Genomic DNA, 56,735 nt, shown 5'->3' on the forward strand with positions numbered 1-56,735 from the left:
AGAAGAAAGAACCCATATTTTAAGAGGCATGATACTCACCAAGCACTAAGAGGAACACAGTCACTAAGCCTGGAGGAGAGTTCATGTCTAGAGTGTCGCCTAAACAATGTTCTTGATTTTTCATATGAAGAAATGTGGAAGTCACAGTGAAATGATAAAAGGAAGTCTGCGTTTCAGATCTGAAAGGTGTTTGTGTTAGGAAGCTACACCCCCTGGTGGACGGGGACTGCAATTGGAGGCGTGTTCCTTGGGCTCCTCCCACAGTAGCCCGGGGTTCTCATCTGACTCTTTAGAAGGCGCATGTCAATCTTCACGTGGACCTTGGAAATCTGAACTGCAATCTTCACAACTTTTAGGTCTATTTTGTTCTTAGGCCATCTCCTCACGTGAAACTTCTTTAACAAAACAGAGCATTTCTAGTTCTAAAAAATAACGATTTATGCATTATAATACATTCTTTTATAATCTTACATACACATTGTGGGCCAGCCCACAATCACCCTGAATGTCAGAAAAGACCTTTGAGTTGAAATGAGAGGAAGGTCTAAGAAAGAGCGTCATTATTGAATGGTTCTGTGTTTTTCAGCACTTAGAACAGTGACTGACACTTATTATGTGCTCACTAATATTTGTTTATATAGCAAAAATAATAAACAACCTTTATTGAGGAATCGTTCCTAACTTCTATCAATTGTAGCAATGCTATGTTTTTAAATAAAAATTCTGTAGGAGAAAAGTCACACTATCTTAAGAATAGACAAATATTCCTGAAAATATGAATCCTAGACAGAAAAAAACATCATAATTGAAGTTACTGAATTCCTATAGAATCGACTGAGATCACTATCTTATTCTCCCACTATTTTACTGACTCTGAGGTTGGTGGGGAGCCTGCATGAAATAAGCAACGAGTACTACTCTATACTCCTAGTGGAGAGGTAGCTTAAAGGATGGTTTCCACTGTTGTCTATCTGCAACATTTCGTTCCCAAAGCTTAAGCAAATAATTTTTCCCAACAGAGTAGGGAACCCCGAGGACAGGGATCTGCATCATACGCCTGGAACATAAACTAGGGCTCTCCCCTTTCCCAGCTTTCAATTTGTTAAACATACGAGCTGATACTCATACCACAATTGATACCAGAATCGATAAGCGAGTGATCTACAATTACAGATTCTGGGATCTCACCATTGATTTCATGAATAATATTTCCCAGGATTGAAATCCACTACTGTATAATTTTAAAGCCACCCTTCCCCCCACCCCCACACACACCCAAGGTGGTTTTATTGCAGCCAGCCTGACACAAGTTTAGAAGATCTCATTCATGATAACTGTCCTAGACCCAGATGGTCTTTAGGTACCAGGGAGAAAGCTTTGGGATGAGCATGGGAAAATTTTTCTATAACTACAAATCTTTTAAAGCTGATTTTTTTTTCTATAAAGTGCCAGCAGCAACAGCAGGCACTTCTTCAGCTCCCTTTTTATGTTTATTCCTCTATAAAAAAAAAAAAAGCAATACAAAAAAACCCTGAGGATTATCAGGATAAATTTCTGTAAGGCCCTGTAAACATTTACCTCTAGACATGTGTAAGGAAGCTTAGCTCAGTGCAATTCCTGGAGCTCTCCCTCCACAAATTCAGATCAAGGGGCTTCATGAGGTCAGAGGCATTGTGTAAATAGTTTCCCAGACGTGGACCAAATTGGGAAATTCAGGCTCGAGTACCCTTTGGGTTCATATATTCCTTCTCCTTTTCCAACATCCAAATCACAGTATCAGAGCCTGCCACAAAATTATGCTACAAAGATATTCTGAAAAAAAGAGCTATAAATTTTTATTGTGACATATAGGGAGAATGCAAAATAGGTTGGGTTATGCTAGGTTGAAAATAAACAGAATGGGACAGAATGCAGAACGTTGTCTACACCTTAATAAAAGAAAACAGTTATAGGCCAATGATATACTATGGGAAGAATATTTTGCAATATGGGTCACTCAGGAGGACTTGTACAACATTGAGGGAGAATAAGTATTAAATGTGGATATTTATTGTCTTTCTTGATGGATAATTTTCATAAAAAGAAACTGCATCATTTAAAGTAAACAATTTAAAAAGATTCGATATATGTATATACTTATGAATTCATCAGCACCATCAAGATAATGAACATATGCATCACCCCAAAAGTTTCCTCATGTCTCTTGTAATCCTTTTCTCAACCCTCCCCTAACTTCACTTCCCCTGTTCCCAGCAACAGCTGTCATTGTAAACTAGTTTGCATACTGTATAATATTGTATAAACAGTATCATATGTGCTCTCATTTGATATCTTTCAATCAGCATAAATATTGTGAGATTCCCATGGTCTAATAAGTATAAATTGTCCATTCCTCTATCTTACTGAAGCATTATTCATTTCATAGCTATAAAACAATTTGTTTTTCTATTTACCTGTTGATGTACATTTCAGGCTCCTAAAAATAAAGCTTTTATTTTTTAGATTCACTTGGACTTTCTATCAAGACAACTATGTGAATAAAAATATGTTCGCTTTTTCATTTCCAAACCATATGCCTTATATTTCTTCCACCTTACTACTTGTCTAGAACCTATAATAAAATATTAATTTGAAGTGGTGAGAGCCAAAGATCCTTATTCCTGATCTTAGGGAAAAAGTATTGTCTTTTACCATTAAGTATGACACTTAATGTAGGTTTTTTTGAAGAAGCCCTTATTAAGTTGAGAAATTTCCCTTCAATTCCTCCTTTGCTAGGAGTTTTTAATCAGGAATACGTGCTGGATTTGTCAAATGCCTTTTTTATACCTACTGAGGTCCCCTCATTATCGGAACATCTACTGTTTATGAACCACTTTGGATGCATTATTGACAAATCTTCATAGAAAAATATGAAAGAAGACATCGCTCTCCTGTTTAACAAATAATAAAACAAAGCTCACATGTGTCTAGAAAGGACATGGCAAAGCTAAGAGTTTCTAAAACAGTTATTTCTGATAGCAAAAACATGTCCCATGGCTGTTTCACTATAAATTATTTTCATAGAAAATTTGAGAGAAAGTGTAGAGAATAAGAAATTTAATTCTTGAAACTTTTACCTATCTTAAGGCAATATGGTAACAGGTTCTTCACTTATACAATAGAAAATAATTTAAAAAATAATTAAAATAATAATTTAAAAATAATTTTAAAAATAATAAAAAATAATGCAGGATCGGCTCTTTCATCAAAAGAGGGGGGAAATATATTATAAAGGATACACAAACTGCATTTCAGGAGCTGACCATCTGGTAGCGGCTTGACCATTTCTTTCAGACCATTATTAGGCTACAGACAATTGCAATGCACTGCAGCAAGAGTGACAAACTCTTCTGGGCTTTTGTGAATTCCTGGAGAACTGAAACTTCATTTATGGCCACTGATCACACACTCCATTCCATGAAACTTGCTCCTGGTAAAACAGTCTAGAAAATCGTTATTCAAATTATCCAGCACAAATTATCCAGTACAAAATTTAAAATAGAATTGCCATATGTTCTCCAGTAATTCTACTTCTGAGTATACACTCAAAAAATTGAAAGGACTTGGGTATATACCTCAAATATTGACATATTTAGATACATGTTTCCACCAAAAGGTGGAAGTAACCCAAATGTCTAATAACAGACGAATAGATAAAGAAAATGTGGTATAGTCATGCACTAGAATATTACTCAGTCTTTAAAAGAAAAGAAATTCTGACACGTGCTATAACATGGATGAACCTTGAGGATATTGTGCTAGGTGAAATAAGTCACAATATGATGAACGTTGCATGATTCCATTCATATGACGTCTCTAAAATAGTCAAACTCATAGAATGAAAAAGTAGAATGCTATTAGCCAGGGGCTGAAGGGATGGGCAATGGGGAGTTATTGTTTAATGAGCACAGATTTTCAGTTTTTCAAGATCAAAAGAGTTCTACAGCTAGATGGTGGTGCTGGTTGAACAACACCATAACTGTACTGAATACGATTAAAGTAGACACTTAAAATGGTTAAAATGGTAAAAATCCATGTTAAAATGATAAAATTTAAAAATCAAATATTTTTTAAATGGACTCCTTTTCAGGTTTCTACTCAACACATCTGTTTTCCAAATGCCAATATAAGAGGGAGTTACAAGATCACTTCCCAACCATCCGTTACTATTTAACTTTTAAGGCACTGAGACAATCCAGTTAGATGGGAAAGGAGAAAGTGAGAGAGAATGAGGATTGTGGCTTGTGGGATCTTGATTGAACAAAACGGGCCCAAAAGTGTGCAAATGAGCCATGCGATGGCAAAATACTTTTGGAGGTGTGATGAAGTGAAGGGCAAGAGAAGAGAAAGACGCTGCTTCTTCACGATGTCCCCCAAAGCCACTAATTATTGATCATTTTATGAATGAGGCTAGTGGAAGGCAAGTAAATCTATATTATGGAACTGAGCTTTACTATGTTAGAGTTTTGATAAGAGGCAAAGAGCATTAGCACAAAGTTTGTCACATAATAGGCACATTAGAGAGTAAATGAGAGGACCCTTCACTCAGCTAACACATATAAATTAAACTGATTTATTAAACAGTATAAAATAGCATAAAATACAACAAGAGGAAAATCACAGACAAATTATACGAACTTCCTTATTCAAAACAAAGCCTATAACACAAAATATATGCAATAAATATTTATTTAAAAAATTGATATGAAAGTCTAGCAATTCACACATTTTGACTGATTTCTCAGACAGATGTTCCTGAATTTCCTTAGTCGATTCTTCTAGCTCAATCTATCACCAAATGGCAATTGTTCATTTTGGCTGTCCGTTCTCTTCAATAAACAATTTCAAACCAAATTTTCAAGAATAAGGAGTTTTTGAAAAATGATCAATCAAAACATGGTTTATGAACACAGAGAGTAATTTTCTTAGAGTGTTTTCTCTCTAACCCTACCTTCACCTGTGCTGCCGCAGCCCTAGCCACTTCCTGTCTGTGATGGCAATTCCTAGCCTTGGTCCTTACAGCAGGTGGATACATCAAGCAGAGCCCTGGGGTTTTGGTACACTTCCCTCCTACACACCTCTTTCTGTGGGCTCACTCAGGGCACAGAAATACAATGCAGAGTCCTCCAGCTGTGCAGCTGAGATGACAAGGTTGACAGAATTGTTTGATTTCTGAAAATTCAATAAGTAGTGAACCTTCTGTGGCATTTTGCTGGTTATAGTAGTCCTGACAAATAAGGAAAATCATCGCCCCACTGTTGGCTTGTTTGTACCAAAATGAGCTATCGGTTATAAAACTGGTGTCATATTTGCAGTTCAGGGTCACGACCTCCTTCTCCTGCACTAACATTGCCCGATGGCCTTGAGTTACCTTCTGGGCAATACTAGATCCCGAAAGAAAAAAGACACAATCAGAAGGTTTGGGGATAAGTGGTGTGGGACAAAAATAATTCTTTTTCATACCCGGCTACCTTTTCTTTCCAGGGTACCCAAAGACACTGCCTGGACCCCCAGTCCCTAGGCCACACAGGAGGCTCATTCCCACTGAAGCCATCCCTATGTAGCCACACTCAAGCCATGACCACCTCCAGAAGGCTAGAGAGCAACATGTTTGTGTTCTTCCACGAGACAGAAAATATCTTTTTCTTCAGGTTCAGAGCTCTTGAAGATGAGGTGACTCTGACACAGAGAGAGAAGAAATGCTAGGCTGTGTATTGCTGCTGCCCCAGAACAGGAAACAGGGGTTTCCTGGTGTAACAAGTTTCTGGGGATCACATCAAACTTCTCTATGTACTGTCTCACCCAACACAAACACTTCTTGCATTGACCAAGTCTTAATCTACAAGCAATGACATCTGAAAATAAACATGGTACAGTTCTATATTGAAAAGAAGATTGAGGATTCAACCAATTGCTATGTCCACTCATTGCATCTGCATTGGAACTGAATGCTGGCACTTATTTTTAAATATTGCATGTAATGGATTATAGAAACACCATAAAATGTAATAATCATGTACCCTTACATGTATGTGTGTTAATGTTTCACTTAAGTTAGAAATGAATCACTTTATGATAAGAATCCAATGCTGCCTGGGCTGATTACTGTAGCTCTTTTGATCTACCTACTGTTATAGTAATAACCTTCCTCACTATTGATGTCTGTTCAGTCGCCTACCTGGAGCCAAAAGCAGAAAAATCTAATTACTTTTTGCTGAAAAGTTTAGATCGAAAACCCACAGGCATGGTGTCCTGTCACAGAGGTCTGCTTCTATTTAGTTTTGACACCTCAGCCCGATTCAAAAGTCCAGAATACACACCAGATTTTGGTCATTAAGTTATCAAACCTTTGAATTTATATTTACCCCATTATCTCAACTGGGACCTTATCTGAACCATAGAAAGCTTCTATAGTCTGTAGGCTCATTATTGAAGAGAATATATCCTAGGTGAACTCAAACACTTCCATCGGACAGCTGATCATAAGATCATCGATTACAATAAAACTTTCTCTGTGTGGGCATAATATCAGTAAAGTCATCTCTAGGGAAATTACTCAACAACATGTCAAACAACAAAAATCCACTATCACTTCCTGTCTCTTGATTGAGTAGCCAAAGCTTATCACCCTTCTCTCAAAATAATTTAGCCTCATTATATCTGATGGTACCACATACAGTGCAACCTATTCTGCTCTTTAAGTTATAGACTATATAACTCTCTACAATATCCAACATTTTCCACCAACCGGAAGGCACATATAACATATTATTGACTTCTCCTTGTATTATTCCACTTTACTTTATATTTCATTCAAAGGAATCTCATGATTATACTTCTGTCATTCAACAAGTGTCCATGTCCAGAACACATTTTGGACACTCTCCTACCAAATCCCACATTAATATTTTTTTAATGTCTTATATTAAAAATTGAAATGCACCACACCAGACTGTTTATGCAATAATTACACAAGACTCCTTTATGAAATCCAGTCCCTTAGCAAAATAACTTAAGTAGCTGAACTTGAGGATCTCTCTTGGACAGATCAATTTACAAAAATCTATATTCAGCCTTAGTCCATAGGTTTTTAACATAGTTCAATGCTTCTGAAACTATGGAAACGACAAGGTTTCTTCACTGTCTAATATTTCTTAACCCTCTCGTGTATCTCATGAATCCCTAGTAAAAATGGACAGCAAATGCATAAATTATTTGATGTCTTTATGCTACTCAAATAAATTTTTGTTATAAAGACAACATCTAACAGTATAAAAGACACTGTAGAAGCTAGGAAAAATTTTTGAGCAGACCATCATGCTAAACATGCGTTTCTGACCCAAGTCCTTATGCAAGCACCTCTTTGAGAATATAAAGGCAAATCCATGGAAAAGTTCGATGATTCCATTGCAGTTGCAGAAAATTTGGCCCTTGATTTTATAAAGAGTAACTGGGAATGATTGATTTCTTTGATCCATGAGGACAAGATGTATTGAAGACAAGATAACTGTCTCAGGAAGCCAAATGATCTGCAATGAACACTTGCTAAAATCCTCCAGAGACAATACATCACAGTAGGGACCTATTGGCTACAACAATAAACAAACTCTGGTGGGGAAACTTTTATAGGGTGGGAGAGAATGTGACCAGATCATGTCTTTCTTAGAACAAATGAAATCCCATAAAAACTGTAAAGGTGAAATATGAACTGGAATACTGTCCCAAGGACACTTTAGAGTATCTCCAAAAGGATCATACACAATTGCATTCCCCCTGTGGATCATGACATAAACTCGGAATACTATTTTATTTTCCACATGTGTTGATGCACTTGCTGTCAGAAAAGTACACACTCATGAGAGTAAACAAATAAACCTGATTTTGTGTTTCCTACCTGAACCACTTCAATTTATCTCTATGTGGGGGAACAATTTTTCAGAGACAGTTATGCCAAGTTTTGGCCTCACTCAGAAACTTCACTATTCTTACCATCCCTCTATCAACTGAAAAAGTGGAAAGAACAAATGGAGTATTGAAACTTCCGTGAATTATGTAGCAGACACTCTTGAACTCCTACGGCCTAATGCATTGTTCACCTTAGTTCTCGTGGCACTGTATCCTACTCCTCTCAAAGTCATATATTGTCTCACTATAAACTGGACACTGATAGGCCCATGTAACTCACAATGATCCAAACCACATATTTCAGTCTTTTAATAACTAAACTCAATAAAATAAACCCATAATATTCAGTCCTTTCATCACAGACACAGATCGAGTCCCTAAACTTTCATTTCTTCACGTTTTACATTACTTCAACCTGGATGACTTGGTGCTCTGAAAAAGTCTGAAATAAAGACTGCCACTGAGCTCATGGAAATGGCCTTGTTAGATACTACTTATTACCACTTCAGCAGCTAAAGTACAAGAAATTGATCCTTGCTTAACAACTACTATTATACCACACAGCCTTAATTGACAACCATTTAAAGGTTACTCCAACTAGGTATCTTAAACTGAGGCTCTCCATAGAATCGCTGGAAGCAGATAGTCCACAGAAGATGAGTGCAAACCCATGATCCTTGAAACAAACATGCAATTACATAAAGGAAGGCAGCTCCATCCAAGACTATGAGAATTCTCCTAGATGTATGGGACCACCGATTGTCATAATCTCCTCGGTATTGTGTTTTTCATTTTTAGTGGCAGTTTTCCACTTTAATAGTAGAAAGCTACATATTTCTGATTTACCCTACTTTGTTCCCTTACTCATAAAATAACTTGCTAAAATGTTGGCTTTACTTGAAGGAACACCCATCCTAATGCTACAGTTCAGCTCTACAAACTCATTGCTAGTGCAACACAGGTAAAGTTTTGTGGAGTATGCTATGTAATGTCAGCTCCTGAAAAAGCTAAATACTGATTGTACCCCAATTAATAGGGCTAAAGTGAATTTTGATCAATAAAACTTGTCTTAAAATGTAGAAAAATTTGGAATAGAGATGGTACAACTAGACTTATATAAAGAACATATGTCAATCTGATTATGTGAGTTGATCTAATACTCCACTGAACATCTTTGTTATCAATTTCCATAGTGGTTTTGTGTGTGTGTGTGTGTGTGTGTGTGTGTGTAACTATGAATCAAATAGCCAATAAAATTCGAACACTTGAAATGATGAATTGTTCTAATAAAACGACTTAAAAGTTCAAAACATCAGGTATAAAAAACCTGAGAGTGGAAATCAAGAATGTGACAAGTGGCTTCTGCTTCACCAAGATGAAGACTTCTCAAAAGATTTGTATTGTATGAGATCATTTATATGACATTCTTTAAAAGACAAAACCATAAAAGAACAAATCAAGATTTGTAAGGAGGTAGGGATTGGGGAGTGTGCAATTACAAAAGGATAGACAAGAGTTTTGGAAAGCAATTAAACTCTTCTCTACCATGTTGTGTGATACTTACATGGTCTATACTATCTGTTAGAATTCAGAATGACAGATATAACTGTACAGAGAAATAATCAATTTTTCTATAAGACTTTTAAAATAAAACTTTCAATCACTGAGAAAATAAAGTAATTGATGTGGTCTCTATTTTCATGTCCAAACACTGCCTAATATGTACATTTTATTCCAATGGAATAGAAAAGCACCAGCCATGCCAACTGTAATAGGCAAAATAATTGATAAAAAAAGATCAGGTCTAAACCCCTGGAATCTGTTGTCTTGTATGGAAACACACACACACACACACACACACACACACACACAGAAAAAAATACCTTTGAAGATATGACTAACTAAGAATCCTGAAATAGGAAAATAATTCTGGATTATATGAGCCTAAATGCAATCACACATGTACTTTTAAAAGGGAGGCAGAGGGAGATTTGATGACAGATAAAGAGAAGCCAATGAGACCGTCGAGGCAGAGATTGGAGTGACGTATCCGCAAGCCAAGAAATGGCGGCATCCACTACAGCTGGAAGAGTCAAGGAACAAATTATCTCCTAGAGCCTCTGGATCAAGTGCAGCCCTCCTGACAACTTAATTTTAGTTCAGTGAAAATAATTTCGACTTCTGGCATTTAGAACCATGACAGAAAAAAATTCTTTTGTGTGGGTTTGTGTATTTTAGTGTACATATAGAAAGAAAATTTTTCTCATGAAACTTATGTGGGCAAGATTGGTTAATAAAATTATATAGTTTTCAACTACAAAATTCAATAATACATCATGGGTACATTGCTTTGTGTGTTCACCACTCAAAGTAAATCTCCTGTCACCATATTTTTGACCCCCTTTACCTTATGTGCCTTCCATTTCCCTTTTCTCTATCATAACCACTAAACTCTTTGTGTCTATGAGTTTTTGTTTGTCTTGTTCATTTGTTCCTTCCAGTTTTATATCCCACATATGAGCAAAATATATGGTTCTAGACTTTTTTCTGACTTATTTTGCTTAGCATGATAATCTCTGGATTCAGCCATATTGCCACAAATGTCAGTATTTCAACTTTTCTTGTGGCTGTTTAATATTCCATTGTATGTATGTACCACTTCTTCTGTACCCAATCATTCATGGAAAGACGCTTCGGTTGTTGCTGAGTCTTGGCCACCATGAATAATACAACAATGAACACCAGGTACGTATATCTTTACAGATAAAAATTTCTGTTGTTTTAAGCCACCACGTTTGTGGTAAATTGTCCAGAGACAGTAGGAAACACATATGCAAACCACACTGAAGTTTTAAAGCTTGAATATGTCTGAATCTGAGCTAACTGTATACTGACTTGCACACTCTAGCTAGAGCACTTTTTTCTTCCATTGCATAGATTCTCACCCTAGTATGATAAATCGTTAAGTCCAAAGTAATCGCACCCTTTCTCTCTTTTAACTTAGTTTGAGAAGAATAAAACGATAAAATATAAGCCACACTTCCCTCTCACTCCATTATCAGTCTTAGAGGAAGAGGATCAAAAGAGAGTCAGTCTGCTTCTACCAACAGGAGCTAGTGGTTATAGTGAGGAAAATAAGAAAAGCCACTGAGGTGTTGGAGACAATACTGACCTTTCTTGTTCAGATGTTTTAAATCTAACTTAACCTAATGATTTTCCCTATAAAAACAAAACGGTGAGCTAATAACACACAACCATAACTTGACCAAAAGGGATCATCTCTTCATACCGATTGCCAATTATATCCACCCTTAGGAAGAAAATAAGACATCTTGAAAATAGCCTACCCTTGACCAAGGTGAAAGAATTAGGAAATTAATTATTTATGCAAACATGTCTTTTCCATTGATTTATCTACAACACTAAAAGAATTACTTTTTTGAAAAGAAACTTGTGAATTTATATTGAACCATAAAAGACCCCCGATAGCCACAGCAATCTTGAGAAAGAAGAAAAAAGTTGGAAGTATCACATTACAAATATCAAACTATCCTACAAGTCTACAGTAATCAAAACAGCATGGTTCTAGCACAAAACAGATATATCAATCAATGGAATAGAATAGAGAGCCCAGAAATAAATCCACACTTATACGCTCATTAATATATGACAAAGGAGTCAAGAATGTACAATGGAAAAAAAAAAGGGTACAATGGGGTAAAGATAGTCTCTTCAATAAATGGTGCTAGGAAAACTGGACAGATACATGCAAAATAAAAAAAAAACACACAAAAAACTGGACCACCTTCTTACACCATATACAAGAATAGACTCAAAATTGATTAAAGACTTAAATGTAAGATCTGAAACCATAAAACTTCCAGAAGAAAACATAGGCAGTCAACTCTCTGATATTGCTACTAGTAACTTCTTTTCGAACATATCTCCTTGAGCAATGGAAACAAAAAAATAAATAAACAAATAGGACTACATCAAACGAAAAAGTTTTTGCACAGCAAAGGTAACCATCAACAAAATGAAAAGACAACCGACTGAATGGGAGAAGATATTCACTTATGATACATCTGATAAGAGGTTAATATCCAAAAATATATAAGGACTCATACAACTCAATAACAACAACAAAAATCCAATTAAAAAAATGGGTAGAAAGCATGAACAGATATTTTTCCAAAGAGGAAATGCAAATGGCAATAGACATATGAAAAGATGCTTAAGGTCACTAATCATCAGAGAAATGCAAATTAAATCCACAATGAGATCTCACCCCACATGTGTCAAAATGGCCACCATCAATAAATCAAAGAAGATCAAGTGTTGGTGAGGATGCAGAGAAAAGGGAACTCTCATACATTGTTGGTGAGATTGCAAACTGGTACAGCCACTGTGGAAATAAGTCTGAAGTTTCTGCAAAAAATTAAAAGTGGATATTCCTTTTGACCTAGCAGTTGCACTTTTGGGTATTTATCAAAAGAAAACCAAAACAATGATTCCTAAAAATATATGCAACCCTATGTTCATGGCAGCACAATTTACAATAGCCAGGATATGTAAACAAACTAAATGCCCATCAACAGACGATCAGATAAAGAAGTCATGGTACATATATACAATGAAATATTACTCAGCTGTTAAAAAAATGAAATCCTGCCATTTGCAACGACTTGGATGAACCTAGAAGTTATTATGCTGACTAAAATAAGTCAAACAGAGAAAGATAAATATCATATGATTTCACTTATATGCAGAATCTAAGGAACAAAACCAACAAACTAATCAAAAACAGACTCACAAATATAGAGGAAAATCTGGTGATGGCCAAAAGGGAGGGGATGGGGGGCTGAGAGTAAGGGGTGAAGGGTTAAAGAAGCACAAATTATTAGTCGATAGATGGTTATGGGGATGGAGAGCACAACATAGGAAATGCAGTTAACATTAATGTAATGGCTAGGTGGAGAGCCAGAGGAGAGAACGAACAATTAGCGGGATCGTTTTATAAACTGTATAAATGTATAACCAATGTACTGTATACTTGAAAATAATAATGAATAATAATAATAATAATAATAGATTGTAGCTTCTCTTGAAGGATCAGAAGAACATTTTAAAAATGGCAATAATTACTTATCTATCAACAATTACTTTAAATATAAATAGTTTAAATGCTTCAATCATAACACATAGGGTGGCTGAATGGATAAGAAAACAAGACACTTTCATATGCTACCCAGAAGAGACTCACTTCATATCAAAAGACACACACAGACTGAAAGTAAAGGAATAGAAAAACATATGTCATGAAAATGGAAATGAACAAGAAAACCTGGGGTAGAAGTAGTTATACAGACAAAATAGACTTTAAAAAAGGCTTTAACAAGAGACAAAGAAGGACCCAGTAATCCCTCTTTCAGGTATTTATCTGGACAAAAAAAAAAAACAAAAAAACACTACTTCAAAGTGACATGTGCATCCATATGTTCATTTCAGCATTATTTACATTAGCCCAGATATGGAGGCAACCTGAGTGTCCATCAATGGGTGAATAAGTATAGAAGAGGTGATAAATATATACAATGGAATATCACTCAGCCATAAAAAATGAATGAAAACGTACCACTTGGGCCAGCATGTATGAACCTAGAGGATATTCTGCTAAGTGAAATAAAGCAGACAAAGACGAATAACACATGATTTCACATTCGCGTGGAATCTGAAAAATCCAAATATATAAACAAAACAGTATTAAGCTCATAGATACAAAAAACCTATTGATAGTTGCCAGATGGGAGGGGTTGGGAGAGCATGGTGAAAATGGAGAAGGAATTCAAAAGTACAAATTGGTGTTACAAAAAAGTCAAGGAATATAAAGTATAGCCTAGGGAATATAGTCAATAATATTGTAATAACACTGTGTGGTGTCAGACGGGTATTAGATTTATCTGAGAGGTCACTTCTTAAGTTTTATAAATGTTTAATCCCTGTGTTGCACAACCAAAACTAATATAAGAACCTATGTCAACTGTAACAGAAAAATAAAATAGTATTTGAATAAATAAAGTGCTCAAAGCATATAGAACAGCTGACAAATTTTATTACAAATATATAGAGAGGAAGAAAATACAAATGGAATTTTGGTTTATGATATGCTCACAGGACTATTAAAAATCAGATGTTAGAGGAGAAGATAAAATTTGGAACACACAATTCAAGATTTACTATTAAGTGAAAAAATCAGATTCTTAATTTTACTAGAATTTATAAAACTATACATCAAATATGAGCAATAAATTAACTGGCTATAGAATTATCGATTTTACGTATTTATATTTTATACATTTTCTACATTGACCATGTAACATTTTATAACTGGCCAAAAATAACATATGAAATTTTTGAAAACAAGAATTCAAAGCTCATTCATAATAGAAATACTCAGGATTTATTTATATGAGAAGAGCCTGAATAGTAAATTGAAAGTCATTATCGAAGCCTAAATCTCAAAAATCCACTAAACAGTCATCCACTAAAATGTTCTTTCTGGGTCATCTTAAACCTAACCTTTTTATTGTGTGCTTTTAAAAACAACACAATAGTTTTCACTTGACTACCAAATCTGACAAACGCTGTGCTAGAAGTTCTGTCCCTTCAAAGAAGGGGGCGCTACTCCACTCGCAGGTTTGCGCACAGCTTGCAGGTGCCTGGGAAGCACTGTGGACTCGCTGCGCAGAAGTAGACAGCTGAGTCTCCAGGCTGGGTGGCTTCAATGTGCAGGGAGAACTGTTTCTCTGCCTTCCTCAGTGAAACAGTGAATCTTCCATCTTTGTTTTCATTCTTATTTGAAAGAACGTGTATAATGAGCTGAGGACCTTTTCCAGCTTCTTGCTTATACCAAGGGAAGTAGTTTGAGGCACTATCTGAATAAGTACAGTTGATAACAGAACTGTCTCCCTCCTGGACACTCAGGGTAGAAGGATGCTGATCCACTTTCTCTCCTCGGATGACCCCTATGCAGAAAGAAAAAGTCAGAGAAAGATGAAAGTATGCCAGATTATTACTGTCCAGAATATACATTTCCTCTTCTATAGTAACTAGAAGGAATCTGAATAAAGCCAGTCTCTTCCTTAGCTTCTAAAGAATAACCACTAATATACCCTGTTTCCCATAAACCCTCAACTCACAGTCCAGTTGCAGCCACAAGAACACAAATAAAGCTCCAATGGATGTCTTCAGCATTCTTCCCAATTTAGATCAATTATAGACTTGCAATCTCCAGCCAATTGAGCTACTTCTGTTATCAGGCTGTCCTTCTTTTCTCTAACAAACATGGGTTTCTCACATTCTCTGCCCAGCCAATAGGGAAAAGGCTCTTCTTCTGCCACAGATGACTCATTCAGAATCCACATATTCTGCACTAACAGCAAACCACTACCACCCTGTGGTCACATCCATAACTACTGAACTTGCTGGTTCAATGTTCTCTTACCCTGTGCCTATGAGGGACTCAGACATGAAGAGGCAGCAATAGGTCAAACAAATAAAGTCTTAGATCAGAGATTAAGTTAGATGTTGAGATCACGATTTCTATGTCTGCCCTCTGCGGAGTCATTGTCTATATCTTGGAAAGAGACAGATGCTGTTGCTATTTATTCGATGGGGGACTAGGTCTCTTAAACAAAGAAAATATAAACCTTTTTTTTCTTCAGCCAAATCTATATCCTCATTTATCGGTTATGGAGAAAAATTCTTTCTAAAAGAAACTTGTAAGAGAGAAGATCATTTGATATTTTAAATACTTACTGTTTCAGATTCTGCTCCTCTAAGCATGTTTTGCCCATGACCTTGTTATTCCCAGAAAATTGACAGTACCTACCAAAGTCAGAATGTGCAAACTTCCTTCAGTAGAGATGACTGTGACAAGAAGTAAAGGTTTGAATTACAATGATAAGGAAGGAGGAACGGGAAGTTCCATGAGATGGGAAACAGTCTGACCCATAGATTCGGTTGATTTGCAAGGAGAAATCTGACCTGTTTTAAGAAATCTATTGCTATTGCTATGTGAATTATATACAGCATAGTATTGAGAGAAAGATTAGGAATTATCAGAACATATCAGGCTGCAGATTCAGAAAATGTAGCTATATGTAAATTTGTTCTACAGGTGTTTTTATTTTCTGATATCAAAAGGGAGGGCATGTCCTAAATGCGGTGACTGACTCACATCCTTAGTGGAATTGCCTCTGCAGTATACGCTAACTCTCTTGGCATGGATTTCTGCTGCCTTCGCTAGTGCTGGCTCCGGTCTCGACTCTATCATTTTTCTCATAAACTCCACTACAATGTTCTTTTCAAAGACATGATAGAATACCTCAGTCCTATAAACTTCCAGAACTATCTCCCTCTGTCAAAAACTCTTTTTTATCTCCTTTAATAACTTTGTATTTTCCAATTACCTCCGTAAGAAAAAAAAATCTAGGGATGGCTTAATATTGCCTGTGTCTGCTAGGGAAATAGTACATATAGAAACTGACCCTAAAGAACTGATCATGAGAAACGGTCCCTGGCAAACCAAGATTACCTCATTTCCAGATATGAAAGCCCCTTTCCTGTGATCTGTACTCACTGATCCTCCCCTGTTATGGGGAAAAAGCATAATCCCTCATCCTCATTTCACACCCTTAAGGATTTAAAGATTCTTTAGCTAGGGTGAAGAATCACAAATCAACATGTAAATATAAATGTATTTTTACGTACATAAAACTTTTCCATTCTTAAGATCTTCCTCTCTTCTCTCATTCATCTTCCATAAGATAGAACTTCCAAATCTTACATCGAGCAAATTTCCTCTTCTTAGAAACCAGAAACTTCAGATCAATATTTGCCCTCTTGAGTTATGGATCTAGGATGGAATGTTATTATTTAACTCTACTCTGCTCAGCATAGTGTTCCACATATTAAGTCTAGCACAGGTATAGTGATGCCCTGGACAAAATTTGCAGCCCCATTACTACTTCATTGGCTATTGTCTGACTCATCATCAAAGTGTTGATCTGGAGAGGCTTCTTCTAGAACCTCCGAGGACTGCCAGCTGCATGATGACAATGTTCTCCCTAGGCTCCAGATTCTTTACAACAGTGTGTTAATGATGCTCTCTATTCATGTGCTGCCTTTCAGAAATGGGATAATGGGATAATAAACATATTTGCAACTTCTAGAAAAACCCTTAGAAATACATTGGGGTGTTGGTGAGGGCACTATCCTTTTTGGCTTACTCTACAGGAGCCAGTGCGTGATGGACTTGGTTTGCCAATAATGACAATGGCTCAGCCTGTCTCCTTTCCTGCCCAAAGAGTCAACGTTTACACCAATTAGAATTCTTCATTCCAGTGGTCAAACTGTTAGGCCACAGTTTTCCCAGACCCAAACTGCAGAGATCTAAGTGAAGGGGCTGGCATTAGCCAGCTCATTGTTCAGTAGGATGGTCCCGCAGGAAGAAAGCAGGGAAAAGAATCCTAAAGAGGAATTAATGAGATCCAGTTTCTTTCTATTCCCAGCTCAGTTGCTGTCTTATTACTTCCTACTGGCATCGTGGATTCAGCCTTTGTTTTGTAACATGAAGTTCGACTAAAAAGTTTCTGAGGGCTCTTCTGGCTCTAAATTATATTTTACGATTTAACAAAGCAAAGATTTATTGAGGACTGGTTGTGCACAACACACAATGATGTGAGACCAGGTAGAAATTGTCCTGCATCGTGGAACACCAAGACCATTTCACAGCCACATGCAGTCAGGTATGTCTACGATAGCCCCCAATCAACCCTGAGCCCTCTTCAGTGACAGAGACGGGGTCCTCAGGATGAGTTTCTGTCTGGGTTTTCATTTCTCCTATAGGATCAGTGATGGATCAAGGAGAACCTAAGTCCCTAGAAAAATGGAATGGAATAGGACTTCACCACTCACGGTAAAGATTATCACAGGCAGTGCAATCGGGGTGGACTTCGTGGCTGAGCGGTGAGGAAACAGAAGGTTCCTTTCTGGAAATTCATTTCTTATATGTACATCTGTAACATATCATATCTCTCTTGTAAGAAGAAAACTCAGCAACTTGCAGAACCTGGAGGAGGTGCACGAGTTTAGTCATACGAAGAGGAAAAACACTGCTTTCTCAAACAGCCTGATTGCTTTCTGGCTTCTAGCTCCCTCCTCTCAAGATCAACTCCGATGTCGAAAACTCAAGGCCAGGCTGACTACTGTAATTTTGGGGACCCAGTACAAAATGAAAATTTGGGGCAGGAAAAAGTGATATTATGTAATAAAATATAAAGCTCTCTTTTAAAAATATTTCCTTACTTAGGAAACACCATGGGATTTATAATGATACATAAGAAATGAAATAAAATTACAATTTGCAAAGAAATATTTTGGGGTCATAATTTTAACAATTCAATAACAAGAAATGTTTTATCAGTATGGAATCCTGATAATAATAAAACTTTCTGGCTTGCTTTTCTGTAAATTAATTTAGTAAGTTATTTTTTGCATTTATACATTCTGTATCACATTTCAATCAATATAATTGAAAACAATGTCAGCTGTTGTTAATAAAAAATTGAAAACAGAATTTTTGGTAATTTTTAATTTTGAGACGGCTATTTCTGTTGATGGAACTGAGAGTAGAGCTCTTAAGAGTATTGTCTATGGTGTGGCAATATTAGCATAAATAGCTGATAAATGAGTTTAAAATATAAATTCTAATAAATCTAGAGCTGATGTCTCTAGTGAAACAGTTTTTCCATAAAAGATTTAACTCTTCATACCAGTTTCATATAAGTCAGATTTCATTTTTAATGTAAATTTATATGACAACTTTATAATGTTTTCTCTGATAGTTTCTGTAATTCCAGAGGATTTCTAAGAAATTAAAAGTGGCTACATGACTTGTATATAATAATTCAGAATGCTTGTTTATGCATCCTATCATTGTCTTTTTAATTATCAGGAAAATTAATATTTAATTATCTTTTGTGTTAATATTGAGTTTGCCGAAATAGTCAAACTGCATGTGCAAGGACATTTTTCCATTGAAGTTATTATCTTTATATTTAACTTCTATTTCTAAGCCTGTGAATATTTGCTTTCCAATGTTCCAGCATTTTTTAAAACATGAGTCTCTGAACATTTTTGAGCATTCTAATAACTCTCTGACATTGCTTTATTGCAATAGCCATATATACATTTTATTCTGTAATAGTTTATAAATAAGGTTAATTGTCACCCCCCTGTGGGATCCTACAGAGCTCAAGATTGCCACAAGTTTGCTGTGCAAAGGCAACTGTGCCAGCAACATGCCTGCCCCGTGGGAGGGGTGGGGATGCAGGCCCAGCTGCAGTTTGGGTACAGGCTGCAGATCGTCTGGGAGCACTGTGCCTGCCCTGCACAGAGGTAGGTGGCTGAGTCCTGCACTTGGGAGGCTGTGATGAGCAGGGTACTATACAGTTCCTTAGTATTCATTGTGGAGCTTAACCTTCCATTTTGCTTCGTTCCTGAACTCATGTAAAAAAGACTGGTGAGGCCGCCTCCAGGATTCTGTCGGAACCACTGCATAAATGATACCATGGTAGAAAAATTGCACCTCAGAGTAGAATTGGTTCCCTCCTGGAGACTCAGCGATGGACTCTGCTCCACGTTCATTCCTCTCACACCTGCTTGGAAAGAGGAAAACGAACACGAATGATGTCACTGGGGACTGATGATGCAGTTTCTAAACCTATGAAGTATCCCAAGAAGCACCCAAACAAGACTGTCTAGGAACTGTGTCAGCTCTCCCTTCCTTCCCTCCACCTTCAGCTATGGAACACTTCCCAGTCCCCCATCTGAGATGAAGCCAACTCACAGCAAACCTGGACCCACAGAAGCCCCAGCAGAGCTCCCCGGTGTCTCTCCATGACTCCTTGCCCAGTTACTGTGGTGCCCTTGCCCCTGCTCTGGAGGGGGTAGAGTCCTGGACCAGCAAATGTTGTCTTTCAGTCGTTAGATTCCACCAGACTCACTGAACAGCAGTCACATCTGAGCCCTGTCATTCACTTAACAGGAAACTCCACCCACAGTAGCCCAGTCAGATGGCACAGTCGTCCTTTCAAAATCATAGATGCAAAGTGCAAATAGTGCAGGACAGTCGTGGACAGTATTTACAATACACGAAGTTATAAGGTGCTTTTTTTCTTAAAACACTTTATGTAAGAGAACTTTGTGTTTGTGAGAAAAGGGAAATGATACTTTTGAGAAGAATCAGAGTATCAACTAGGTGAAGCAGAGCATTGAAGTATCGAGAAGTCTTGAAATAGAGTCTGGGAAGTATAGTCTCATTTCTAAATTGCATAGTTTGACATAGAATTTAAGAATTTGGTTTTATGAAATTTCAGAGAAAGGAAGACAATATGATAGCATGCAACATGCATCGAACATATTTTCTTGAAATCAAGAGAGTCATAGAAACCTCATGCCATACAGTCACAATCTGCATAGAAAATTTTCTAACAAAGGGTCAGTTAGTGAAAAATAAGTATGTGCGTAATGTCTTCTCTGACTTAATTTCCACCTCTCCCCTATCCTGTCCAACACCTGGGCACCCTGAGAGCCACACAGCTATCTCTCATCAAGGCACACATTGCTGGTCAAATTAAATGTTGTCTTCTTCCTTTCCTCCTTCTAGTTGTATTTCTTATTTTGTCAAGTTTTCTTCTACTCTCCTCATTATTCTTTTTCCTTCTAGTCTCAGGGGAGAGATATGAAAAGGAAGGATACCTTGGGTTTTGGAATAATTTCTAAGTCCATATATTTTGGCAAACTTAGTTATAAAATTTTTTAATGGAAAACATGTTATGGAGTTGTCTTCCTTGGAGCTTCCATGCTCCCAATGACCATAAACATTCTTAGCCCCGTGCCCCTGCTCAGAAAATCATACTCACAAAGGATTTATACAATATGGAATTTCTGAAGTGTATATAGAGTCACAGAAACAAAAACATGAGATGAACTTTACACAAATACCATTACTCCTTTCCCCACATTTTCTGTCTATAATTGGACTGGCTCTCATGCTCTCTGCTCTCCTCTCTTAGCTATTCAACCTTCTGGAACTTTCAAATAAAATCATTTCTCATGAAGCCAACAGTGCCCCCTAGTGGGCAAAAACCATCAACAAAGAACACTTCACACCACCTAACCCAGCAGTCACAAAACCCCAACCTCTTTCACTCCATGTTTCCTGATGAAGGAAATGCAGATGGTCAGAAAACAAAATACATAATTAGATTAAATGGCTTTTTTAATGAACAACTTTCTTTTAAAATTTCATTTCATGAAATTTGTATAATAAAATAATATTGCAGTTGTCACCCTGTGCTACTTGATTTTTTTACTTAGTGCAACATAACTGCATAAACATTTGCTGAACTTTTACTATAAATGAGGCAATTTGCTAGGTCTTAAGAACATATGAAAGGGATGAGGCAGTAGATTACAGGTTACTGGGGAAGACAAAAATATACATAACTATAATAGAGTCAAAGAGTAGGACCCTAAGAGGAATGAAAATGAAAAGAAATATGACCCATAGGAGTGGTCAAATACTAGGAGTGCGTGAACAGATCTTATGAAGAAGGTGTCATTTCTCTTTTCTCTCTTTTTTGATGAGAAGAGTAGAAGAGGAATGGATAAACCTTTATGATGGCTTTTATGACTTTTTATTTATTTTAAGAGAAATTCATGAATATATGAATTATTAAAGGAACAAAACTTTATATATAGACTAAAATCCCCTTTCACTAGCACTCCCGATTTTGACTTTTCATCATTCATTAATTTGGAGATGATGCTTCCAGGTGTTTTAATTTGGATTCACATGCATATATCAAATATATGAATTAACATAAAATGTTCATTCTTTTATTTACAGTTTTCACTTTAATACAAAATGATACATATTGTGTATACCTTTTTGTAACTTGCTTTATAAACTCAATAATAAATCTTGTAGGGTGTATCATGTTAACACCCATAGGTCCTTCTACATTATATGACATATTATAGATATACTATCATTTGTACAGCCCTACCTCTATTGATGGACAGTTAAGGTGATTTTTTTTAACTATGAAATATATTCCTCTTTAATCATATGTGCACATGTTTCTTTAGGAGCAGAGACTAGAAAGAAGTGAAGGAATGAGCCTTGGGGACAGTAGGCGAAATTCACTCCAGGCAAAGGGAAGATCAGGGGCAAAGGCTCTGAGGAACAATCGCATGAATTTATGCTCTGATTATTGTGTTGAATGGGTTTTAAAATTATTTTTCTCGATTTTTGTTGGAACTGTAGTTGATCTGCTTATTTGATAAGTCTCTCTGAAATTATTATCCTGATATGTTGCTGGTATGCAGTTTGCTTCAACCAGCCACTGAGATCATTCTAAAAATAATAAAACAGCAAGAGAAAAAGTACACTCAAGGAGAAGGAGTCGTATATATAAAAGGAAAAATATTATCAAATAACATTGAGCACAGAAAAATATATGGTATACAGCAGGATCTCAAATAACACGGTATCAGAAAATGTCATTTTGATACAACATTGGTGAAATGCTAGAGAAATGTAACTCTCGTTTATACAAATTAGCTTATGGTAAAATTTATTTTCTTTCATATAGTTTTGCTTAAAGGTCCAGAACTTACTGACAACATTAAGCAAAGCATTACTGTATATAAAACATGAAGATACCATAAGAAAAAAAAATGTGGGTCACATTTTATATATCAGCAAAGAGAAAAAAGTTAACTTTATCAGTGCAACAGAAAACAGACTAGACAAGAAGAAAACAAGAGCATGCGGAGCAAAACCAAAATATTAGAAACGAGTTCGAATAATGACAAGTATTAGAAGTGATCGGAGAAAAGTAACTGATATTGAATGAAAATGTGTGTGTGTGTGTGTGTGTGTGTGTGTGTGTATAACATGCTAACCTGTGTTTCTATAACAAGAAAAGATTGAAATAAATCAAACATAATAAAAAGTAAATGAATCTAAATACATCAGTAATTCAAACATATGTAAAAAGATTACTTAATTGAATGGAAATTTAAAAAAACTTGCTACATATTGTTTAAGAGACAAACCTAAAAGAATACAACTAAGAAAGCTGAGCAGATAGGATAGGATTCTTCTCCTTGGTGCAAAGACTAACACCCCGTCCCTCACTCACCAAACCCATCATACCCACCAAACAGATATCCCAAAGGAAGGTCAGTTTTGCTAAAGGGACAGTAAAGGAGAATTGAAGGGAACAATTTAGTAAACTAAATTAACTTCTGCAAACGTGAGATCTAATAGTGGCAGAAAAGGTTTTAAAATTAATATTCAGACAGAAAAGAGAATAAAAGAAAGAAGAAACTAGAAAGATGAAATACTAAGAACAAATTAAGATTTACTTCCAGAAAAAAAATAAAACTGAAAATGAGGACATTCCATACTCTGATATAGTAGAGCTCAGATAAAGAAGCCAAGTGTGAAAAGTAACTTTTGTGAATGACTAATAGAGATATATTTGAGGGTCCTCTCGAAACACATTAAAGAAGATAGGAAAGCTCTTCATCAGTATTATATATAATCATTTTGTGCATCAGAAATTAGAAAACATTTAATCAAGGGAAGCCTCAACTGTCTTGTTTATTAACTTCCCATGTATTTACGGAGAGGGTTCTTACTGGCTGAATTGTGTCTCCCTCAAATTCATATGTTGAAACTATAACTTCCAATATCTAAAAATGTGACTGCATTTGGAGTCAGGGCCTTTAAAGACAAGTCATATTAAGGTGAAATGCAGCCATATGGATCAGCCCGAATCCAACATGACCGGTGTCCTTATAAGAAAAGGAAATTGAGGAATAGACATGAATGGCATAGAGGGAAGATCATGTGGGGGCACAGTAGGAAGGGAATCAGCTACAAGCCAAGGCCTCAGAGAAACTAACCCTGCCAACACCTTCATCTGAGACGTAGAGTCCAGACTGTGGAAAAACAAATTTTTGTTGTTCTTTAAGCCACCCGGTCTATGGTATTTTGTATGACAGCCCAAGTAAACTAATACAAGAGTCAATTTTAATAATCTGTTATAAGAAATATGTCACAAAAAGCAATTTGAAGTCATAACTATACATATAACGTTTTAAGCATTTTAAAATTCTACATTTTATATCCATGTTTTAGAACATTTGTTTATTGCATAAAAGTATCCTTGTCTTAGATATTCCCATAGAAATTGTATTACAGGTCAGATTATCTTAATGACTTTGTTAATATGCTGAAAAAATTGAACATGTATACTGAATATCTTGTGTATTTGATATTAAGTATGAAAGGAAATAGTGAAATTTTTTCATAAGCTTTCCAATATTTCAATAATCTTATATTGCAAAGTGTCTCTAAATCTTAAGCTAAAGAATCTCTGAAATTTCTTATCAGAAATGATTATAGTTACATGGCTTCTAGATCTTCAGAATTTGCACAAAAAATTACTTAGAATTTTTTATAATAACTGTAAATTACAAAGGAAGAGTGACTATGTTAAAGTGTTAGAATGTATAATTCATACTAAAATTTTTTTCAAAACAGACAATAAGATATCGTGTGCCATTTAAATTGAACTTCAACTTGAAAGAAATCAATTGTCCTAGTCAAGAAAGCAAATTCCAGGCCAGGGATGGTCGCTTGCCTTGTAATACAGAGCTACGATAAAAGAAACTGCAATTCAGCAATCTACATCCTGATCCATACCTGAAACTTTGCTAAATAGTGTAGTATGGATGTTCAGAATGAATAACCCCAACATGTGTCTCCTTGGTATGCGGATTATTTTGAACTAAAGGCAACTTTAGCCCTGTGATCAAGAGAAACTCCTGCCCCTCACTGAACTACCTAGAAGAACTTAAATTAGGAGCCTTGCCTATAATAAGAGATTATCAAAGATAACTTCTTTGGTCTATCAATAGGGCAGAACAAACTGCTATTTTTTAAACATCTCTTCTTATCATCCTGCAATGACCCTTTGAAGACCCCAGGGTACCTTACCCCAGGGTACCTTAGTTCAGAATTTCATATATACCTTTCTTTCTTTTCTGTCTCTGAAACTCTCCTACATGTGGATTCTCTGACTCTCTATGTACGTGAGGTTCCATACATAGGTATGTATTAAATTTGGTTATTTCTCTTATTAACGTGTCTCATGTCTATTTGATTAGCAGACCAGCCAAAACAACCTTGAAGGTAGGGAAAAATTTCTTCCTACCACACAACACTAAATATCAGATGTTGGGTTTTTACTGACAAAAACTAGTGGCATGTTAACTAAAATAATGAGTGTTAGATGGGTCTTTAAATAAAAGTATTTAAGATACGTGATTTGACTAATATATTTTGGAGACACATTCTGCTCTTGCATGAACAGTATATAAGAATTTAGGTAGGGCACCTATATCCTCCACCTTTATACATGAGACAGAAGATCCATCCCTAAGATCTCCTGCATCTAGGCAGTGGTCGGTAAACTGAGTGGATTAACAAATTCTGATATATTCTTATAATAATATACTAATAAAAAGTAATGACTGACTGATACACATGAGAACATGAGTAAATCATGGTCAGTGAAAGAAACCAGGCACAAAAAAAAGCACCTGGCTTATGATCCCATTGATTTGAAGTTTTAAAATACTTAAAATAAATCTATGGTGATAGCAATAATAATAACCATTGTCTTCAGAAGATAGATTCATGGAAAAGGAACCCAGAAAATCTTCCTGCTCAACGGATGGAAGTATCCTGCCATCAGACTGTTTCAAAATCACCTCTAACTTCAACATTTTAAAGACATTAAAAAAAAATCAGAAAAACAAAGTATATTAAGGAAGTTACGCACAAAAAGGATGACTTGAAATTACAATATTCAGACACACTCACTGATAAATGTTTGTACTTAAAGTCAAAAATATATATTTTTAGAATGATTACAATTGGCCTCTGTGTTATAATGAAATTTTCTATCAAATATACACAAATCGTGAAAAATCAGAAATATCTTCATTGATATAATATTTTCATATCAGTAAATAAAACAATGAATAAATAAAGCCACTTTAAATTCTCAGGAATATTGGAGGTGGGGAGTTGAAAGATGCTCTCAGAATAAATGCATGTGGTCCTATCAGGAGTGAGAAATTAATCAGTAAATTGAATAGGCAAAGCTCAATATAAAGAATTATTAACTATTACAGAGTCTTGGATTAACAGCAGAATGGCTAACGAGAAGAAAGAAGACCCCTGCAGGAACAGCAGATGCAAGGTGTAGCCACGACTCCCACAGCTGGGATGGAACCCACAACGAACACGACCAGACCCCCACTCCAGAGCTGAGCCCAGGACCTGGTTGGAGAAGACACAGCTGTGGCTCACTGGATGGCAGAGAAGTCACTGCGGTGCTCTACCAGTGAAACTTGCCAGAAATCCACTTTCTAGAACTTGACAGAAAACCATCCTCTGGGGTGCTAGAAAAAGAAGTTCCCAGGTAAGCGTCTCACTCGAGGCACCTCTTCTACACAACCACCTGAAAATGGAGACTCTAGGAGAAGCTGCTGTCCTCAGCGTGCTGGTGGCCACTGCACGGCAGGAACCTGGTACAGGTGCACCATGGGAGCTGCTCAGGGCAGAAGCCTCCCATGCTGCAGGATCCTGTCAAGAGGGTAAAGAGGAACCAGGGAGAAAACCCCTTCCTTCCTGTACTCTCTACTGACAAAGTTGAACATTGCGCCAACTGACAAAGGAAAATACTTCAAAGGCCCATGTCCACTTTCACAGAACAAACAAAAGTTGTATTTGGAGCTAAGAGCCAATAAAGCATTGCTCACCTTTGACTACTCATCTTCTACATGCAACCTCTACATACATTTGAACCACATATAGCAATAAAACAGCTCTGTATTTCCACTGTCTTCAAGATATAGCTACCTTTCTGACAATAGGAGAATGTCTCACTTTTTCCAAAAAAGAGGAAATCCACAGTTACAATCATGCCATCACTGATTATATTAACAACTCCTGAAATTCAAAGTCTTTCTGAAAATTCTGTTACCTGAAGACTACCTTGTAAAGTTAATTTCCAATCGCTTGAGTAAAAAATCACAATGGGAAGGAGAAAAGAAAGTGTTTAGCATATACAAATTAGCACACACATATAACAAGCAAATAGAAGATAAACAAAAGTACTAGTCTTTTATTCTGCAATTGGTCACGAAGCTCTTAAGTAATACCTATGGCTTCCTTCATTGATTCTTACTGCGTATTTCCCCTGCCCTCAGCCAAAACTTTGGCTGGACTGAGATCCTTGCCTGGCTGAGTTGCCCAAACTTTTATTTCACCCTCAATTGTCTTGTTTTTTTATTGGTTGGTTCAGTTTTCCATGAGCTTTACCATTGGCGGTGAAAGTATTAAGACTCCAAACATAGTATTCACTGCTTTTATTGTGTACAAGCAATACAATTTCTTCCCGTTACTCAGGATCAATCAAGACAGCCAACAGATTTTTTTCTTCTATGTTGGTTCAATGGCTAAAGAGCTCAAAATATCCAGAAGATAGTCTCTTCGTCCATTGAGTGGAGTCATTTTTTTGTCCCTTGGTAAAGAATTCTTCCTTTAGGGATAAAGACTTCAAAATCAGCACAGCATGAAGTTGCCAGGGTGGGAATATAAAAGTCAATTAGTGCCTTATTAAGATTAAAAGTGAGAGGGGCCAATACCATGTCCACCTTTTGATTCCTGGACTCATGTACTGTGGCCATTTGGGACACAGTAACATATGAGAGTCTCTGATTCAAAGCATGTGCTGAGTCTTGTTAACTTCATCCTGGCAGAGTATTGCCTCCCAACTGGACGTGGAACTCAGTCTCCAGTAAGCTGTTCCATCTTTCAATTAGGCCAGCTGATTCTCAGTGATGGGGTATGTAATAAGACTACTTAATAACATGATAATTCAGAATCATTAATTTAGTTAATAAAATAAAATCAAAATTTCCTGTTTATTCATATAAAATTCTTTATTGTAGGAATTTTCTCATAAAAATTATATAATTATATAAATCACAAATTACCAAGAAAAAAGGAAAGAATGTAGGGAAAAAGAAAGAGAAGGAAGGAGGGAAGAAGGAAGGAGGGAAAAAGGAAGGAGGAAGGAAGGAAGAGGCAGGAAGGAAGGGAGGGAGGGAGGGAGGAAGGAAGGAAGGAAAAAAACTACTTTGATTTCTCAGGCAGTTAGGGTTGGGAGGTGGTCATATGATATCCAAGCTGCGTGGTGTGAAACTTCTTTTTTTCAACACCCAACAATAGTCCAAAATCAAAATAGAATGACAGTTCTCCTCATAGCAAGCTGCATACAGTGCCTCAGTGTCCCTTTGGGCAATATGGCTGAGACAATGACAGCGATTCACCTGAAAATAGTCAGAGGTAGAAGAGAGTGTGGTCCAAATATAGAAAAGAAGGGAGGGAGGGAAACAGACCTTAAATGAGCACACATTTCTTACACCCATTTAATTCTTTATACCCTTCTAGCAGTCACTCCAACATGTTATCACATATAACCTTATCACTAGCCCCTAAAAATTACTGTTGATCTCCTGGTTCACCATTTGGATTTAATATCATATTGGTCACAATCAAATTATTCACTCTGTATTTTGAGGGCTCCTATGCACCTATCTTCTTATGCATCACAGTGTAAGGCAAAGAGCAGCAAGAAATCTCCCTCCTCATTCTCTTCTTACTCCAAAGTATTTATTCCTCTCCAAGGCTTCAAGAACACAAGGACCATAAAAGCGTCCTATAAGTTCTTTCCAAAAAGGTTTATAATGGGTCATAAATTTATCTCAGATCCAGTATCCACCAAAATCTTAATCAGTGTTTCCAACCGAATGTGACACAGCTAAACTTACTACGTGATTAATTATGACGATGTTAACATTTCAGGTTCCATCTCTAATATTCCAACAGGGAGAGTTAAAAAAATAGAATGAAAAAAATCAGAAAATATCTATAAAGCTGCAAAAAGGCAGCAAAAGGGATTGTACTCACAAATGTCTGCGATAGATTTCTAGATTTAAGATATGACAATAGAAAGCCACTTTTATAACTGAGAAAAAGTCTTTTCTCTACTCTACTCTTAAGTAGCTGCCAGAATTAACATGATCGTGACACTTTACAAAGCTCTTCACGAATCTAATCAATCTTAGCCCTGATGGCCCAGGGCTGCCAATAATTTTTCAGAATCCCTCCTGACTACAGGTACTTGAACTCAGACAAAATACACTGACACATTGTAACTGGTACAGTGAGACTCAGACAAAAATATTCCAAGATCATTGTCCATAAATAACCAAGTAGACATGTAGGAAAATTTTCAGAGAAAAAAAGTGAGGAGTTCAGCTTTTGATTTCTGGTTTGCTAGAGAGATACAAGGAAAATAAAAACCAACTGAGTCGATCCATTAAAACAGTCAACCTCAAGGCAAGGGCCTGAGCTTGTGATGAGTATGTGACAAGAACACTGTCTCCTTCATTTTTCTCGAATACTATTTATGATGATGTAGTTCTTACAAAGAAGAGCAAAAAGCTTCTGAAATAAAGTTCATCAGACACGGATTTGTAGGATTATATCAAAGAACCTGAGTCTCCTCTGCTCTCTTCGCCTCATTTGCTGTCATATGAAAACAGATCTTTAAAAATAGCACAGGAAGAGATCTAAAGTCTCCAAAACCTCCACGACCATGAGTGGTTTGTGCTCAGCTCCCCTGCAGTCTCAGGCACTGTGTCACTCACAGCACAGAAGTACACAGCTGAGTCGCTCAGACGGGCTGAGGATTTCTCCAGGTTGAAGGAAAACTCATTCTTCCTCAATTCAGCCACAAAATCTTTGTCGCCTTTAACCAAGGTGTCCCCTGAATAGTATTTGAGGAGAAGCTGGAGGCCTTCGCTGGGGTACTGGACGTACCAGAAGAGATAAGGAGTTCCGCTATACTCAAACTTGCACCTCAGCTCCAGTGAGGCTCCTTCAGAGACAGCGATGTGGCTGTCAGGCTGGGTCACCGTCTGGGCTCTGGCGTCTCCTGCAAAATCAATGTTTTATCAGTGAATGCAGTGCAGACTTCACTGTGAAACTTAAGTATTTCCACTCAGAATCTGTAGAACTAGAGAGCATTATGAAATTTCACTCACTCGAGGCAAATATCATCCCCAGTATTGAGACGAGCAACAGGTGCATGGCTGAACAAGAGAAACACCACGGGATATTTTCTGGAAAATCTGCGCTGAGCAGGCAGGCAAATGGCTGCAGAAACCTTGGAAGTAGGAGGTGGAGGGAAGAAGCTTGCTCTTGTAGATAAAAATGCAAAAGTTGCTGAGATGAGCCTGGAGCTTTCTGACATCTGATTTTTGTCACCTCTATGTCTACAAAAGCTCAGCCAGCTGCAGGGAGGAGCTGAGCAGATGATACTGATCTTGTTCTATCTCTAGTCAGTGTAACATCGCCCTCTGCAGGCCAGGTGCACAACCAAAGGTCCTGAGGCCCCACCGAGAACTCATCAGTGGGTTCCTTCTATTTTCTGAGATACATCAAAATTTCCACACATTTTTCTTCCTTCCCTAATCACTGATGGTGTATTAGCTCTATAGCCCAATTAAAAATGGATGTCATATAAAAGTAGACTAATGAGTTACTTAGCAGAGAAATCAGTTTTAAAAAATACATCAGACATAGAATTCAAGTTCGTGAGCATCTTTGCAAATCAGACGCAATGCCTCTAACCGCGTTTTGATGGCCCAGGGCTGCCATGTGCTTATGAATGATGGCAGAGACATGTATCTTGGCTGATGCTCATGCAACCGACATGAGGCTCAGTAACCTATAGAGAAAAAGACAAGCCTCATTAAATGAAGGCAGTGCTGCTCTTGGCAAGTAGTCACCGGATTGAAGGCTTTACTCAAGTGCTGAAGGACCTACAACCACACCAAGAAAGCAAGCTCTGAACAGCTGAGAAAAGACTAATTCAACTGCTTTCTCTCTGAACAAATAAGCTCTTTGACAAAATCGGAACACTTCTTTTCTTTGATTCCAAGAACATGAACCCAGACCTCTCCTGGGGGTTCCTCAGTCACTTGTTCATTCCACAGAGATTGACTTCCACATAGAAGATTTACTAATGTTGTTCATTTGTGAATTTGTAGTACATAAAGCCAAACTTCTGATTCCCAGGGCTACTATATACTCGCTTTCCATGTCTTTTAAATGTCCTCTTAACTAAAAATAGAAATATATATATATATAAAGAGAATAAATCAAAATCAAGGAATAAACACAATAAGGATCGTCTTGAGATGAGAGATTTGTATCTACTTTCAGAATATAGAAAGTAGGTAGGATAACATTGAGGATTAAGTTAGGACAGAAAAAACCATAACCAAAAATAAGCTATAAGGAGCAATTCCTACTACCTTTCAGGCTGGTGGTCATTTTTACTCCTCTCAATGTTGCTGGACTTTGGAAAAGCCATTCATGGACAAAATCAAAGGCCCCAACATTGTCTCATACCCTGGAACACTGCTGTTTCCTCTGTATAGAAAGAATGCAAGGCAATTTTCCATTCTTCACTGGTGGTATAAGCAACATCTCTGAGCTGAAAAAGAATAACATTAGAAATAGAATATTCACCCTTCAGAATGTTGACAGGATTCTAAGATATACAGTGATTGCCGGAAAGAGTGAAGAGTCTCCATAGACAGCCTAGAACAACATAAACCATGGTCCATGAAAAAAGCAATAATTAAGAAATTTTTTTAAATGGAGAGAAAAGGAATTTGAAAACAAAACAACTGTTTTAGGAACTGAAAATATACTGATTAGTTGTACCATGCCTTCACATGCTCTTAAAAATTGATGCAGATTTCAAAACATTTGAAATTTAGAAAAAAAATTGCAATACTTAAAGCATAGATAAAAACAAGATCTTTCTTATTTTCCTGTGGATTCTGAAAATTATACAAAAGCAGGCAAATTGTGTAAGGAAGTCAAAATTTAGAGAAGCAGCCTGCTCAGATAAATGTCACATTTTATTATTTTCTTTTAGTTTTGCTCTGGAGGCAGGCCTCTGATGGCAGGGTGGCAATAACCCAGAGATAAAATGGAAAGGGACATGGTCTTTCTGACCTGTGGACTGGGCTGGTGTGGAGGGATCCTAAAGAAAGACATGGAGAACAGCCTAAGTCCCAGGCTAATCCCAAAACAGTACATGCATGGGGCAGACCCAGACCAGAAGAACAAAGCTGAGGTAGCTGAGCTGAGATGTGAACCATTGCCCTAGTTCAAACTATACTGAGCAGACACATGTAAGACAGACTCAATCCAATGTAGTAGTAGTTTCAGGAACAGATCTGATATTGACCCTCCCAGACAAGTTTTAGACTAATTTCTGAGCAATATGTGACTGAGAAAGACCCACAGAAACATAGAAAATGTTTGGAGAACTGAACTGACTCACTCACAAATGGAGACAAAAATTACCATTTGAATAAAACTAGATTGATTTCTTGCTAAAACGAAAGCATGAACATTCTCCCAAAGATTATTACAAAAATATAAAAGAGTTTACACAATAAAACATTTAAAAATGTTTAAGATGTCTTCCAAAATTGTTCAACATACAAATGTTATAAAACAAAATTCAGCTGAATAAATTCAAAGATCTAATTGACCTTATTAAATGACCATGAATAGAACAGCACACCACCAAGATGTGGGCTGAGAAGCTGTACAAAATAAAAGGGGTTTTAAGGCTGAAATTGGGCAAGACAAGAAATTATTAGCAAAGGAAAATACTTTTTCGGGCAAGATCACCTTTCTTTGGAGCGGGAGGGAGGTTGGCAGGGGTCCTATCAGGCAGGGTACCACGCTAGTGTTTGTCTGGAAATTCCAGACTGATTGGTTTAAGCTCACACTCGGAGGGCTGAAACAGCAATTAAGTCTTGATTTGTTGTCCCGGAGTCTAGGGACTTCACCTTGGACCTGTTGTTTCTTTTAAAACACACATACACACACGCAGACATGCATGCATGCACGCACACACATACACACACACACACACATACACATAGCCAGAGAAATTGATTAATGTGTATCTTAGTAAAAGAGCATCAACTAAGAGAAACGCCATGATGAAGAAGATGCTGAAACTCATTAAAAGAAAAAACTCTTAAAAGGAAGCACACTTGAAATTGTCAAAATAATATAAATAGAGACACTTTAAAATGAAGTCGGAGCTGCCATGCCAGAGGAACTGCCTTGCACATTAGCCTCAAATCTTCTGAATGTTGAAACAGAGCAAAGCAACCTTTGGACTGGGTGTAAAGCAAACTTGTTTCCCAAAGAACTGTTTGCAAAGATAGCAAGAAAGCAGTTGTGACTAATTGACTGATGACTACGGAACTGAAAAATAGCTTTTACTTGTCTAAAACTAACATCACTCTGTTACACCATCTGCACCAATAGCAGTGCCTGCTTCCTTTGATTGATGTTTCCTTCCCATTCTCCTAAGTTCTCATTGCTTTTGTCTCCTAATCAAAACACTATTTGGACTTCTGCCTAAATCTGTGCAATCTGAATAGCTTTTCTTATTGATCTCAAATAAATGCTTGTTGCCTTTGAAAGGACTTTTTTAGGGGAATGGGAGGAGTCAACAAAAGAAATGATTAAATAGGAATTCACAACAAAGAAACAGAACCTACAAAAAGAAGCAAAAGGAAATTTTATGACTAAAAAATACAACACATGAAATAAAATCTCACAGTAAGGGCCCAATTGCAGAGTAAAAATGACAGAAAAGAGAGTAAGTGAACTTGAAAAGAGATCTCTATAAATTATCTAACTCAGTGATTACCAATTGAAGATGACTTTGCCTCCCACAAGGTGTCATTTGGCAAATTTGGAAAATTTTGTTTGCCACGACTTGAAGATAGAGTACTACTGGAACCTATAGTGAGTAGAGACCACAGGTACTTTTAAAAATCCTACAATTTACTGGACAGTCTCCCACCAATAAAAAAAAATTATTCAGCTTAAATGTTAATAGTGTCAAAGTCAAGAAACCCTGATAAAACTTAATTCCAAAAAAATATATTGAAACAAAAAATGGACAGAGCCCTGGAGACTTCTGGCAATACATATAAAAGTCCAAAACATATTTAATTAGAATCCCAGAAGGAAAAAAAAAAAGGAGAAATTAAAGCATAAAACATATTTGAAGAAAGAATGGCCAAAACTTTGACAAATTTAATGAAAGACAGAAATACAAATTCAAGAATCTCCGCAAACCCCAAAAAGGAAAATCATCAAATAAAATTATACCTAAATACATCATAATTAAATTTCTGACAACCAAAGTTTAGATAATAATGTAATATATAATATATATAAATGTATTGGCTAGAGAAAAACATATGTATATATATATGTATTCGAGAATCTATATATAGAGAGAAACAGTAGAGAGATGGAGTGGGAGCAGCTAGTAAAGAAAACAATGTATTATACTGGGGAGCAATTGATTTAAAGCCAATTGACTTCTCATCACAAAGCACAAACACAGTGAAAATACATGGAGACAGTGAAACAACATTTTTAAAGTGCAAAAATGTTAGTGGAATTGTGAATTGGTGCAGCCACTGTGAAAAACACTATGGAGATTCCTCAAAAAATTAAGACTAGAACTACCATATGATCCAGCTATTGCACTTCTGGGAAATTAGCCAAAAAATGCAAAAGCACTAATTTTAAAAGGCATATGCATTTATGTGTTTATTGCAATATATTTACCAAGATGTAGAAACAACCTAAGTATCCTTCGACCAAACCAAGGGTAGAAGATGCTGTATATATACAATGAATATTACACAGCCATAAAAAAGATGAAATATTGCCCTTTGCAACAATACGGATGGGCCTTGAGGGTATTATGCTAAGTGAAATAAGTCAGACAAAAAGGACATAAATTATATGATTTCACTCACGCATGGAATGAAAAATAAGAAACAAATGGCCAAACCAAACAAAAATGAACACATAGATATAGACAACAGATGAGTGGTTACCGAAGGGAAAGGAAAATGGCAGAAGGGCAAAATGTGTAAAGGGGTACATGCATAGTGACTCATGGAAACTAGACTTTTGCTGGTGAGCATACTGTGGATATACGGATGTCAAATTATAATATCGTATACCTGAAATTTATATAATATTATTAAACAATGTTATTCATTTACAAATATAACTAATTAATTAAAATAAAACAAAGTGCAAAAAAAGAAAAATACAAAATTGCAGATCCAGTAGAAAACCTTTTCAAAACATAGGTGAAAAAAAGTCATTTCAGTTCAAAGACAACTAAAAAATATAGTTGCGGCAAAGCTGTTCTAGAAAAAATGCTAAAGGAAATTTTTGAAGGTTAAGAGAAATGCATTATTTCAGGCATAATCCCTGGTGTCAGATGAAAACTTGATTCTCCAGGAACAAAGGAAGAACAACAGAAATGATAACGACAACTAGAAACAACTTCTTATTCTTCCGTCAAGTTTTAAAATGTACACAACTGTTCATAGTGGGGTTTTCAATGTATGTTGATGTAATATATATGAACAACCATAACCAGTACCAGTGGGTAAAGAGACATTCAGAGTTTCAACATTTTACGTGAAATAACACAATATTAACACTCAGTAGCCTCTGAATAGTAGGCATTTATGTTGTAATCTCTAAAACGATCACTCAAAAAAGTGCAAAAAGAAATGCCAAAAAGTCAATAGATAAAATAGAATGTTAAGAAATATTCAGGTATTCCTAAACCATTAGAAAAGAAAAAAAAAAAGAAAGAAAGAAAAGAGAGGACAAAAAATAAAGATGGGTCAAACAGAAAAGCAATAATAAAATAGTATACCTAAACTCATGCAAAGTAATCTAGAGCAACACATAGATGATGGTTTTCTGAGGGAGGAACTGACTGTAAAGCCCAAAAGGAACCTTGTGAGGGTGATAGAAATGCTCATTACCTTGATTGTGGCATATACTTATGTTAAAGCTGATCAAGTCTATGGCCATGCCACCCTGAACGTGCCCGATCTCATCTGATCTCGGGAGCTAAGCAGGATTGGGCCTGGTTAGTACATGGATGGGAGACCACCTAGGAAGACCAGGTACTATAGGCGGTTAAAAAAAAAAAAAAAAAAAAAAAAAAGCTAATCAAATTGTGTCTTCTCTTTCCATATGTATTATCATAGGTGAGATTCTCTCTCCTTCTCTTGTGTTTCTTTCTTCCTTTAAGAATCTATTGTTTCTTGGGCAAACGTTTCCCTAGATATCATCTCCTTTTAACCCAGCTTGTCAAGGAGACATTAAGCATTTGCAACCCCATCCATTACAGATGTGTCTTCAAATACAACATATCCCTGGATGACCTGGGACAAGGTCAGGGGCTAGAATTTTAAGCGAGGATGAACACACAGAACATTTCATTCATCTTGAAGCTTTATATTTGAAAATCACACATTTCAGCTGTGATTAAAACACTATGCTGACAAACTCTGTTTTCACTCTCACCATTAAAGCACCTCATACAAGGCATGTTTACTTATTGTTCCTCTGCTGTGTTGTTCGAGTTCATTTGAATGACTTTCATTACAACAAGAGTGTAGGGTGACAAAAATAGTAGACTATATCTTGGTCCCTAAACCAGAGTGAATCAGAGTCAGACACTAAGCATCCAGGCTCCCCCTTGCAGCTCAGAATTTGTGCTCAGCTCCCCCTGCAGTTTCTGTCACTGTGTCACTCAGAGCACAGTAGTACATAGCTGAATCTGACTCTCGGACTGAGGTTTTCTCCAAGTGGAAAGAATTTGATTCTTTGCGGTATGTGGCTTCAAAACCTTTGTTACTTCCCTTGTCATTGTCCCTCACAGCTTTCAGGAGGAGCCGTGGACCTTCTCTGGGATACTGAACATACCAGAAAAGAGCGGGGTACTGTGAGCTTTCGTAGTAGCAGTTCACAGTCAGGGAAGCCCCTTCTGCAAGGGTCACTTGGCCTTGTGTCTGGTTCACTGAGTCTCCATTGCTTCTTCCTGAAAAATAAAAATAACAATAACGGTTCTGGTTACCTCAAGCATGTTCTGTGGCTTTACTCTTAGAGAAATCGTGGTTAAAGATTTCCAATATAATGGAAGGAAAGACTTCAAGCTTTAGGTGCCATTTGACTTACCAAACAATAAGATTAGCATGATCACTGATCCTGGACAAGAATTCATTCTTAGAGTACCTGTTCTCGCTGGGTCTTGACTTCTTAGTGTAAAGAAACAAAGTCACAGTGAGAGGATGAATGTGAGCTGAGAATTTAAGCAGGAAGTGTACATGTGTCAGGGAAATACACCCCCTTGTGGGCAAGATGCTAAGCTAAACTCATGGGAATGTCAATCTGTTCTCTCAACAGTCTTTTATCCTCACCTCTGGTTTTATTTTATTAACGACACCTGTTAACTGTCAGAATGGTCCTTTGAAAAGCAAAAGAATACTTTGTACTTTTCATAAGCCTATTTTTTTCCCAGCACACTGATGACTTGGAAGCTCCATACCATGACATTTCTGAGAATTCAATTCTACTTTTCTTATTTATCCATTTTTAACTTCCTTGTGATTCACAGAAACATTATGTAAGAAATTTTAAAGATAAAATCAGAAGAATATCAATAACATATATCTAATAACCAGTAGAGGGATGTGGGATGACACCGAAACTTTTTTTCACCACTGTATTTCCACACCTGCAACAATATTGGACACTTAGCAGGTGGCAAAAGATATTTCTTCAGGGCATAAATGAATGAATAAATGAATGGTCTTTGGTTGAGGAGTTTCTGCTATTTGAAATACCACATGGTTGACACATTAATTGAAAGAAACAATATAAAAAAAGCTTTCCTAAGAAAAATGGGAATTCTATATTACATATATATTGACCTGAAAGTGAAAAATATGTAACTCTTAGCATTGAACGAAAATAGAATTGAAGTTTTTAAATCCCTATAAAATTATCAAGCATCACTTTCTTCTCCCTTAGGATTTTAATGATTCTCAGATAATTCAATTGGCCTGTGAACATCAGGCAAAATATTCTAATGGTAAATTTTAATGGAAATTTTGCCTCAAATATGCTACCTACATATACCCATCTGCCCAACTGACCGATACAGTTGAACAATGTTATTTTCAGCACAAGATAGGATCTTCAGATAGTATGGATTTGCCTCCAAACACAAAAGCTTCTAGCTCAATATCAGCTTCTGGGATTGCTAGAGACATGTCCACTGATGTACAGAAACATTTTATAGCAAGAATGAAACTTCCTTTAATATAAGAGTCAGTTGGGGTGATCTAATCATAAAGTCCTAACCAGGCGGGTCATGGTGGGTATTCACTCACTAGGCAGATAACTTTTTTAGTAACAGGTTTTATCTTTGCTTTAAGCAAGCCCTGTCCATTGTTTTGTGCATCTAAGTTAACACACTTTTGAAATGAGCCATAACCACTCTCGAGAGAGCATATAATCTCAACTATCGTGTAATCTGACCTCCACTTGCTTTCTCCTATCTTCATGTAATCTTCATGATGTCCCCTAATTCATTTTAAATGCATAAAAGTAACTACAAAACTGTTATTCTGCAAAGAGCTTTAGATCTTGCTCCCTGCTATATGTCATCAGTTTGGCTTAAATAACCTCATAAAACTTCTTTACAGGTTTGGACATTTCTTACATCAACATTTACTGGGTGTAGTTGGCAGGATTTCAAAGAAGACCACCCCAGACCACCCAAGACCACTCGGCAGCCTGGATCTAGTGCTGGGTACAAGCACAAGTGGGGCTCCCACTCTGAATCAGGTGAACTTTTCTTGGAATCCCGAGACTCTGTTTTCAATAGTAGGCAATGGCTTAGACCTGTTCATAGAAAATCTCAAGGTGGATAAGGGTTAAGAGAACCCAGGGAAAGAAAACAAAATAGCTTGTTACTTTAATTTTGACTTTTAGATTTATGACTGAGAGTCTGAAAAAAATCTATGCTGGTTCAATGGGAGACTGAACTCTCTTTAGCTCTGAAAGAAAAGGACGCTTGCTTCCCCAACCTGAATAGCCAATGGAGTGACGATAATTGTTCAGATCCTCAAATCCTAAATAATAGAGATGGGCTCCTGGAGTTGTCCAGTGCCATAACATAGACAATCCCAGAGAAGCCGGCAGCAGCCCCAGAAGAAGGTCAGGATGCCCTGAAATTGGATCACCCCGAGAGAGAGGATTCTATGCCTAGAAAGTGTCAAGGTTCTGCCAGCATCTGGTAAACTCTCGCTGGCCCTTGTTCAGGTATTCTTAGGTGATTAAAAGTCTTCGTAGGTTTGCCTGAGGAAGAATAACTTCCAGGGCCTAAAGCAATCCTATAAGAACATCCACTGCATTTGGGTCATTTGGACATGTGCCTGTAAAGGGTGGTTTTCCCTAGAACTTTGTTCAGACTCTACAGATCTCAAAGTTAACATGAAAAATTGTGTCTCCGAGGCCAACAAGCCTCACGACAGTCAGCCTCCCATTAGTACTAAGATGGTCAAGATGAGAAGTTTGTAATACTTCTAAGTTAATCTTTTGCACACACAATTGGAAAAATCTGGCTATAAAATTAGGCCAAAAAATGGAAAGCATATGTACTTGGTCTCAAAGTTTCAAAAAGAGCATTTAGAAAAATGGATCAACCTAGGGTGTCATTTAGAAGTCAATCAAATTCTTTGAGGTATTAAAAATGTCTGTCATTTTGAATGGGGGAAGGTCTTCTGGAACTTGACTTGTCAAGGACACATATGAACTGTAAAAGGCCTCCAAAACAAAATTTGGATCCAACTATTCTCTGTCCCTGCCTGTCTGTGCATGTCTATATATGTATTTTGTAAATGTGAGATAATCATCTTACCTCTGGATAGTACTGTTAAAATTAATTTAACCACAAGTGCTTCTACAGATTGGGTACTCTAAAATTCTCAGAAATAGAAACTAATTCAAATGCCTTAGATCAAGTTCACATGATTGAAGATTAATCCTTAGTAATAAAAGTTAGCTTAAGTTTGTGGGTTTAAGTAAAACAAACATGTTTTTCTTTTATCTGGGTTTTACAAAAATGAGTCCACATTAATAATTAATTTTGATGTCTATGAAAAATGATTCTAGAGCTTATAAAATATCTGAAATATACGTGCCAAGAAAAGAGCCTATGTTTCTAGAGATTATGACATATCTTCGTAAATCTGCCAAGCTAAAGAATGTTAATTGCTTACTTCTTAGTTTTCATTAGATATTGAGGTTTTAAGAGCGCAAATCTCAATATATATGGGAATAAGTCTGTGGTATTCCAGAAGGGCCCCGGAACACCTCGAAGGATATGTCTTTTAAAGTTTAATTGCATGAGAAGTATTGTAAAATAAATGATGGAAAACTTCCGGGGCATATGTTGTGGGTAAACAATGATTGTAAATTAAATAAATAGTCAGGGCTATAAGAAACCCAAGATGGCCGCTTGGTTTTTGTTTTTTTTTCCTGGCTCCCTGGCATACCCCATTTTTCTTTTTTTATATTCCATCATGTATCATAGTGCATTTAAGCTGAACTTAGATGAAGGAGCTTATGAGCTGACATTATCGAAAGAAGACATCTTACACTACTGCCAAGGTTTAAGAGAGTCACTTCAAGAAAATGCCAATGTGGTAACTGCTTCCTTTCACAGCGAGCTCCCAGGAGATAGAGACTTTAGATAATGTTTTTTGAAAGGATATTAAATAAAGAACATTCTCAAACTCCATTGAAAGGGACCTTATCAACATCTAATCACAAATGGACATCTACCCCTATCTCTGACACTTGCCTTTACCGACAATAGGCTTCAAAGACTCCTCAAGGATGAGAAGATGATGACGTCAGAGAGAGACAGCTATTTCAAGATATCGACAAGGCCTGTATACCTCCAAATTAATATTGAACTCAAAATCCATTTTGTTTAATTGCCCTTACCTGTCTGCTAATGATATTAGTCATAATAATAGTTATATTTCATCTTCGGCTTTCTCTGTGTAGTTCAACGGTTTATGATTACTGAACATGTATTAGATAAGTGGTAAAATTCTTTTCATGGCTTATGTAAATGTTATACTAAATTCCAAATACAGAAAAAAATGAGACAGTAGGCAAAACTGAAATCATGACAGTCCACAGGATAGAAATGATCCAGAGTGTTTTATTCACAAAGAAAACCATAAGACCTGACTGTCTTCTATTTAGCTGCCCTTCTCTTTCTGGGAAATACTCAGCTTCAACTCAGATCCTATGGTCAAGGTATTGTCCCATCTCCAATGGCCGATCTGAACACTGAGACTTCCTAGAGCTGTGAGACCACACAATCCAAACAAAAGGTTAGTCATCAATATATACTTGAGATTGATTTATGTTCAAAAAGGGAAACTGTGGACAAAAAAAAAAAAAAAAAAAAAAGGCAGTTCTATGAATAATTAACTCACAGCCTAATCTGATCATAAATTCCTAACTGGGCAGGTTATGATGAGTAGTCATGCCCTAGGCATACAACTTCTTTACTGAAAGGCTTATCTTTGATTTAAGCCAGCCCTATAGTTGCCTCGCTTAAAAAATTTTTAAATAAATAATTAATAAAGTAATGGATTAAATGCTCTAATCATGGCACATAAGGTGACTGAATGGATAAGAAGCCAAGATGCTTTCACATGCTGCCTGCTAGAGATTCACTTCATATCGAAACACACACAGATTGAAAGTAAAGTGGCAGAAAAACAAATGTCATGAAAATCAAAATGAAGAAGAAAAGCTGGGGTAGCAATACTGATACCAGACAAAACAGACTTTTATGAAAAGGACCCAGTAATCGCTCTTCTGGGTGTTCATCAATGGATGAATGGGTAAAGAAGTGTGACACGTATATACAATGGAATATTACTTCTTCATAAAAAAGAATGAAATCTTACCACTTGGATGACATGGATACCTAGAGGGTATTGCGCTAAGTGACATAAGGGAGATAGAAAACGGAAAATGCCATATGATTTCACTTATATGTGGAAATTAAAAAACAAAATTAACAAACAAAACAGGAACAAACTCATAGATGCAGGTTCATGGATACCAGACTGAAGGGGTTTGGGGGACTGGGTGAAATAAGGGAAGGAATTAAGAAGTACTAATTGGCAGTTACAAAATAGTCATGGGATGTAAATACAGAATAGGAGATATGGTGAGTAATACTGTAATAACTATGTATGGTGTCAGAGGGTATTATGTGTTTCCTCTTGTCAATTTCTATGGTGCTACAGGACTTCTGGGAAAATAAAAGTGGCTTCATGATTTCTATATAATAATTCAGAATGCTTACTTAAGCATCCTATCACTGTCTTTTTAAATCCAAGGAAGATTAAAATTTAAACATCTGTTCAAAAATGACATTGTCCAATTAGTTCAAAATGCACTAACATGAAAATAATTTTTAAATTGAAGCTATTATCTTTATATGTAATTTCTATTTCTAAGCCTGTAAATATTTGCATTCCAATGTTGCAGTAATTTTCAAAACATGAGTCTCTAAACATTTAGAGGATTCTAAAAAGTCTCTGATATGTTTAATTGAAATATTCACATACATATTTTTATTTTGTAATAATTTATAAATAAAATGTATTGCCCACCACCCTGTGGGGCTCTACAGAGCTCAAGATTGCCACAAGCTTACTGTGCAAAGGCAACTGTGCCAGCAACATGCCTGCCCCGTGGGAGGGGTGGGGCTGCAGGCCCAGCTGCAGTTTGGGTACAGGCTGCAGATCGCCTGGGAGCACTGTGCCTCCCCTGCACAGAGGTAGGTAGCTGAGTCCTCCAGTTGGGAGGCCATGATGTGTAGGGTACTGTTCCGTTCCTTAAAATTCATTGTGGAGCTTAACCTGCCATTTGTCTTCATCCCTGAAGTCAGGAAAAACAGACTGGTGAGGCCGCCCCCAGGATCCTGTCGGAACCACTGCACATTGGTCACAGTGGCAGAAAACTTGCACCTCAGAGTAGAGTTGGTCCCCTCTTGGAGACTCAGGGATGGACTCTGCTCCACCTCCAGGCCTCTCACCCCTGCTTGGAAAACAGAAAACAAACACAAATGATGTCACTGGGGACTAGTGATGCAGTTCTAAATCTGTAAAATATCCCAAGGAGCACCGAAGTAGGACTGTCTAGGAGCTCTGTGTAGCTCTCCTTTCTCTCCCTCCCACCATCACCTATTGAACACTCCCCAGTCCCCCATCTGGGACAGAGCCAACTCACAGCAAACCTGGACCCACAGAAGCCCCAGCAGAGCTCCCCGGTGTCTCTCCATGACTCCTTGCCCAGTTGCTGTGGTGCCTTTGCCCCTGCTCTGGAGCGGGTAGAGTCCTGGACCAGCAAATGCTGTCTTTCAGTCGTTAGGTTCCACCAGACTCACTGAGCACCAATTACATCTGAGCCCTGTCATTCACTTAACAGGAAACTCCACTCATAGTGGCCCAGTCAGATGGCATACTCATTTCTCCAAAATAGTGGGTGCCAACAGTGCAGGAGTGATAGGGGCACTATTTCAATGTATGAAGAAATAGGATTTTTTTAAACCCCTTATGTAAGATGAGTTTGGGCACTTGTGTGAGGAAGGGTAAATGTTTCTAGAAAAATCAATGTATCGAGGGCTATGTAGACCTTCAAGAATCCTAGGAAGAGTGATCTCATTTGCCAAATTGGATGGTTAGACAGAGAATTTGAGAATTCAGTTTTATGAAAATTCTGATAATGGAAAACTGTCTGACAGTATGTATTGTGTATTGCAGAAGTATATATATTTTCTTGAAATCAAGAAGGCTCTGGAAAGCAAGACACACAGCCACCATCTGCATAGAAAATGATTCCATCAAAATTTGATTGGTAAAAAATTAGATATGTGTATAATGTCCATCATGACTTAATTTCCACATCTCCGCTCCAATTCATGGACACCCTGTTGACTCACACAGCTGATTCTGATGTAATGACACTTTGCTGCTCAAATTAAATATTGTCCTGTCTCTCTCCTTGTATTTGCATTCCTAATGTTTTCCTTCATCTTCTTTTTATTCTACTTCCTTCTATTTTCAGGATCATATCTAAAAAGTTGGGATGTGAGGTCTAGTGGATTACTTTCTAAGTTGGTGGGTTTGGGAAATTTTAGTCGTAACAATTAAAAAATTGAAACCTGCTTAGGTCGATGTTCTCTGTTGAATTTCCAGGCTCACAATGAACGCTAATGCCCATCCCCAGTGCCTCTGCTCAGAACCATCCTCACGAGAATTCATAGCATAAGGACTCTCACTTTCTAAAGATCACATAGAGGGGCAGACCTGAAAACTTGACACAAGCTAAACACCAACAATGTTACCTTTCTCTCTATTGTTGCTCGTTATAATTTGGCTCACAGCTCACTGGTTCTTGTCTTAACTGTTCTAGTCTTTATACCAACAGAAACGGCCATTTGTTATTAGTCAAACAGAGGCCCCTAGTGGGCAGAAACCATCAAGAAAGTCTATTCCACACCTACTAACTCAGCTGTCACGCTACCCCAGCTTCATTCACTCCATGTTTCCTGATGTTCAGAACACAAAATAACTGTCCAGACTGAATGGGGATTACAAATGAACCGAATCTACTTTCTCAATGTCATTTCATGAGGATAAATATCTTAAAATTATTTGATAAATCTCAACTTGTGTTATTTACCTGATTTCTTTACCCTAGTTCCAAATTAACCAACTAACCTCTTTTGAAGTTTTAGTGTAAATGGGGCAATCTAATAGAGTTTAAGAATATATAAAAGAAGAGAGTATACAAATGCACGGTCTAGCGGAAAAGAAAATATTCATCGACTCTAAGATAGTCAAAGAATAGGACCTGAAGAAACTAAAAGCTACATGATTCCAGAGGAAGAAAAACTACTTATACTTGTGGTGGTTGAACAAAATCTTACAGAGACAGTGTCATTTTTGCCTTTCTCTCTTTACTGGTGAGGAGAATACACGATATGGATAAAACTTTATAAGAGATTTGACATTTTATTCATTTTTAACAATAGAAGGAATACATAAACATATGAATTATTAAAAATAATAAAACATTACATATAGACTAAAATCTTCTTTGAGTATCACTTCCCAGTTCTCACTCTTCCATCACGTATTACCCGTATTCTTTCTAAATCTTGATCAATTTGAAGGTGATGCTTTCAGATGTTCTACTATAAATGTGAATCGCCAGAAAAAATATATTTTATTTATACTTTAGTATAATACATATCTACATATCGTGTATACCTTTCTGCAACTTGTTTTATAAACTCAATAACAAATCTTATAAATTGTATCGTGAATACACATAGGTCCTTCTGGAGCATTATATCTCACATTGTGGAGATGCTACCTTTTATACAGTCCCTCCCCTTTGATGAACAGCGAAAATGTTGTTTTCTTTTATCTATGAAATATAACACTACAATAAACCTTTTGAGCATTCATCTTTATTTACATATCCACATGTTTCTCTAAGAGCAGAAACTAGAAAGGAGTTAAGGAATGAGCCTTGAGGCCAGTAGGTGAAATTCACTCTGGCAAAGGTTCTGAAGAGGAAGAGTGAGAATTTACTTCTGATCCTTGTGTGAAGCGGTTTTCTATTTTATTATTCTTCTTAAAGTGCATCAGAACTATAATTTATCAGTTCCTCTGATAAACTTTCTCTGAAATTTCTGTCCTAATATATAGCTAATGTACACTTTCTTTCAAATGTCATCGAGGTCACAGTGAAGATGGTAAATGAGAGGGGAGGAACTCCACCCAACGAGAAGAAACAGAATGTAGAAGGGGAGAAACCACACAGATCACACACACAAACACAATATATGGATACTGATCTAAGTACAGAAAGACACTCTACATTTTCTGAATCAGCAGAGAGAAAAAGAAAATTGTATCAATGAAGCAGAAGACAATCTAGAAAATGAAGCCGAATATATCCATAATGAAAACATGTATAACAAGGAGATTATTTGATTACATTGAAATAGAAAATTTTGCTACATATTGCTTAAGAGATAAACCTTAAAGAAAACAATAAAAAACTGTGAACATAGGAAGGGATTCTTTCTTCTATGCCTTCCTCACCTGCTACACCCAGCACACCTACCACACAGATATGCCAAAAGAAAGACAATTCTGCTAAAGAGACGGTCAACGAGGAGTCCATCACCAAGTGAGGGAGTTACATTAATTCTAAGATCTAAGATCTAAGAAAAAAGAGGAAAGACAGAGGCTGATTCACATAGAAAAAAGACAGGAGGGGCGGGGGTGGGGGGGAAACTGGCAGAGATGAAAACCCAAGGAGAAATTAAGAGTTACAGAAAAGAGGAAACTAAAATCAAGAAAATGTTGTGCCGTGATCTAGTAGAGATAAAGAAGCCAAATGCTAATAACAGCTTTGACGTTTTTATCCGTGGTCCTTCAACATTCGTCCTTCTATAATTTGGAATTTTTTCTGAACTATTTATAATGGCACTTTTCTAAATCCTCAAAAGCATATTAACAGGAAGTGGAAAACCCTCATTATGAAAATGGTCTATAATTATTCTGTGCACAAGTAATTAGTGGAAAGTTGAAACAAGGGAGGCTTTAACTGTTTATAAACATTGCTTTTATTTACAAGGAGGGTCAATTTTAATATTCTAATACATGAAATATATCACAAAAAGAAATTTGGAGTTATACCTATACAGATAAAATATTTTCAACATTTTAACAACTTACCTTTTTTTCTATCTGTGTTTTACTACTTTTTCTCCTAAAGGTGTTCCTTTGTCTTTGATACCTCATAGATATTATGCGTTTAGAGGTCTAAGTTTCCTAACAAATCTATGCATGTGCTAAAAAGATTGGAAATTTATCTGAAAGGTATTCTGTATTTGATCTTAAATAATAAAATCCACCACAGTGGGTCAAACAGTCAGAGACTCTCAGCAGCCAGGCCCCTTGTTCTGCTCAGAGTTTGTGCTCAGCTCCCCCAGGAGTTTCTGTCCCTGTGTCACTCAGAGCACAGTAGGACATGGCCAAATCTGACTCTTGGACGGAGGCTTTCTCCAGATGGAAGGAATTTGCTTCTTCGTGGTATATGGCTTCAAAACCTTTCTTTTTTCCTTCCTCATTGGCCCTTTGGGCTTTCAGGAGGAGCTGAGGACCTTCTCCGGGATATTGAACATACCAGAAAAGAGCAGGGTACCCTGAGGCTGAATAAGTACAGCTCACATTCAGGGAAGCCCCTTCTGAACGGGTCATTTGGCCTCCCATCTGGGACACAGAGTCTTCACGGGTTTGTCCTGGGGAAAAATAAAAGAGATCTGTGTCACCTTGGGCACAAAGTTCTTCAATAAAATTATGGTTAACGATTTTGCTTACTTCATAGAAGAAAGAATCTGTATTTTAAGAGGCATGTTACTTACCAAGCACTAAGAGGACCACAGTCACTAAGCCTGGACAAGAGTTTATCTCTAGAGTATTGTCTAAACAATGTTCTTGATTCTTAACATGAAGAAATGTGGAAGTCACAGTGAATTCATAAACAGAACCTTGCGTTTCAGATCTGAAAGGTGTTTGCGTTAGGAAGCTACACCCCCTGGTGGACGGGGACTGCAATGGGAGGCGTTTTCCTTGGCTCCTCCCACAGTAGTAGCACGGGGTTCAAATCTTTGCCTTTACTTAGCAGGCAAGTGTCAACCTTCACCTGAACCTTGGAAATCTGAACAGCAGTTGTCATAACTTTTAGATCTATTTTGTTCTTAGGCCACCTCCTGACGTGAAACTTCTTTAACAAAACAGAGCATTTCTATTTCTGAGAAAATAACAATTTGTGCATTTTAATACATTCTTTTATATTTTTACATACACATTGTGGGCCCAGAATCCACTGAATGTCAGAAAAGACCTTTGCGTTGAAATGAGAAGGTCTAAGAAGGAGAGTCATTATTGAATGGTTCTGTGTTTTTCAGCACTTAGAACAGTGACTGACACTTATTATGGGCTTACTAATATTTGCTTACATAGCAAAAATAATAAACAGCCTTTGTTTGAAGAATCATTACTAAATTGTATCAATTGTAACAATGTTATCTTATTAGATAAAAGCTCCGCAGGAGAAAAGTCACACTACCTTATCAATTGTCAAATATCCCTGAATTTCAGAATCTTTAAAAAGGGAAAATATGAATACTAGACAGAAAAAAACATCGTAATTGAAGTTACTAAATTCCTATAGAATCGACTGAGATCACTATCTTATTCTTCCACTATTTTACTGACTCTGAGGTCGGCAGGTAGCCTACGTGAATCAGGCAACGAGTACTACTCTATACTCCTAGTGGAGAGCTAGTTTCAAGGATGGTTTCCACTGTTGTCTATCTGCAACATTTCGTTCCCAAAGCTTAAGCAAATAATTTTTCCCAACAGGATAGGGAATCCCAAGGACAGGGATCTGCATCATACGCCTGGAGCATAAACTAGGACTCTCTCCTCTCCCAGCTTTCAATTTGTTAAACATACGAGCTGATACTCATACCACAATTGATACCAGAATCAATAAGCGAGTGATCTACAATTACAGATTCTGGGATCTCACCACTAATTTCATGAATAACATTTTCCAGAATTGAAATCCACTACTGTATAATTTTAAAGCCACCCTCCCTCCCGCCCCCCGCCACAAACATGCAAGGTGGTTTTATTGCGGCCAACCTGACACAAGTTTACAAGATCTCATTCATGATAACTGTCCTAGACCCAGATGGTCTTTAGGTACCAGGGAGAAAGCTTTGGGATGAGCATGGGAAAATTTTTCTATAACTACAAATCTTTTAAAGCTGATTTTTTTTTTCTATAAAGTGCCAGCAGCAACAGCAGGCACTTCTTCAGCTCCCTTTTTATGTTTATTCCTCTATAAAAAAAAAAGCAATACAAAAACCTCTGAGGATTATCAGGATAAATTTCTGTAAGGCCCTGTAAACATTTACCTCTAGACATGTGTAAGGAAGCTTAGCTCAGTGCAATTCCTGGAGCTCTCCCTCCACAAATTCAGATCAAGGGGCTTCATGAGGTCAGAGGCATTGTGTGAATAGTTTCCCAGGTGTAGACCTAATTGGGAAATTCAGGCTTGGGTACTCTTAGGGTTCATATATTCCTTCTCCTTCTTTTCCAACTTCCAAATCACAGTATCAGAGCCTGCCACAAAATTATGCTACAAAGGTATTCTGAAAAAAAAAGCTATAAATTTTTATTGTGACATATAGGGAGAATGCAAAATAGGTTGGGTTATGCTAGGTTGAAAATAAACAGAATGGGACAGAATGCAGAATGTTGTCTACACCTTAATAAAGGAAAACAGTTCTAGGCCAATGATATACTATGGGAAGAATATTTTGCAATATGGGTCACTCAGGAGGACTTGTACAACGTTGAGGGAGAATATGTATTAAATGTGGATATTTATTGTCTTTCTTGATAGATAATTTTCATAAAAAGAAACTGCATCATTTAAAGTAAACAATTTAAAAAGATTCGGTATATGTATATACTTATGAATTCATCAGCACCATCAAGATAATGAACATATGCATCACCCCAAAAGTTTCCTCATGTCTCTTTGTAATTCTTCTCTCAACCCTTCCCTAACTTCACTTCCCCTGTTCCCAGCAACACCTGTCATTGTAAATTAGTTTGCATCCTGTATAATATTGTATAAACAGTATCATATGTACTCTCATTTGATATCTTTCAATTTGCATAAATATTGTGAGATTCCCATGGTCTAATAAGTATAAATTGTCCATTCCTCTATCTTGCTGAAGTATTATTCATTTCATAGCTATAAAACAATTTGTTTTTCTATTCACCTGTTGATGTACATTTCAGGCTCCTAAAAATAAAGCTTTTTTGTTTTAGATTCACTTAGACTTTCTATCAAGACAACTATGTGCATAAAAACATGTTCGCTTTTTCATTTCCAAACCATATACCTTGTATTTCTTCCACCTTACTACACTGTCTAGAACCTCCAATAAAGTATTAATTTGAAGTGATGAGAGGCAAAGATCCTTCCTTATTCCTGATCTTAGGGGAAAAGCATTGTCTTTTACCATTAAGTATGACACTTAATGTAGGTTTTTTGAAGAAGCCCTTATTAAGTTGAGAAATTTCCCTTCAATTCCTCCTTTGCTAGGAGTTTTTAATCAAGAATACATGCTGGATTTGTCAAATGCCTTTTTCATACCTACTGAGGTCACCCTCATTATTGGAACATCTACTGCTTATGAACCACTTTGGATGCATTATTGACAAATCTTCATAGAAAAATATGAAAGAAGATATCGCTCTCCTGTTTAACAAATAATAAAACAAAGCTCACAACTGTTTAGAAAGGACATGGCAAAGCTAATAGTTTCTAAAACAGTTATTTCTGATAGCAAAAACATGTTCCATGGTTTTTTCACTATAAATTATTTTCGTAGAAAATTTGAGAGAAAGTGTAGAGAGTAAGAAACTTAATTCTTGAAACTTTTACCTATCTTAAGGCAATATGGTAACAGGTTCTTTACTTATACAAAAGAAAATAATTTAAAAAACAATTAAAATAATAACAATTTAAAAATAATTTTAAAAATAATACAAAATAATGCAGGATTGGCTCTTTCATCAAAAGAGGGGGAAAATGTATTATAAAGGATACACAAACTGCATTTCAGGAGCTGACCATCTGGTAGTGGCTTGACCATTTCTTTCAGACCATTATTAGGCTACAGACCATTGCAATGCACTGCAGCAAGAGTGACAAACTCTTCTGGGCTTTTGTGAATTCCCGGGGAACTGAAACTTCATTTATGGCCACTGATCACACACTCCATTCCATGAAACTTGCTCCTGATAAAACAGTCTAGAAAATCGTTATTCAAATTATCCAGTACAAAATTTTAAAATAGAATTGCCATATGTTCTCCAGTAATTCTACTTCTGAGTATATACTCAAAAAATTGAAAGGACTTGGGTATATACCTCAAATATTGACATATTTAGATACATGTTTCTACCAAAAGGTGGAAGTAACCCAAATGTCCAATAACAGAAGAATAGATAAAGAAAATGTGGTATAGTCATGCACTAGAATATTACTCAGTCTTTAAAAGAAAAGAAATTCTGACACGTGCTATAACATGGATGAACCTTGAGGATATTGTGCTAGGTGAAATAAGTCACAATATGACGAACGTTGCATGATTCCATTCATACGACGTCTCTAAAACAGTCAAACTCATAGAATGAAAAAGTATAATGCTATTAGCCAGGGGCTGAAGGGATGAGGCAATGGGGAGTTATTGTTTAATGAGCACAGATTTTCAGTTTTTCAAGATCAAAAGAGTTCTACAGCTAGATGGTGGTGCTGGTTGAACAACACCATAACTGTACTGAATACGATTAAAGTAGACACTTAAAATGGTTAAAATGGTAAAAATCCATGTTAAAATGATAAAATTTAAAAATCAAATATTTTTTAAATGGACTCCTTTTCAGGTTTCTACTCAACACATCTGTTTTCCAAATGCCAATATAAGAGGGAGTTACAAGATCACTTCTCAACCATCCATTGCCATTTAACTTTTAAGGCAATGAGACAATCCAGTTAGATGGGAAAGGAGAAAGTGGGAGAGAATGAGGATTGTGGCTTGTGGGATGTTGATTGAACAAAACGGGCCCGAAAGTGTACAAATGAGCCATGCGATGGCAAAATACTTTTGGAGGTGTGATGAAGTGAAGAGCAAGAGAAGAGAAAGATGCTGCTTCTTCACGATGTCCCCCAAAGCCACTAATTATTGATCATTAAATGAGGTTAGTGGAAGGCAAGTAAATCTATATTATGCAACTGAGCTTTACTATGTTAGAGTTTTGATAAGAGGCAAAGAGCATTAGCACAAAGTTTGTCACATAATAGGCACATTAGAGAGTAAATGAGAGGACCCTTCACTCAGCTAACACATATAAATTAAACTGATTTATTAAACAGTATAAAACAGCATAAAATACAAGAGGAAAATCACAGACAAATTATACGAACTTCCTTATTCAAAACAAAGCCTATAACACAAAATATATGCAATAAATATTTATTTAAAAAATTGATATGAAAGTCTAGCAATTCACACATTTTGACTGATTTCTCAGACAGATGTTCCTGAATTTCCTTAGTCGATTCTTCTAGCTCAATCTATCACCAAATGGCAATTGTTCATTTTGGCTGTCCGTTCTCTTCAATAAACAATTTCAAACCAAATTTTCAAGAATAAGGAGTTTTTGAAAAATGATCAATCAAAACATGGTTTATGAACACAGAGAGTAATTTTCTTGGAGTGTTTTCTCTCTAACCCTACCTTCACCTGTGCTGCCGCAGCCCTAGCCACTTCCTGTCTGTGATGGCAATTCCTAGCCTTGGTCCTTACAGCAGGTGGATACATCAAGCAGAGCCCTGGGGTTTTGGTACACTTCCCTCCTACACACCTCTTTCTGTGGGCTCACTCAGGGCACAGAAATACAATGCAGAGTCCTCCAGCTGTGCAGCTGAGATGACAAGGTTGACAGAATTGTATGATTTCTGAAAATTCAATAAGTAGTGACCTTCTGTGGCATTTTGCTGGTTATAGTAGTCCTGACAAATAAGGAAAATCATCGCCCCACAGTTAGGTTGTTTGTACCAAAATGAGCTATCGGTTATAAAACTGGTGTCATATTTGCAGTTCAGGGTCACGACCTCCTTCTCCTGCACTAACATTGCCCGATGGCCTTGAGTTACATTCTGGGCAATACTAGATCCCGAAAGAAAAAAGACACAATCAGAAGGTTTGGGGATAAGTGGTGTGGGACAAAAATAATTCTTTTTCATACCCGGCTACCTTTTCTTTCCAGGGTACCCAAAGACACTGCCTGGACCCCCAGTCCCTAGGCCACACAGGAGGTTCATTCCCACTGAAGCCATCCCTATGTAGCCACACTCAAGCCATGACCACCTCCAGAAGGCTAGAGAGCAACATGTTTGTGTTCTTCCACGAGACAGAAAATATCTTTTTCTTCAGGTTCAGAGCTCTTGAAGATGAGGTGACTCTGACACAGAGAGAGAAGAAATGCTAGGCTGTGTATTGCTGCTGCCCCAGAACAGGAAACAGGGGTTTCCTGGTGTAACAAGTTTCTGGGGATCACATCAAACTTTTCTTTGTACTGTCTCACCCAACACAAACACTTCTTGCATTGACCAAGTCTTAATCTACAAGCAATGACATCTGAAAATAAACATGGTACAGTTCTATATCGAAAAGAAGATTGAGGATTCTACCAACAGCTATGTCCACTCATTGCATCTGCATTGGAACTGAATGCTGGCACTTATTTTTAAATATTGCATGTAATGGATTATAGAAACACCATAAAATGTAATAATCATGTACCCTTACATGTATGTGTGTTAATGTTTCACTTAAGTTGGAAATGAATCACTTTATGATAAGAATCCAATGCTGCCTGGGCTGATTACTGTAGCTCTTTTGATCTACCTACTGTTATAGTAATAACCTTCCTCACTATTGATGTCTGTTCAGTCGCCTACCTGGAGCCAAAAGCAGAAAAATCTAATTACTTTTTGCTGAAAAGTTTAGATCGAAAACCCACAGGCATGGTGTCCTGTCACAGAGGTCTGCTTCTATTTAGTTTTGACACCTCAGCCCGATTCAAAAGTCCAGAATACACACCAGATTTTGGTCATTAAGTTATCAAATCTTTGAATTTATATTTACCCCATTGTCTCAACTGGGACCTTATCTGAACCACAGAAAGCTTCTATAGTCTGTAGGCTCATTATTGAAGAGAATATATCCTAGGTGAACTCAAACACTTCCATCGGACAGCTGATCATAAGATCATCGATTACAATAAAACTTTCTCTGTGTGGGCATAATATCAGTAAAGTCATCTCTAGGGAAATTACTCAACAACATGTCAAACAACAAAAATCCACTATCATTTCCTGTCTCTTGATTGAGTAGCCAAAGCTTATCACCCTTCTCTCAAAATAATTTAGCCTCATTATATCTGATGGTACCACATACAGTGCCACCTATTCTGCTCTTTAAGTTATAGACTATATAACTCTCTACAATATCCAACATTTTCCACCAACCGGAAGGCACATATAACATATTATTTACTTCTCCTTGTATTATTCCACTTTACTTTATATTTCATTCAAAGGAATCTCATGATTATACTTCTGTCATTCAACAAGTGTCCATGTCCAGAACACATTTTGGACACTCTCCTACCAAATCGCACATTAATATTTTTTTAATGTCTTATATTAAAAATTGAAATGCACCACACCAGACTGTTTATGCAATAACTACACAAGACTCCTTTATGAAATCCAGTCCCTTAGCAAAATAACTTAAGTAGCTGAACTTGAGGATCTCTCTTGGACAGATCAATTTACAAAAATCTATATTCAGCCTTAGTCCATAGGTTTTTAACATAGTTCAATGCTTCTGAAACTATGGAAACGACAAGGTTTCTTCACTGTCTAATATTTCTTAACCCTCTCGTGTATCTCATGAATCCCTAGTAAAAATGGACAGCAAATGCATAAATTATTTGATGTCTTTATGCTACTCAAATAAATTTTTGTTATAAAGACAACATCTAACAGTATAAAAGACACTGTAGAAGCTAGGAAAAATTTTTGAGCAGACCATCATGCTAAACATTCGTTTCTGACCCAAGTCCTTATGCAAGCACCTCTTTGAGAATATAAAGGCAAATCCATGGAAAAGTTCGATGATTCCATTGCAGTTGCAGAAAATTTGGCCCCTGATTTTATAAAGAGTAACTGGCAATGATTGATTTCTTTGATCCATGAGGACAAGATGTATTGAAGACAAGTTAACTGTCTCAGGAAGCCAAATGATCTGCAATGAACACTTGCTAAAATCCTCCAGAGACAATACATCACAGTAGGGACCTATTGGCTACAACAATAAACAAACTCTGGTGGGGAAACTTTTATAGGGTGGGAGAGAATGTGACCAGATCATGTCTTTCTTAGAACGAATGAAATCCCGTAAAAACCGTAAAGGTGAAATATGAACTGGAATACTGTCCCAAGGACACTTTAGAGTATCTCCAAAAGGATCATACACAATTGCATTTCCCCTGTGGATCATGACATAAACTCGGAATACTATTGTATTTTCCACATGTGTTGATGCACTTGCTGTCAGAAAAGTACACCTATGAGAGTAAACAAATAAACCTAATTTTGTGTTTCCTACCTGAACCACTTCAATTTATCTCTATGTGGGGGAACAATTTTTCAGACACAGTTATGCCAAATTTTGGCCTCACTCAGAAACTTCACTATTCTTACCATCCCTCTATCAACTGAAAAAGTGGAAAGAACAAATGGAGTATTGAAACTTTCGTGAATTATGTAGCAGACACTCTTGAACTCCTATGGCCTAATGCATTGTTCACCTTAGTTCTCGTGGCACTGTATCCTACTCCTCTCAAAGTCATATATTGTCTCACTAGAAACTGGACACTGATAGGCCCATGTAACTCACAATGATCCAAACCACATATTTCAATCTTTTAATAACTAAACTAAATAAAATAAACCCATAATATTCAGTCCTTTCATCACAGACACAGATCGAGTCCCTAAACTTTCATTTCTTCACGTTTTACATTACTTCAACCTGGATGACTTGGTGCTCTGAAAAAGTCTGAAATAAAGACGGCCACTGAGCTCATGGAAATGGCCTTGTTAGATACTATTTATTACCACTTCAGCAGCTAAAGTACAAGAAATTGATCCTTGCTTACCAACTACTATTATACCACACAGCCTTAATTGACAACCATTTAAAGGTTACTCCAACTAGGTATCTTAAACTGAGGCTCTCCATAGAATTGCTGGAAGCAGATAGTCCACAGAAGATGAGTGCAAACTCATGATCCTTGAAACAATCATGCAATTACATAAAAGAAGGCAGCTCCATCCAAGACTATGAGAATTCTCCTAGATGTATGGGACCACCGATTGTCATAATCTCCTCGGTATTGTGTTTTTCATTTTTAGTGGCAGTTTTCCACTTTAATAGTAGAAAGCTACATATTTCTGATTTACCCTACTTTGTTCCCTTACTCATAAAATAACTTGCTAAAATGTTGGCTTTACTTGAAGGAACACCCTTCCTAATGCTACAGTTCAGCTCTACAAACTCATTGCTAGTGCAACACAGGTAAAGTTTTGTGGAGTATGTTATGTAATGTCAGCTCCTGAAAAAGCTAAATACTGATTGTACCCCAATTAATAGGGCTAAAGTGAATTTTGATCAATAAAACTTGTCTTAAAATGTAGAAAAATTTGGAATAGA

The 56,735-nt window shown here is 36.8% G+C and overlaps 1 pseudogene and 4 gene segments (V, D, J or C); 1 reads left to right on the forward strand and 4 right to left on the reverse strand.

Moving 5' to 3' along the window:
* Positions 1–14,625: 14,625 nt before the first annotated feature.
* LOC120592270 (T cell receptor alpha variable 13-1-like) lies at positions 14,626–15,334 on the reverse strand. The segment is given in 2 exon segments: positions 14,626–14,969; positions 15,144–15,334. Coding segments are annotated over 2 exon segments (399 nt in total).
* A 14,164-nt stretch (positions 15,335–29,498) lies between these two features.
* LOC120592254 (T cell receptor alpha variable 8-3-like) lies at positions 29,499–30,808 on the reverse strand. The segment is given in 2 exon segments: positions 29,499–30,161; positions 30,271–30,808. Coding segments are annotated over 2 exon segments (411 nt in total).
* Positions 30,809–36,184: 5,376 nt separating this feature from the next.
* On the forward strand, positions 36,185–36,303 carry LOC120592286 (uncharacterized; annotated as a pseudogene).
* Positions 36,304–36,604: 301 nt separating this feature from the next.
* On the reverse strand, positions 36,605–37,588 carry LOC120592261 (T cell receptor alpha variable 9-1-like). The segment is given in 2 exon segments: positions 36,605–37,211; positions 37,349–37,588. Coding segments are annotated over 2 exon segments (381 nt in total).
* A 5,320-nt stretch (positions 37,589–42,908) lies between these two features.
* Positions 42,909–43,691, reverse strand: LOC120592248 (T cell receptor alpha variable 22-like). The segment is given in 2 exon segments: positions 42,909–43,312; positions 43,505–43,691. Coding segments are annotated over 2 exon segments (456 nt in total).
* Between the last annotated feature and the right edge of the window lie 13,044 nt (positions 43,692–56,735).

The sequence above is a fragment of the Pteropus medius genome, unplaced genomic scaffold (assembly GCF_902729225.1).
Source record: "Pteropus medius unplaced genomic scaffold, Ma_sr-lr_union100, whole genome shotgun sequence".
Lineage (NCBI taxonomy): Eukaryota > Metazoa > Chordata > Mammalia > Chiroptera > Pteropodidae > Pteropus > Pteropus medius.